Source organism: Panthera pardus, unplaced genomic scaffold (assembly GCF_024362965.1).
Source record: "Panthera pardus isolate Hobbes unplaced genomic scaffold, ASM2436296v1 HiC_scaffold_17, whole genome shotgun sequence".
NCBI lineage: Eukaryota > Metazoa > Chordata > Mammalia > Carnivora > Felidae > Panthera > Panthera pardus.
The window spans coordinates 81711148-81783236 of NW_026526732.1; the positions used below are offsets into that span (position 1 = coordinate 81711148).

The following is a 72089-nucleotide window of genomic DNA, read 5'->3' on the forward strand; positions in this document are numbered from 1 at the left end:
TCCTGGCCAGAACTGCGGAGTCTGGGTGTCAGGATTGGGAGAGGGGCCAGAGGATGGGTAGTGGGGAGAGAGGGCGGTAGGACCCGGAGGGAAGCTTCCTTGCCCGGGGAGGGAACCGGGCGGGAGGAAAGGAGGGGCGGGGGAGAGAGAAAAGGGGAAGGTGATGGGGAGCGGGCGCCCGCACTCGCCGAGCAGCAAGAGTTGCAAGGCTAGGGCAGCCCGGACCTGGACTCTATAAAAGGAGTCCATCTGCTGTGCCGCTCACACGCTCCTCCGGGACTGGCGCACGCTGCGTTCCTCCAGCTCCCTAAGACACCTGCCCCTTACCCGCGTGCAGCGCCAGGTCCCCCAGACCCTTGCACCCAGCAGCATGGCTCCAAGCGGTGCCAGTGGGTCCGAGGTGATGGTGGCAGTGGCGGCGCGTTGCGGGCAGCTGCAGCCACAGCCCCAGCCCCCGAGTCCCCCTTCTTGCGGCCCCGTCTCCGCGGGGCAGCTCGCCGGAGTGGCCAGCGCGTGAAAAGAAGGGAGGGCAGAGCTCCGGAGCGAGGCGCGGCGCAGCGCGGCTCCCAGACTTCACCCCACCCAGCTCTGGCGGCCAAAGCAGCCGCAGGAAACTGCCCGAGTCTGGGGAGGGGGCGGGAATGCAAGACCAGGACTCCTGGCTGGCCTGCCAGCTTCGGTCTCAACAGCCAGGAAACTCTTGCGGGCCGATTCTGCAGATCAAGGAGCGCCTGGGTTAGGAGACTCAGCCCGGAGCAACTGGGGTAAGAGACCCCACCTGGCTGATGTTCCCTTCTTAAACAATACATCACCTCCGCTACTAGACGCCTTGAGTAGGATCCGGAGTGGAGCTGGGCTTGGTGGGCCAGTCCTTAGCAACCCAGGGCTAAGACGGGGAGTGGAGAGCAGGCAGAGCCGCGGCGGCGGCGGCAGCGCCCGGCGCACTGGAAGTGCAGAAGACGCGCTCGTCTGCCTAGGCTGCCGCGCCCTTGACCTCTAGTTTCAGCTGGGAATCTGGGTGGAGGAATAATTGAGAATCCCACGGAACTGACTAGCAATCGAGAGACAAGACTGTGGTCTCCTCCGCGGTCCTGCCGCCCTTTCCCTCGTTCGCTCCATGCCCAAGAGCTGCGCTCCAGAGCCGTGTAGAGGAGAGACATGGAAGAAACCAACACTCATTGCGCCCCACCGCCGCCCGCGGGCTCCCAGACCGGGGTTTCTCAAGCCAACCTCTCCTCCTCTCCCCCCAATTGCAGCACCGAGGGCTATATTTACCAGGACTCCATCGCCCTGCCCTGGAAAGTACTCCTGGTCCTGGTGCTGGCGCTCTTCACCTTGGCCACCACGCTCTCCAATGCTTTTGTGATTGCCACTGTGTACCGGACCCGGAAGCTGCACACCCCAGCCAACTACCTGATCGCCTCCCTGGCGGTAACCGACCTGCTCGTATCCATCCTGGTTATGCCCATCAGCACCATGTACACGGTCACCGGCCGCTGGACGCTGGGCCAGGTGGTCTGCGACTTCTGGCTGTCGTCGGACATCACCTGTTGCACAGCTTCCATCCTGCACCTCTGCGTCATCGCCCTGGACCGCTACTGGGCCATCACGGACGCTGTGGAGTACTCCGCTAAAAGGACTCCCAAGAGGGCCGCGGTCATGATCGCGCTGGTGTGGGTCTTCTCCATCTCCATCTCGCTGCCGCCCTTCTTCTGGCGTCAAGCCAAAGCCGAGGAGGAGGTGTCGGACTGCAGGGTGAACACCGACCACATGCTCTACACAGTTTACTCCACGGTGGGCGCTTTCTACTTCCCCACCCTGCTCCTCATCGCCCTCTACGGCCGCATCTATGTGGAAGCCCGCTCCCGGATTTTGAAACAGACGCCCAACAGGACCGGCAAGCGCCTGACCCGAGCCCAGCTGATAACCGACTCCCCCGGGTCCACGTCCTCGGTCACCTCCGTTAACTCCCGGGCTCCCGATGTGCCCAGCGAATCCGGGTCCCCTGTGTACGTGAACCAAGTCAAAGTGCGAGTCTCTGACGCCCTGCTAGAGAAGAAGAAGCTCATGGCCGCTAGGGAGCGCAAAGCCACTAAGACCCTGGGGATCATTTTGGGAGCCTTTATTGTGTGTTGGCTGCCCTTCTTCATCATCTCCCTGGTGATGCCTATTTGCAAGGATGCCTGCTGGTTCCACCTGGCCATCTTTGACTTCTTCACGTGGCTGGGCTATCTCAACTCCCTTATCAACCCCATCATCTATACCATGTCCAATGAGGACTTCAAACAAGCGTTCCATAAACTGATACGCTTTAAGTGCACAGGTTGACTTGTCAGTTGCAGTGGGGTAGCCTAAGCGGCCCTTGGGGACCATGTTGTGTCTGGTTCCACAGGTAGGTCCACTCTTCTTTCACTGTTACTGGGTCAGATTGAGGCTCTGTCTTCTGGGCAAGGGCAATGGATCCTGAGAAGCCAGGACAGCCCTGAGAGAGAGAGAGAGAAAGAGAGAGCGAGCAAGCGAGCTCTGAGAGGAGAACTGTTCAAACTAAAGGTAGAGCTTCCCTGCAGAGGAGGAAGCTCACTTCCTCCCCTCACACCCCAGGTCCAGCACTGACCCTGCAGCAGCCAATCATAAGGGAGGGTTGTAACTTTAAAAATCAATGATGGAAGGGGGATCTTTGCCCTGCTTTGGTATCATGGATCATGCCCTCCCTCTAGAACCGGTGGTACTTGTAGTTGTCTGAATCCTGTCTGAGACAGATCTATATACAGCCTGGCAGTACTTGAACTAGAAGCCTGATACCCTTTGTTTTGGGGAGAACTTTGTGTTTCAGCTTCATTTAAGAAGAGTTACTTTGGCATCTTTCAGTCTTCACTTTCTGTTTATTTAAACTTGGTTGGAGAAACTTGTGGATTTGGTGCTTCAAACCTTGTGTGGCTTGGATGATGCAGAGAAACCTTGAAGAGTTTAACAGCAAAATTCTGATGTTAAGATCTCTATTTTTATTATAATTGAAACTATATGGGGTGGGTGGGGATGGGAGATGGGAAGGATTAAACTGAGAACCAACACCTATGGTTGTTTGTTTTCTGCAGATTTGTAATTTTTTTAATTCCTATTTAGTGATTGTCAAACCACACTAACAACTCAAACAAAGCATTACGTGTGCTAGTGCCAAAGTCTGCAGATTGCTTTATTTTCCTCCTAATTTCATGTACTTGTCATTTTACACATTTAAATCCTCATAAATGAAGAATACAATGGGTGATTCAGCCCAAGCTGCTGCTATATTTCTTATTAATGCAGTCGATTAAACTGATGGCTATTAGATATATACTGCTCCTTAACAAGAAAGGTATGTTTATTCCTTAACCAATCCAGTGAGATGTGAAGGAGACTGATAAAATAGAAATGGTTCTTCTACAATTAAGGAATGGGGGGGGGGGCAATGGGAGGATGTATATTTTGACTTGTAAAAAATCTTAAATGCATGAGACTTTTTTCTGATAGTCATTTACATTCTCCTTCCCATCTGTAATTCCTTTATGTGCCCATATATAAAGTAAGAGAACCACCTCCTTTTTCCAAAAATCTTCAAAATGCAGTAAGAAAGAACCCAAAATCTATGTTAAAGGAAAAAAAAAAAAACCCAAAAACTTGTTTTCCCTTGTTACTGAAGTTTGGTTGGGAACAAAGATTACTAGAAAATGACTTTAGAAGGACTTTAGAAAAGCTTAGAGATGTTAATATGGAGCCTGTTTTTTCCTATAACTCATGGAACCAAACCTCAGATTTACTAGGCAATCAGGAAAATGACAAGCTTTTGAACCTTGGGAATTTGTCACCGACCTGATACCTCAATGAATATATTATCAGTAATACTTTATATTTATATGTCTTTTCAAATTTCAATAATGCTTAGTTGTGATACCAAATTCACTCTGAGGCCTCTCCAACACAGGGCAAGATTACACAACAAAAGATGAAAAATGCATTATATAAATAAAAAGGAGTAGCCCTGAAGGATCATCTGCACAGAAAACAAAATATGTATGTGGAGCATTTTGTATGCCAAAGAAGATTTACACTCCATTCTTCAGAGAGCTTTCTGCAGTGTGATACCTTTTGTCTGCAGAAGCAAGTTGTCTTTGTAAAATGGATTCCCTCCCTGCTTGAAGCTCCCCAGTCCAGACTCTCAGACAATAGATGTATTGAGCTGAAGTACACTGCTTTCCTACTGTGCAGATCTTCACTCTGGGGTAATGACTCTTGAAAATACACTATTCAAAAGTTCACACATAAACTAAGTAAAAAGGGGAATTTTGATCAACATTTACACCTGCTGCTGGAGTAAAATAAAATCTGAGGCATTGGATAATCCCTATGTTTCTGTTATATCCCCCAGGTTTTTGTTTGTTTGTTTGTTTTGTGACATTTCTCCTATGGAGAAATCTAGCTTACTATTGATTGGAATGTGCATACAGCACAGTATTTGTTTTTATGTTATTAATATGTTTGTCTTTTGTCTATGCAGCTGTGTTTTCTTTGGGCCTAAGAAACAATTAAGCCAACTTCTAGGAGCCTGAGGGGGAAAATTAATGGAAATAAATAAATAAATTGAAACTTGCAAATGACTTCTTTCTAGGGAACCTACAATGATTGTGTCCTCATATTAACAAAACATGGTCAATTTAGTCACATGGGCTGTTTGCCATTTGTAGATTACCCACTTACAGTTTTGCTTCATTATTTGGCTGAATTGACTGAATTTGGGGCATATTGTGTGCAGTAGAAGCTTGCAAACCCTTGTAGTTATACGAGATCTAGACTCATCATCCAGCATCGCATACAATGCAAAGTGTATCATTCATCCCAGGGATATGTAGTTAACGACTGTTACGCTCCTTCTCAGTTACTGCTGCCTATAGCATTGTTTGTTCATCAACTAGACATATGGATTTTTTGCAGAACATAAAATGGGAGATGGAAATGTTCAACTTGTATAGAAATGAAAATACATCTTCATTGGCTGTGGTAACAAGCAACATTTGCCATATTGTTTAATTGCACAAAGATTCACACAAATATATGAATGTATACTCATTCAAAAATACCAATGTTGTCTTGTGTTTCTAGCAATTTTAGAGTTTCCTTTAAAAAAAATGGACACGGTACCCATGAATAATGGTTATTGAGTTCAACAAATTTCCTACAGAACAATATTCTTCACTTTTCCTATTATCTTAGTTTTATCTTCTTTAACCAGGAAACCCTGTGAGGACTATAATTCATGCAAGCAGTAAAATCTCAAATTATGTGTATTTGATGGAGTTGCTGTAACTAAAAATTGCCTTTGGTATTCCACCTTTCAACAAATGTGTAATTGGAAATGAAATTTCGAAGAATAATGAAATAAAGTCCTTTTCGTGCTCAAAAAAGGAATGGGTAGTGATTCTATTCTTTTGGAAGGATTGGTTCATTGGATTCTGGGGGACATTGAGGACTTTGAACCTTCAAGAGAGAATAATTGATGATAAATGATACTGTGGCGGACTGGCAAGTACAGCCACAATTTGGGGGATTTCGTTTGTAGAAGAATTTAAAAGGAATTAGGCAGATTGTGCTCTCACATTCTGCAAAAGAGGGTAAGTCAGATGCATTATCACTAGAATTTTCCAGATCCGTATTTTTAGGGGGAATGTTGTGTCTAGGTAGGTAGCGAGATGCCAAAGTACTGCATGGTGCTTGAAATGCAGGGGTACAAGCAAGCTTGGGGAAACGTAAGAGATGGAGACTGAATTATATGAACACCAGAGAAGTAGACAGAAAAACAGCTTTTGGAATCAGAAAGTCCTAGGTTTGAATTGCAAATAGAGCATGGGATAGCTTTGTGGCTCTCCTCAAATGCAGCCTGCTTGCAATTGGTTGCAGGAACCTATGCATGTAAGGCACCTATCAAAATACCTGACACTTCTTTGGCTTCTCAGAACATGTACTTCCTCTTTAGCCATTATTTTCTTGCCTCCTGTAGCACCTGTAGCATAGAACAACTGAGAGCTCTTTGAGAAAGATTGAACTGGGGAGGATGAAGCTAGCCTGAATGGAAGAAAGCTGGCTACACTGGAAATGACTGAGGTTAAGAGTCTTTCACACTTACCCACTTAGGCTGGTGAAAAATAACCCCAAGGGCTAAAGGACACATGAAAGATGGTTTGCAGTGGCTTTAATGGCCAAAAGGAAATTGCCAACTATTTCACTTCCTATAGCATCCTCTTATTCACTTTTAAACTCTTCTTCCTTTTCTTTGTCTAGCGATTTCCCCAGAGTCCAAAGACCCTCACCACATCTACATCTTTTCTCAGTGTTTCATTTTCCACTTTTCTGCTTTTTTCTTACCCACGAAAAGCCATGATAACCAGTGATAACGTGTTGATCTAATGTTCTTATTTTAGCTCCAGAGGGCTGATTAGGCAGCCCAGCGTTTTTATATACATTAAAAAATTGTTGATTCAAATTAATGTGTAATTAGCGGAGGCAAAAGCTTTTAACTGAGGCATTCACTGCAATTTTCAGAAGGAAAGAGGTTGGCAGGGTAAGTGGGTGGGAAGTGAACCTTCTGTGCCCTTCATCAAGGTCCATCCTTGAGCAGTCCACCAGGGGGCAGAGTGCCGCTGAGTTGTTTCCAGGATTCAGGTGCTCACCATACACAATCTCTAACTTCTTGGACACTGCAAATGGTATTGACTTCTCTAGGCTCATAGAAATGAAGATCCATGAAGCAACGGAGAGGGGGCTTATCATTTATTTAAAATAGATTTTTGGGAACTGCAAATTCAGGCAGAGGATCCCTAAAACAAACCTAAAATTTTTCTTCATATATGCAAAGTCAGTTATTTTCTTCTTCACCTCTAGTCCTGGGAAATGCTAAAATCTTAGTAGTTAAGACATTATGACCATTGATGAACATGGCAATGGGTGAGTTCAGAGGTTAGAAGACAAAGAATTTATATTCAAATTAAAGAGAGCTAATTCTTAGGTATGTCTTTCGCCACTACGGTTTTTCTCATCACTGTGTTTTTCTTTTCAAAATTTATTGGTTTGAGGTTGATATATCCATAGTTCAGAGGTAGAACATTTGTCATTTATCATTTAAAGAGAGGGTTGTTTTTTGGCACAGAAGTTAAGGTGTACTTGTATGTCAGTTTTTCCCAGAGGACAGACTTTTAAGTCTGTGTAATTTTGGCATTTACTTTAAAAAGAGGCATAGATAAATGTGACTATCATCTTATGTATCACAAACATAAATTTCTGTGTCAGAGAAAGGATCATATAAAATGAGAAAACAGGTTACATTTTTGCCATTCCCCCTTCACTGTTGCTCCCAGCATTTTCATTATCCCCAGTGGGGAGTTTCCTATGCGCTATTTCACACATCTGTCAGTTAAATCTGACTTTCGAAGTCAACATCCACATTTTAGGATTATACTAGTGTTTTCAGTATTCCCTGAGAGAGAGCCAGTTCCTGGAGTTGAGTCAGCTGACACAGGCAAAGACTTAACACTATTCCCAGTGTAGTCTGTAAAAGAAAATGCCCATTTCTTTTGACTTATTAGTATATATTTCAAAAGATAAGAAAAAGCCTTTCCAAAACTACTAACTGCATATCTATGTAACAAAAATGTCTTTATAATATTTCCTGTATCTACAGTGAACAGATGGTGATATAGGGATCCATTTATGGTAAATGCTTAAATGAATCTACACACAGCTTGCTTCAATGATGCATGAAGGCATGACTCATATCCTCCCAGACTCTGTGGGAACATTCCACACATCGGCCTCTGATTGGTCATTCCATATTAGAGTAACTAGATTTCAGGATATCTTTTGCTCACAAGTGTGGTGATGGGACTGCAGTGATGGAGGAGTCCACAAAGGGTAGGTTACTTGGTGTGGGAGTTGTGCCCAGGGCACTTTTGCATACACATCTGGTTGTCTCTTCTAAGTTTATCTGCTAATCTGGTTTGTGATCATGTGTAGACTTGCAATGCTGACATCATTCGTCAATCTACCCTTATTTCATTGAATTGTCTCAATAGGTTCAGCATTAGGCTGATGTGATTTTGTGGGGGAACACCGTTTTGGCTCTTTATCTTGCCATCCCAGTATTGCCTGCCTGTAAGGTCCTTGAGTGCATTCTCTTTTCCCCTGCCCCTCAGAGGCTTTCCCACAGAGTGTAGCATGTTGGGCTAATCACACAGTGGGAAGTTTGCCGTGAGGTTACTGGCATGAAGGCCCCTAGCATGTTGGTAGGTTTAAAATGCAAAAGCAAGTCTTTTAAGTCAGAAAGACCTGAGTTTAAATCCATGTTTTGCAACCATGAACAGGTTCCTCTGTAAAGGTAATAATACATACCTTTATGTCTACAGGGAAAAATTAAGTGGGATAATGCAATTGTTTTCAACTTTGGCTTTACATTGGATTCATCAATGTACCTTTAAAAAAAATCTTTGCTCAGATTCTACCTCAGACTAATTAAATTATATTACTTGGAGTAGGGTCTGAAATTCTTATTTTAAAAATTCTGTTTAGGTAATCACAATGTTTGGTTATGCTGTGATCCACTAAGAATATGTATATAAAGTTTTTGGAGCAATACTTGGCACACAGAGTACCTGGGGGTGTGAAAAGGGCCCCTGAATGAAATGGCAAGTCAAGTGGATTTGGTTTTCTGCAGTGGTACTTCTCAAAATTTAATGAACATATGAATCACCTGGGGAGTTGGTTAAACAGCAGATTGTGATTCAATAGGTCTAGGTTGGGGCCTGAGATTCTGCATTCCTGACAGACTCTCAGGAGATGCTGATGATGCTGTTCCATAGACCACTCTTTGAATAATAAGGATCTATAGGAAAACATAGCTTAGTTATAAAGCACCAGTCATTTCCTATGAATATATACATATATATTGAATGTATACATATGTATACGTATATATGTATATGAATATATGTATATGTATATACATATCAATCAAAACAAAAGCAACACAAAACTTCCAGAGGAAAAAAATATGCTTTTTACTGTACAATAGGTTGTGTTTTCCTGACTTGTTTACATAATATTCCTGTCTCAGCTACAGCAGCTGTTAAATGTTTCCCTGTACATGCTTTCTCCCAGATGCCATAAATCCTTTCAGTCTACCCTAAAACAGACAGTTTACTTCTTCTGGATTCAGTCTTTTGTTTTTATATCATTTCCAAATAAGGGCTTTGTATTTCATAAAAAAGAAAAAAAAAGAATTAATTAAAAATACAAAAGAAATGATCAAACAACAAATAAAACAAAGAAATGACAATTATCGACGTAAGGTAAATGGCACAATCTCCATGGTAATCCTTTTAATTTCGTAAACTCACTTGTATTATACACATACACACACACACACACACACATTTACATAATATATAGGTTTTATCTTTTGTAAACATAGTAACTAATCAAAGGTGAAAGAGGTGGACTTTCTATCTGTTGGACTTTATTCTTATTGTAGTCTAGAAACTTAATACCCTAGAGCAGCCTTTTGATTTCAGGGAAAGCCCCTCCCCACTTTTTATTCCCCAGATATTTTGTAAGGTTTGTTTTTCTTCTTCAGTGAAAGTAATTTAAATTATTTATGAAAGATATTTATAATTTCTTGGCACCAGCCCATAAAAATGGAGAAATTAAGTTTCCTAAGCCTGGGTTGGAAATAAGAATCAAAAGCTCCTACTTCTGAAAGGGTCCTGCCCTTTAGTTTTTGAGTTGAGTTTTTACTTGAGTTAAATGAATGTGTGTGTCAGTGTCCAAGTAGGTTTTTATTCTATATGACAAAACATAGTTCAAAGTCTTTTATCTCCTCTATGTAAAATCATGATGCTTAGAGTTGGAGTCCAGCAAAGACGCATTGCTGGGAATTTGCTTCATTTTATTTATTTATTTGTGTTTCTTTGTTGTTGTTTACTTTTAAGGTTTATTTATTTTGAGAGAGAAAGTATGCCTCTGGGGGAGGGGAAGGACCAGAGAGAGAGGGAGAGAATCGGAAACAGACTCTAGACTATTAGTGTGGAGCCCAACATGCGGCGGGGGACTCTCCATCCCTTCCACAAACATGAGATCATGAGCTGAGCTAAAATCAAGAGTTGGATGCTTAACTGACTGAGCCACCCAGATGCCCCAAGAATTTGCTTCATTCGAAAAGGGGCAAAGGTTGGGGAGGGAATTAGCATTACTGAGCCCTTGATGCCATATGCTTTAAATTACCACCCTCCCCTATTAGTCCTCATAATGCTATCTTGAAGTAGATATTATTGCTTTTTTATTATTATGCTATCATCATCATTGACATCATCATAAACAAAGTATTACAACAATTTCATTCAGTTCTGTGGTTTAGAGAATTATGGCAACAGCCCCAGGTGAATAATTTGTATTCAGACTTGGAAGAGAAACTGTATCATTAGGTCCATTTCACTTAATCTTTGAGTACTGTTTCCTAAATGTTAATCTGAAGCATTAAATTATAATCGAACTTTAGAGGTTTTTTTTTTTGTTTGTTTTTTGTTTTTTGTTTTTTGTTTTTTTTGGTATGTGCAATGTTGTATCAAGGGAACACAGGTTTCCTTCTGATCTGCTCCCAAATTCCTGTCCCTCCCTGCCTGACTACAATCTTGACCAACCAGGGTACATACGGTGCCCACTGGTCTCTTCCGAGGGAATTGATATGTATAAAAATGAACATTTAAGCTGCTGGATATGGAAGTATTAAATATAGATGCTTCTGCTCTGATGAGTAATGCGTGACATGAGGTATTTCCCGTTTATGGAAAGTTACTGAAAGATATGTGTGTCAAAAACTTGGGACTTAGGACATTATGCCTATTTTTACATGGAGTCAAATTTCTGAGTGGAAAGTAAATTCAGGAAAGTAGCAGGATGTTTTCAAATATTAGGTTTGTCTTAGCACTGTATGGATAAAACTTCTAAATTAATGCTTATTTTTTCTGTTTTACAATTATGCGTTGTATTAGCCCTGCCCTTGTTTGCCAAGAGCTTTACATTATTTTCCTCTCCCCTTTTATCTCCTGTAAAGATCCTAAAACGCTGCCACAAACAAACAAACAAACAAACAAGCAATAAATCCTAAAGGCAGAAACTTATCCGTGTACACAAAACTGACTTAAAACCAAAACATTTAGATGATCTATAAAGATTTGCTTTCATTAACGAGCAAACATTATAATAGTGAGTGTGAAAAGCTGTGAAATTTCCTCTGTTATGGATGAAAAAGTAAATAAGTTGGAGAAAATTCTGCTCAAAATAATTTTTGCCCTGTGTTTGACTATTGTCAACCATTTTTAGTTGAAACTAAGGATACATGCCCCAGAAACTTTTGTAAACTTGGCATTAGAATTAGAATCCAGACCAAGGCTGACTTTGGTACAAATTCCAGATTTGCCACTTGCCAGTTGTGTGACCTTCACCTAACTGAGCATCTTGTTTTTCATCTATATTCATGTGAGGAAAAGAGTGTCTTATTCCCAGGCTCTGAGGATTACACAAGCTACTGGTGGCAGTGCTTAGTTCAGAAAGGTCTTCAACACCGTAGGTGTTTACCAGATGCTGGTTTCCTTCAGCTTACACAAAATGAGCCAGGTGTGTAGCCAAAGATTTTAAAATTTTGAGTCAGCAAAATTGTTTAAAATCCTATTTTTTCTTCTTTCTTTTCTTCCTTTTTCTTTGTTTAGAACAAACTACAGTAAAACCTTGGTTTGCGAACATAATTCGTTCCGTAAACATGCTTGTAATCCAAAGCACTCGTATATCAAAGCGAATTTCAAGAACTACTGGCTCTGCTGTGGTCATGTGATGTTCAGTGACTTTTACTACTTGTATTGCAAGACATCTCTCATTTATCAAGTTAAAATTTATTGCAAATGTTTGCTCATCTAGTAGAACACTTGCAGACCAAGTTACTGGAAGTCCAAGGTTTTACTGTATTTAATCTGTGTAAATGTCAGTTTTCTTATCTCTAAAATGGGGCTGATATGATCTATCTTAAAAATTCTTTAAGACGAGTACCTTATGTAAGTGTAGACACCTGAGACAGTTCTTGGAGGAATGCAGTTGCTCAGTAGAACTTAGTTTTCCTCTCTTTCAACTTCCTTTCCCATCTTTAGGAACTAAGGTCTGATATAGTATGCTACGAGTCATTGTTGGCAAAATCTCATTTATCGTTGAAAGTGAGATCCGTACAAATTTGTAGTTTAGAAACAGTTTTATTGATACTATCTGGAAATTACTTATATGCTGTGATTCAGGAAATGCTAAAAAATTACCGTTTCCTGCATGATTCCAATTCATGTCTTTGAACTATTTTAAAATACAAATACTTCTTGAAGTTTTAGCACATTCCAGTAGCCATCACCCATTTATACCTTAATGTGAATTAGTCTGCAGGTGCTAAAGATTATTCAAGTCCAGAACATTAAAATAATGTGAGTTTTGAATATTAGGTGATAAGAAAGGAATAATTTTGAGCTGCAACATATTTTTAGACAGGCAAAGGTGAGTAGCTTGTCACGAATAACCATGTGAAGGCCCTGGTGGGGGGGGGTGGGGAGAGTGAAATTTAAGGGATTATTGAAAACAAAACTGAGCCCCTTTATAGTTTACTTAGATAACAGCATGCTTGCATTTTATACTGTTTCTGTAAAATTTTTTATTTTTTTAGATACCCTGAACATTCAAGTTTGCAGTGAGAAAACTTAATTTGGGATGGTAAGTATGTCACTATACTCAGCTGGAAAATAGAACAGAGCACATATAAACTATCCTGCTGTGCTTTTTAATGATCACCATGGCTTTCTCCATGTCAAAGGTGGCTGGCCAGTGTGTACTTCTAAGAGTGACGATTCTGGCTCATGTGTGGCAATCTGCTTTCCTGGCCTTATTTAGATGCAGTCCCAAGTACCATAAATGTATACTGAGAAGTTATTTGTCCATAGTAACCCAAACCACTGTCCAGAGGCAATGAAATAATTTTAAAGGTCACTTAGTCTGCATTTAATCAAGCCTGTTTTCATTTTTGACCGCTTGTGTTACTCAGTGGTATTCATAAAACACAGATATTTGCTATAGCAACTGCCACAGGCCAACACTGCTGGGCAGATGGACCAGTCAGATTATTTTCATTCCACAAACGAGATTCCCCTGCCTTTATGAAATGGTGCCTGTGACCTAGTTTAGATCAAAAGTAGATAAAAAAAATAGAGGTCTTAACATTACATTATTTGATATTTTTATTATTTAATTTAGGTAAAACTGGTGTTAGCCCTCAAAGGACAACAATAAATATATTGTGTAATTATAAAACCAAAGAACACCAAGATGATAATCCATTTCAAAGCAAAAAAAAAAAAAAAAAACAAAAAACAAAAAACAGACATTATTTATTTGGATTAAAATGAATGTTTCTGTACATTTTTCTTGTAAACTTTAGAGATGAACAACCTTTTCTTATAGGAAATATTTGAGTAAACTTATTAGTATAGACCAGTGTTTTTCTATTTTGGCATTGTTGACAATTTGGCCAGAAAGGTTTTTTTGGGGGGAGGGGGTGCTGTCCTGTACATTTTAGGCTGTTCCCTAGCATCTCTGGTATCTATTTGCTATACGTTAGTATCAACTGCCCCTCCTTGCCAGTTGACCAAAAATATATTGAGACATAGACAAGTGTCCCTTGATGGGCACTGGGGTATACAGTCAAATTAGAAATCTCAGCAGAAACTGTATTTAGGAAACTGAATTAGTTCTCTTGCCACCGTTTTGATGAGACTATTCAAATAATTGCCACATATTCTCTTGTACCATATATATATACACACATATATATATACATATATATATATAAATAAAATAAAACAACTGCCTTAACTCTATTTAATACATAGGTTCTTTTTTTCTTAAGTTTATTTATTTTGAAAGGAAGAGAGAGAGTATACATGAGAGGGGAAGGGGTAGATAGAAAGAGGGAGACAGAATCCCAAGCAGGCTCCATGCTGACAGCACAGAGCCCAACATGGGGCTCAGTCTCACAATCTTGAGATCGTGACATGAGCTGAAATCAAGAGTTGAATTCTTAACTGACTGAGTTACCCAGGTGCCCCTAAAACACAGGTTCTTAACAGGCTATTCCTGAATCTTCAGGAACTCCATGGTGGCCTTCAGGGGATCTTTGGATCCCATAAGATTATCTATATTTTTTTTAATCAATGTACATTTGCATATTTTTCTTGGACAAAAGGTTTTTAAAAATTATAAAATACACATAACATAAAATTTACCATTTTAACTATTTTTTAAGCATAATGGAGAAGAGAATTTTTTAGGTTCCTTATGAAGCACTTGATCCCCCTTCAAATTAAAAATCATTGTTAACGAAGAGCAAGATGAGGTAGGGTTATTAAAAAAGGTGGTTGAATGCTTAAACCCCTCCTCATCCTTCCTGCTTTACTTGCCATCACCTCTGAGAAGACTTTTCTTCTTTTTTATTGAGATATAATTGACATATAACAGTATATTTGTTTTAGATGAAATAAGTCAGAGAAAAACAAATACCATATTATCTCACTTAATAAAGTGGAATAAAAATTTAAAAAAAAAACCCAAACCCATAGGTATATAGAAGATTGGCAGTTGCTGCAGCTGGGCAGGAGTTTGGGGCAAGCGGGCAGGGGTAAATGGGTAAAATTTGGGCAAAAGGTACAAGCTTCCAGTTATAAAACAAGTCCTGGGGATGTAACATACAGCACAGTAACTATCATTAACAATACTGATTGCGTATTTGAAAGTTGCTAAGGGAGAAGATTTTAAAATTTCTCATCATGAGTTTTCTTTGGTTCTTCCAGACAAAAGCATTTGGCCATCTCTATGCTGTCTTTGCAGTCTTCCTACCACATACCACGTGGACAGTGATGCTCCACCTAAAAATGGATTTTAAGGAGAGCTCAGCAGTGTTTCTAGTGAGTAGAAAGGTGAACTTCTTTCCTTAGAGGTCTTAGAGTTACTCACTATTTCTTTTTAGGGCCTGACACAGTGCCTTGCACTTTGTAGGGGCTCCTTAAATGCTCAGGAAATGAATGTGTGAATGAATGAATAAAGGAATGTGTGATCTTGCATGATGCTGCTCAGTTCAATATTTTTCAACCACATGGTTTCCTAAATGTCTTTTAGTTAAAAGCATACAAGTGAAAGAAAGATGTGTGATCTTAAAAGAGAAGCTGCCTGTCTGTTCTCCATAATGTACTGTGAGATGCTGAGTCACCCAAGAAGACTAAGTGATATTACTTACTCCAGAAGAAAAGTGCACTAATATATTCTAGGAAGATTTTCAATAGCAAAGGTCACTGTCAAGGGTCATGGTACTTAGGAGCCAAACACCTCTCAGCACTAGAAAACAAAATTAAACAGACTCATTTTTCAAGCTTCCTTCACAACTACAATCTGTTGTCATGAAATGTCTTAAAAAGAAATTTTCATACATTGGTCTCTCACGGGATCACATTTTTCTGCCAGAAATGCCTATTGTACTTGTGCCCAGCATGATGAGAAGAAATTTTTCTAAAGAGAAAAAAAAAAATGGTTAACTAAATGAGTATGTATGGAGGCAAGCCTAGAGTAGTCAGGAAGGATGCCAGCAGGGGCCTGGGCCTTCTGGGCCTGAAGTGGGAGGCCAGTCCCCCCACCATTCCCCCCCCCCCCCCAGTATGCCAGAGGAAGGGATTTTTCTGTCTTTGGCTGTGCTATGCTTCCCATGGTGTCCCTGACACTCAGTGAGCAGTGTGTGAAGGAAGCAGTGAGGGAGAACCTGGTGGGAATCCTGGATGTAGGCACGTGGGTGGGTGGTTCCTAGACCCAGTTGGCATTAAGATCTCACTCTGGCCCAAAGGATGGTGGTTTCTGATCCCTAATTAACGAAGCCCTTACATTCTTTCAGATCTGGGTGATAAATAGAACTACATTAAGTATCTTGCTTATTTGCAAAATAAGTAATGTTTCAATTAGAATACAAAAGGATTTTTGTTAGGCACACTTCTGTCAACAAAGGTCAAACTTCCTTGTAAGGTTAGCATAATTTTTTGTTTTTCAAATAGCCTAGGCATTAATACAACAATAATAACAACAACAGATTTTGGTGGCCTGAATAGTTAATTTAGAGTTGTGGTTTGCACTGATTGAATTCACTGGATAAGTGCACATTTCCCTTCTTATCTCTGCTTTTGTGGACCCACAGCATTAAGTCTTTGAACAAATGTTAAATGATGGGAAATTTTTGTTTATTGTGTAGTTCAATAGCCCAGCATTAGAGCTGCTTATTAGGTGATTGTAAGATGCAAAGAAAAGGAAAATTACAATTTTCTGGTGCTGACTGGTACAAACAATGGAATCAATCAGTGTTGGCTCTTAATTATACGGAAGTATAAAGTTACCATGCAAGTATCAAACTGAAGATTTTTTAGAGGAAACAATAGGACAAGGAAAAAAGGAGAAAGATTGTGACAGAAGATTACGTTTATTGTGACAGTTTTTATCACTCCAATATCAAGTTAGTTTCTTGGGGCTGAGTGGAGAGAAGAAGCAAGTCGGGGGAAGGAAAGGCAGGAACCAATAAGCAAAGCAGTGCAGACAGAGCAGCAATATTTCTGAGCATTTATCATTGACATTCCCAAATGAGTGTTTGAGAATTAAATTATCTGGTCATTTCCCTAAGGATTGAGGTCATGAGTAATGGAAGAAGAAACCAAACTCATACCCTCTTCTTTGGAAAACCAACCTACTATAGAAGCAAGTGAAATTGTATCCTGTTCTAATTAAATACAGGAGTGCTTCATTACTTCTGAAGCTCCCTGTCAAGTATACTGGTTCTCACTGAAAACATCAGATGATAATGTTGCCTGGAGTCTCAGGTTTTGAATACAGCTCTGTGTAAAGAATATGCATGCCATTTCTACTACACAAGTACTCTGATAAAGAATTTTATTTGCTAAATAGTACCTTTATTCTTGTACCCTGAGGGATTTTTCTTCCTTTGGAATTATGGATATATAAAAATCTCAAATCCTCCATTCCAAGACAAATGCTGGCATTTATTCCCTACTTAGTGAGGCACTATGCTGATGGCTTTATATGCATTATCTCATTGGACTTTCTCAACATTTAGACAGTATTATGATGCTCATTGACAGGAGTGTCTCCACCTATACCTCTCAGTGTACCTGATGCCCAGACGTATTAAATGTCCTAGTGCTTGGAATACACATGCCATTCCCCAGCTGCATAGATATGCCACCATCTCTATTGCTATTGGACCTGGGAATGCCCACTCATCTCTTAAGATACAGCTCAGACTGCAACTTTTCTGCTTGATCCTCCCAGGCAGAACTGCTTACTGATTTCCTCTGTTCTTATCACTTATAAAACTGATTAAAAAAACCTCTGATTTCATCATAATTATGTTCATATGTCTATATCTTTAAAAGGGTTTAACTCTAAGGATGTGGACTATCATTTATTCCCCTTTGTGACTACATGGTCTTAGCATAGGGTCTGACCAATAAAAGATACTTGATAAATGTTCACTGATTTGTGAAATGGTTGTGGTTAATTTCGTAGATTTATTAATACCTCTGCATTAACATCTAGGGTTACCTGGAGGAGTGTCAAGTTTTTTTGTTTCCATATTATTCTGTATAATAAATATGCTTCAGTATTTTTCTGTATTTCTGGGGGAAAAAGGCTTTTGCTTGTGCACATGAAAGAGGAACTATATCACAGAACAAACTAATAAAAACCACATGCTCTTTTTAGCGCACAATTAGCTTTCATGATACCACATTTGTCTGATGAAAATTTCCAGATTTAAAGTAATTCACATTATCTTACAATATTGGCTCTGTGATATGCTGGAGAAAGTCTGCGATTTAGAACTCAGAGACGGGGGTTTCAGTCATAAACTCTACTGATTACACTGGTAACACTCAACAATTTTTAGCATCCTTTTACCTACAGAATCATTGTGAGGTGTGAATGGAGGACTTGCTGAATCACTGTTCCCAGTGGGTACATAGGAGTGAGTCAAACCATTGGATCCTGCCTTCATGCAGCTGACATTCCTGAGGGGGACTCTAACAATAACCAAATAAATATAAAATAGGCGGTGGTGGTAAGTGCTGTGGAGAGAACAGAGTGGTTCACAGCTGTGTGCCCTCCATTGGAGTGTCAAGGAAACTCTCTCTGGTAAGGGGACACTTGAGCAGAAACCTGAGAAAAGTGAGGGATCTAACTGGTAAGGGAAAGAGTGCCTGAGACTGAGAGGTCAGAGGTGATCATTCTCTGAATAATTGCTTTGAATGTCCTGGTACTTGGAAGACATGTTAGTAATGACAGTGGTCTCAATGGAAACAAAGCTCATACAAAGAGAGACACATTCCCAGACTTGTGCCCACTTTAGAGCAGTCTGGCTTACTGGGTTGCTTCTTCTGAAATTCAAGACATTTGCCAGAGATTGTGGCAATGCTAACACATTTATGTGCTCCCATGTGTACATTTAAAAAATCATTAATTTAGAGCTCTTAAATTTGCTTTCATAGTTACTTAAAGCCCATGCCTTTCTCCTGTAAATATTGGCTAAACTGATCACTGCTTTGTAAATATACAGAAAGAAGCAGTGAAAAGAGTAAATGTACAGATGGCTAATGTTGAAATGAACTTTGATACATACAGTTTAGAAAAAAACTTTAACGTTCATACTGTCTCTCTCTGTCTCAAAAATAAATAAACGTTAAAAACAATTAAAAAAAAAAAAGAAAGGGGCGCCTGGGTGGCTCAGTCGGTTAAGCGTCCAACTTCGACTCAGGTCACGATCTCGTGGTCCGTGAGTTTGAGCCCCACGTCGGGCTCTGGGCTGATGGCTGGGAGCCTGGAGACTGCTTCCGATTCTGTGTCTCCCTCTCTCTCTGCCCCTCCCCCGTTCATGCTCTGTCTCTCTCTGTCTCAAAAATAAATAAACGTTAAAAAAAATTAAAAAAAAAAAGGGAAAAACTTTAAGAGATACATAAAGAGAAATGGCTCTTTAACTTAGCAGAATATTGCAGTTTTGAATGGGGATAACCTCAGAGTAGCCTTCATACTTTATTGGCCTAAGTTACTAATTTTCCCTCTTCTCTGTTCTAGCAGATAAATAAAAAAGCAGAGATTTCTATTATAGCAGTGCTTAGCCACACTGACATTTACTGATTTCCATTAGTATCTGTGGTGGCTGGCATTTTACTTTTACATGCTGCATTAATAAATGTAGTTAAGTGCTGCCTGTACATTTTTTTTTTTTTTATTCTTGAGGTCCCTTATTTGTTCTTGACTGTTTTCAAAAATTCTTTTGAGTTTCAGCATTTGCCTTTTCCTTGTCCTTTGTTTTCTTTTTTGGGAAATGTACAAATAGCACTGCACAAGTCTATTTCCCAAGAAACACCAAAGCACTGAAAGGCTCCTTCTGTTCCAATTTGTGGAGGTTGTAAAAAGAATCCTTTTGTTGTTTTCTTTTCAAAGTCCAAGAGAACAATGCTTTGCATATGCTGAAGCCTCAGGATTGCAAATCAAAAGTGAGCTATTCATCAGGCACCTGGGTAAAATTGGTATGAGCTAATACAGTGTTTTCTGGGTGTCATTTTCCCCGACCAGCCCTAACCAGTGGTCAAGTTTCCTTAAATCCACAGAAAATAAGAGAAATATCAATGCTGAAGTAAAGTTTTCATAAAGTAGCACTAATGAAATCTGAACACTTGATCTAAATACAAGGTTATGTCTTTTTTGTTTTTTTGTTTTGTTTTGTTTGGGTGTTAAGTGTTCTTTTATGAATGATAGAGATAGTGCATGGTATTTATAATTATTTTTATGCCTATAATAATGATTTAATTTTATAAATAATAAATTAACATAGTTTAAAATATTAAAAAAAGACATTCTTTTCCACACCTGTCTTCCATTTGCTACAGTTGCTGCTACTTGCATACAATATTGCCTACCACTGTTAATGCTATCCTTTTGGAGTTCTTTTGTGGGTAAATAAGCAAAAACAAACATGTTATCTCTCCTACCCTCTTCCCAAAAAACACTAGCATATGATACACACAGTTTTGCATGTTATTTTTTTTAAACCTTTGTTTTGAAATAATTATAAATGCATAGAAAGTGGCCAAAAAATTGTATAGGAAGGTCCTGTTCCCTTTTCCCACTTCTCCTGATGCTAACCTGTGACCTAGGAACACTACACTATGAAAACCAGGAAACTGGCATTGCTACAATCCACAGAGCATATTCAGATTTTACCTGGTTTACATATCTCTATATGAAATTAATGAAATCTGGCCACCATTAATCTCAGTTTTGTTGTTTAAGAAGTGCTATATATATATCTGAAATTGTACAGGATGATTCTTTTGAGATTGGCTTTTTCATTCAGCATAATTCCCTTCAGATCCATCCAAGTTGCTGCATGTATCAATTGTGAATTTCTTTTGATGGTTGAATAGATTCCACAATAAGGATGTAACATGCTTTGTTTAACCATTCAACTGTTGAAGGACATTTGAGTTGTTGCTGATGTTTGGCTATTACAAATAAAACTGCTATGAACATTTGTGTGCAGAGTTTATGTACACAACATTTAGTGTTAATGTTTTCATTCCTCTGAGATAATCCCCAAGAATAAAATTGGTCATAAGGCATGTGCATATTTAGGTGTATGAGAAACTGCCAAACTGTTTTCCAGAATGACTGTACCATTTTTCATGCCCACTGCAGTGTATGAGTGTCAGTATTCGGTGTACCACTCTGTGAGCTATTCTGATAGATGGGTACTAATATCTCATTGTGGTTTTAATTTGAATTTCCCAAGTGACCTCTGATGTTAACATGTGATTATTTGCCATTTACTTTTGCCCAATTAAATATTGGGTTTTTGCCACACTCAGATATCACCTCACTCCAGTCCCAGTGGCCAAAATGAACAAATCAGGAGACTATAGATGCTGGAGAGGATGTGGAGAAACGGGAACCCTCTTGCACTGTTGGTGGGAATGCAAATTGGTGCAGCCGCTCTGGAAAACAGTGTGGAGGTTCCTCAAAAAATTAAAAATAGACCTACCCTATGACCCAGCAATAGCACTGCTAGGAATTTACCCAAGGGATATAGGAGTACTGATGCATAGGGGCACTTGTACTCCAATGTTTATAGCAGTACTTTCAACAATAGCCAAATTGTGGAAAGAGCCTAAATGTCCATCAACTGATGAATGGATAAAGAAATTGTGGTTTATATACACAATGGAGAACTACGTGGCAATGAGAAAGAATGAAATATGGCCTTTCGTAGCAATGTGGATGGAACTGGAGAGTGTGATGCTAAGTGAAATAAGCCATACAGAGAAAGACAGATGCCATATGTTTTCACTCTTATGTGGATCCTGAGAAACTTAACAGACCATGGGGGAGGGGAAGGAAAAAAAAAAAAGAGGTTAGAGTGGGAGAGAGCCAAAGCATAAGAGACTCTTAAAAACTGAGAACAAACTGAGGGTTGATGGAGGGTGGGAGGGAGGGGAGGGCAGGTGATGGGTATTGAGGAGGGCACCTTTTGGGATGAGCACTGGGTGTTGTATGGAAACCAATTTGACAATAAATTTCATATATTGAAAAAATAAATAAATAAATAAATAAATAAATAAATAAATAAATAAATATTGGGTTTTTGTAGGGCACCTGGGTGGCTCAGTTGGTTAAGCGTCGACTTGGGTTCAGGTCATGATCTCACGGTTCATGAGTTGGAGCCCCACATCAGGCTCTGTGCTGTGAGCTCAGAGCCTGGATCCAGCTTCGGATTCTGTGTCTCCCTCTCTCTCTGCACCTCCCCTGCTTGCGCTCTGTCTCTCTCTCTCTCTCTCTAAAAAATATAAACATTAAAAAATTTAAATATTGGATTTTTAAATTTTTAAATATTGAGAATTCTTTACATGTTCTAGATGTAAGGAATTTGTCTGATATGTAGCTTGTAATCTGTAGTTGGTATTTTTAACCTCTTCATATGGGTTTTCACAGAGTAAAAATTTTTAATTTTAACTATGTTCAATTTATCAATTTTTTCTTTCATGGATTTTATTTTTGGTGTCAAGTCTAAAAACTCTTCTATTCTTAGGTACTGAACATTTTCTTCTGATAATTTTTTCTAAAAGTTTTATAGTTTTATGTTTTATATTGGAGTCCCTGACTGAATTTGAGTTAATTTTTGCTTAACATATGGGTTTTAGGCTGAGGTTCAATTTTTTGCCTTTGGATGTCCAGTTGTTCATGTATCATTTGTTGAAAAGTCTATCCTTCGTCTGTTGAATAACTTGTGTGCCCTTATCAAAAATCAGTTGGCTATAATTTAATGAGTTGGTTTCTGAGTTCTTTATTCTGTTCATTGATATATGTGCTTGAATGCTACTGCATCTGTATAGTAAGCCTTGAATACTGAATATTTTATGGTAAATAGTGAATATTATAGCTTTATACTAAGATTTAGCTTAGGGTATAGTAATTTCTCCCACCTCATTCTTCTCTATCAAAATAGTTTTAGCTATTCTAGGTCCTTTGTTTTTCCATATACATTTTAGAATAAGCTTGTCTATGTCTACAAATAATCTTGCAATTTCAATAAGAATTATATTACATCTATGGATCAATATGGGGAGAATTACATCTTTACTATGTTGACTTTCCATTCCATAAACATGATATATCCCTTAATTTATTTAGACAATCTTTTCTATCACCAGCATTTTGTTATTTATAGCATATAGATCTCGTACATGTTTTGTTAGATTTATACCTAAGTACTTCATTTGCTTTGGAATGACTACTGGACATACTTTTTTTTTTTCTCTTAGTAATGCAGCATAAGAAACTTAATATAGTTTATCAAAAGATTCCTTATTTCTTTTTTTATAACTTCATAATATTATATTATGAATAAATACCACACTTTTAGCCAATAGTCTATAGATGACTACTTAGATTATTTCTGATTTATTGCTATTGTAATTAAGAAATAATGAGATATATATTTGTGGTACATTTATGTGTATCTGTGTGATACATACCCAGAAGTGAGATTAGATTATTGAATCAAAGGTATTTGGTTTGGATTTTTGATACGTTTTTGAATATTGCCCTCCCCAGAGTTTGTATTTCCATCAGCAATGTATGAGTATAACTGTTTCCCTACAGCTTCACCTACAAGGTTTGATGTCAAACTTTCTGATTCTGTCATATAGTGTGTTTACATTTATTTTATGATAAATAATTTTAAGCAAGTTTTCATTTGGTTAGGGTCTATTTGTGTTTGTTTATTTGCTTTCGCTCGTGTGGTGAGGGGTTGCTGTTTCATGTTTTCTTACCCATTTTCCTACTGGGTTATCAGATTTTATCTTGAAAATTTGTAGAAACTTCACTGTATTTTTTTTAGGTTATTTAAACCTTTGTCTATGTCAGGAGTTCTCAATATTTTTCATTATGTCATTTGACTTTGACTTTGTTCGTGGTGCTTTATGACATGCTGTAACAATGTGACAGTGAATAGTCTTGTACTTATAACATTTCTTACTTGTGCACTGTATTTGTAAGATAAATTCCCAGCAGTAAAACCGCTGGGTCAAAATTTTTATACATCTGTAACAGTGTTCTTCAAACATAATCATTATAATATGTTGCTTTTCTCTAAATTATTTTGTCATTTAATACAAAGTCAGCAAAAGCTCAATGGGCTCCTTTGTAACTAGACAAGCTAAAGTTAATATGGCAAATTAAACAAAATGGAATAGTTTGAAAAGTTCTCCAAAATAAAAACAGTCTGAGGAGACTGTTCTCCCAGACATGAATACATAGTAAAAGTCCTGTATAATTATAACAGGATGATCCTGGCAAATTAATAATAGACAAAGCAATGAAATAGAACAGAAAATTCATTAATGCATCCAACTGCATATAGAAATTTAGTATATTATGTAGGTTGGATCCAAGTTTGCTTTATTTGGTTACTGCCCATGCAGCAATCTCAGAGTAGCAGCTACAGTATTGCTATGAACAATACAATTACTAAAGCAGTTATGTTATTGCTGTTGTTCTTGACTATATATGCAACATTTTAAATTTACTTGCATCGTTCCTCCCAGGTGATTGTACCAGCATCTGGGTGATAAATAAGTTTGTTTCACTTTATTTTAAATTCTAAGCTTTATCTTTTATATACAAATATAGTATGGAGAGTTCCAGTATATCCTTCACCAGCTTGGACTTACGTTAACATGTTATATAGCCACAGAACATTTACTAAAACTAAGAAATTGCCCTTGGTCAAGTGCTATTAACTAAAGCATGGAACTTATTCAGATTTTACAATTTTTTGCATTAATATTCTTTTTAAGTTTTAAGAGTCTATACAGAATCCTATCTGATATTCAGTTTTCATGCTTTCATAGTCTTCTCCCATCTGAAATATGCCCTCAGTCTTTCCTTGTCTTTCATGACCTTGACACTTTTGAAGAATATTGGCCAATTATTTTATAGCATGTTCCTCAGTGGGAGCTTGTCTGATGGTTTTTCTTGATTAGCTTGAGACTATATACATTTTGAGGATGGAAACCACAGAGGTGATATGATCATGTGCCCTTCTCCTGGCATACAAAGGGTGCATATGTGTTACTGGTGATGTTAACCTTTATTGCTTGACTAACCTGGCACCTTCTAGGATTCTTTATTGCAAAGCCACTTTTTCCTTTGTAATTACTAAATATTTGGGGGAAGATATGAATATGAGACTATGCCAATATTCTGCTTCTGCTTAAACTTTGCACAGTAATTTTAGCCTCGGTTAGTGAATTTTACCTTCAGTGACTACTACTGTGATTTTATATTGATAATTTTCTATTTCCCACATTCTTTCCACATTTATTACTTCTTCTGTGAAGAAGAAATGTTACATTGAGTTAGTCATTCATTCATTAAAATATTTATAGCTTAATGCATAGTATAGATTCATGGATGTTTATTTTAGTCTTTGGATTATAGATTAACTATTATTTTTTTAGCAAAAATTATTCCAACTTTGGCCATCCAAAGCTGTTTCATGCTAGTCCTTGTGCCTTTTCAATATTTTTTGTTTTTTTATATACATTTTTTATTTTTTGTGTGCCTGCTTTGGCAGCACATATACTAAACATTTTTTTTTTTTTTTATTTTCTGGCATCATGAGATGCTCCAGGCTCAACTCACACATTCTCAGCCCTAAGCCTAGAATCAACTACTTTTCTAAGAAACCCTTCCTTTCATTGGAGAATGGTTTTAGAAATTGAGATTTGGGTGTGAGCAGGGCTCAATGCTACTTTGATGTCATAGAACTGGGAAATAAATACATAAATAAGTATAAAATACATCTGTATTTATTTCTGTATCTATTTATCAGAAAATACATTTAAACATTTGTCCATATTGATATTTGACTCCAACCCAGCACCACAGAGTTTAGTCTATGCTTTCCTTTTCTTTAATTTTAACTTCTTTCTTCATCAGCGAGAACCTTGCCTCTCATTATCTACAATATATTTACTTATTTATTCAACTTTACAAGCATATTCAGGATTGGTACCCCATACTCCTCCTGTTCAACATTATATAGACTTACCTTGCCCCTAATCTTGGAATAAAGTATTCAGAGTTTCATTATAAAAGATGTTTATAGGGGTTCCTGGGTGGCTCAGTCAGTTAAGCAACTGACTTTGGTTCAGGTCATGATCTTGCGGTTCATGAGTGTGAGCCCCGCATGAAGCTCTGTGCTGACAGCTCAGAGCCTGGAGCCTGCTTCAGATTCTGTGTCTCCCTCTCTCTCTGCCCCTCCCCTGCTTGCACTCTGGGTCTGTCTCTCTCAAAAATAAATAAGCATTTAAGAAAGAATAAAAAAAATACAAAATAAAAGATGTTCGTAAATTTTCCTGTTTGTTTCTTCATTTATTTTGTCTTATGGTCTCTTAGAGTTGTATTTTCCTGGACCCCATTTTATAGTGTCAAAGGGAAGGGGAGGGCTAGAGCACTTTTTAAGGCTTTACACTCTAAAGACTACTCTTGTTTTTGTCACAGAGACAGCAAATATAGCCCTGGCTCAATTATGTGATTTCTTTGGAGCTCCCAAGTTTTGTTTCTCTGAGCTAATTAGTGTGGAGAAGGGCTTCTCCAACAGTCATGCTAACCACAGTTCCTTTATCTGTTGTAAGTGGGCAATATACTACTTCAAGGTGAGTCTTTTTACCTACAAAAAGTGCATTTTTACTGGTATTTTCTGTTTTATCACTACTTCATCCTCATGTCTTTCCATTGTTTTCTCTTTCTGCTTAATATCAGCAGTTATATTTAATATAGAATCTGCAAATTTTATGAGATTATATTTGTCTCTTTCTTTGGCAGAAAATGAAGTTTGACTCTTCATGTTTTGTTTTTGTCCTTAATTTTTTTTAAATTTTCAGCATAAACAGAGATGAAAATTGCTGGTTTGATTTTTACTGTCTGCACTTAGTAGAAAGAGAGTTTGGCAATCTTATATTGTTGCTTCTCTCTCTCTCTTTTCTTTCTTTCTTTCTTTCTTTCTTTCTTTCTTTCTTTCTTTCTTTCTTTCTTTCTTTCTTTTCTTTCTTTCTTTCTTTCTTTCTTTCTTTCTTTCTTTCTTTCTTTCTTTTTGAAACTTGGTAGAAATATGAAGACTGGGGAACCAGTAGTGTTGGTGAATAAATGCAGATTTTGGAGTTACAGAAATATGAATTCCAATACTTCTTACTGTTTGTGCAACTGACTGTGTTGAGCAATTTATTATTACTGAACAGCAGTTTCCCCACAGTTGGACCATAATAACCATTTTATAGGGTAGTTGCCAAGATTACATGAAAAAGCTGTGCTCACTGTTTCCCCTCTCAGATCTTCAACATTTATTAAACTCCCCTGCTGCCAACAACACTACTGCACTTTTTAGCAGGTGCTAAGTAGTATGAAAAAGTTTGTTTGTTTGTTTGTTTGTTTGTTTGTTTGTTTTTGCTTTTCACTAAATCCACCTAAGCAGTACCTTTTAATCTTTTAAATAGTTGTGTCCCCTGGGTTTAGGGGGAGGTCAGGTCTGCAATACAGGATCATTATGTAAATTGTTATAATCTTTGGAAAAGGAGACACTCTGATTTTTAAGGCTAACATTGGCATGAACCAGAAGTTATCAGTCCTATGAAAAAAATGCAAATTTATTAAAGAAAAACAAACAGATTGTCTAGTTGTCTTTCAAAAACATTGTAGGGCTTGGATTGTTTTTATGTAAGAGTTCTATAAACATTATGAGACCCCCCCAAAAAATCACTATCATCTTCCTTTCTTTTATTTGTGACACATACAAGTAATCTTTACAGATTCCTGCAAAACTTTGCTGCTGCTCCTAGATGATTATAACTCTACTTACTATGTTTACATGGTGTTCAATGGATCCTAAAAGCATAAATATTATATACAGATTTTATTAAGATACACACCTGAAACAATAGTTTCGGAAATAAACAATCAGAAAGAAAATCTGTAATATGAGTGACAGTAGTGCTTTACTACTTACTGTTCATGCAGCTTATGGAAAATGGTTGAAAATAAGATCAGCACAGAAAGTTGTGAAAGTTGGCACAGAAGATATTTGTCTAATTTCCCTTCCTATTACGCACGTAGACACTCACACTCAACACTACACTAACATGGCTACAAGAAAGGACAGTAGAGGTGTAATCTTTCCATTTTTGAAATATTAAGTTATAGATAATTATAATACTTAATATATAATACACATTTGTATATATTAAATATATACTGAATGTATATAGTATTAATATATATCAAATACATATTCCTGTTTTCTTGTGCTCTAAATACAGGTATTTTCTGTGCACTGGTAATCTAGTGCAGGCTGAAGCAATCATTTTTGTTTGCGTTTACGTTACAAAGGGCTTTTATACATAAGTCTAATTTATATTTTAATTATGAAAGGACGTTTGAAATGTGTTGTAGTTTTCTGAAGGAACACTGTGTAGTTTTCCTGGAAAAAACTGGAAAAGAAGTCCCTCTATAATACTTTATTAAACTTCACAGAACAGCCTACTTTCACGTTAAATGTGTATTTTCATTTTGCAATGTCTTAGCAAATTCACAGACCAATATTTCTCTTTGAAATTAAAGTAGATCTCTACTTAGAAACCATAAATAAATATCAAAACATGAAAATATGAGAACCTTAATTTTATGGACTTTAAGTGGATAGATTTGAGATGTGAATCATATGACAGTGAAATGTTGTATTTGTAAAAGCATATTTTCTAAGATATTTTATGAAATTTTACTTTTCTGCAACCATCTCGTTTATCATGTAGAATTAAAACATGGTAATTAAAATAAAAATGTCTTAGATATAAAGCCTCAACAAATGATAATTCTAGAAAAATAATTTTTAAAATAATTCTAATTAAAAATAAAATTTAGTAATTGAAAAATATAAGTTAAATTCAATTAATATGTTTATTTTTGGAAATTAATCTGAGATCTAGTGATATATATTAAATTGTGAGTCTTAATGACAGCTGAGTGAAATTGTTAGGAAGTCAAGATACTAATACAACTCTGCACAAAAGTAGATAAAGACCCAGTATAGGTGAGTACCGTGTCTTTAGGAGAAGTCTTTTTATTCCTGTTGAAACGATGAACAATCTAGTAGTAGAAGTAAGGTGAAAGAAACACTGGGTTGTATCCTGAGCTGGAAGTAAGTATAAGGGATTCTATAGGTGATAGGGACATCGTTCAATGTTTTGAATATCACACAAGAAACAAAGAAGCAAGGGAGGAGGATAATGACGAGTAAAGGATTCCATCTAAGTTCAAAGTTCTGAAGATATAACAGTTTTGAGTTGTTGTAGGGATATAACAGGGAGGTTGAAGTGTTGAGTGTGGTAAAAACAAAAGTCATCGGTGAAGGTAACAAAAATGTAAAGCTAGGACTTTTAAGAAATTCCTCAGGAATATAGTTGTGAGTAAAACAAAAGCAAAATTTAAATACCATGTCCAGCAACACCAGCACTCCCATCACCATCACTACCACCACAGACAAAAAGAACACATTGTTTGCCATTTGTATAAATTACTGAAGAATTTAGCAGAAAGTCTTGGAGGTTGGAGTGTGAATTAGAAAATGAAGAGAGTAGGTTATTTAAATTATATGAATTTCAAAGGGAAAAATAATTGAATGATGGTGGCAACAACATTCTGAGAGTAAAGAGGGCTGTGTACCGGCCCATTTGTGAGAAACTCTGTGTTGTCAGGTTTCAAATAAAAGAAAAAAAGAGGAAAGAGTGTTTGAAAAGAAAGTTGATTGGTCTTCATGGAGTAAAAGAAAAGACTAGGCAAGAAGCAGTTAGGAGTTAGCCTGAATTGACTAAGATAGAAATAAGAGAAGGGAAGAAGTAATCGTGATGAAGGATTTGGAAGGTGCTTTGGAGGGACATGAAAGCAAGACTGGAGGGGAATAGTAAATAGGATACTCACGTGGAAGATCATACAAAACTACAGAAGATTATCTTTATCTAGCAATCAAATAATGAAAGTATTCAAATAATGGAATTGTTCTCAAAGAGCTTTTTATGGTTGTCCATTAACAAAAGAAGTAATACCACAGTACTATTGGAAAAATCACTTGCTGAAATACTTGAGGCTTACATAACACAGATACACTGGGTCCCGAAATTTTGTGATGACTAGTTAGCCCAAATTATGGGGTATGGAATGAAAGTGTGGCATTTAACAAAATTAACATCATGGTAGTCTAGTTGGTCATATTTGAGAAATGATGGCTCCCAGTTGTTATATTTTTGGCAGGTAAAAAAAAAAATGTTTCAATACATTATATTACTATTGGGCAAACATTTTTTATGTATCTAATTTCTTACTACTCTATAAAAGATAGAAAAACCAAAATCAAAAATTTGGGACATGACAAGGCTATATTGAGTGGTAGAAGGGATATGAGAGATTATACCATAAATTTACCTTCAATTATAGAATGAGCAACAGTAATATTCTTTCAGGAGCCATAACTCTTTTTTGAATCACATAATCACTTATGTACCATCTTTCAGGGCCCGATTATTTTTTCCCAAATAGAATATTAATGGAATACAAAGAACACAAAACATGAATAAAGACATTATTTTTCTAATTTTAGCAATATGTTTCACATATGGATATAGTGTCTTTTCTCTGATTTTTTTTTTTTTTTTGTCATTTTATTAAGAACTTTGTTGCCTCTGCTCCAACTTTAAAAAGACTTACGGAAAACTATAAAAATTGTGTCAGATATTAATGCAAGAGAAATAATTTTGTTTTCCTTGATGTAAATTTTTACCGTGTTGAAGAAACAATTCTTTAATTGCTGTGTTAAATTCTTTTGATTGTTCATGTCTATACAATGACTAGAGATGCCTATGAAAAGTGTTTAATTCAGATTGAAAAATAAATATTTTTAAAGAACAAATAGCAATTTGAAAAACTTACCTAATACTCTTGCCTGTTGTCTTTTTAATAGTTTTTACATTTGTAGGGATTTTATATTCTAAAAGGAGTGTCAAGATAGATATAATTAAATAGACTGTTAAATCTCTGGATTTTGTTTATAGTATTTTTTAAACACTTCAGTAAACATTCATATACGCTGTCTTACTGAGCTGTTTGCCTGTTAGCAAGTATGTCCCACTGTGCTATGCTTGCATAATGAGCTGTTATTATCTTGGGTGATTTTGATACATTTCTTCTTCATATGTGTGGGAATACGTGCATGTGCGCATGCGCGCGCGCGTGTGTGTGTGAACATTGTTTCATGTCTGACTCCCTAATGAAAAATTTCAGAAATGAAAGGTGAAGAACATTAGCCAATATGCCGCCCAGAGGGAAAATGTTATGCAACGTAAAAAATACTTTATTTCTTTAAGATGCAGAGTACTCAACAAATTATAGTCTATTCACAACTTTTTTTGCTAGACTAAGAAAAATGAATTCTCAAATAAAATCAGAAATGAAAGAAGAGACTTGACAAGTGATATTACAGAAATACATAGTATCATAAGAAATGACTATGGACAATTACATGCCAACAAATTGGATAATCTAGAAATGGATAAATTTCTAGAAACATAAAATTTACTAAAACTGAATAATGAAATAGAAAATTTGAACAGACTAGTTATTAGTAAGCAAATTGAATCCGTAATCAAAAACCTTCCAACAAAGAGGAGCTGAAGACCAGATGGTTTTATTAGTGAATGCTACTACACATTTGGAGAACAATTTACACTAGTCCTTCCCAATTCTTCAAACAATTGAAGAGCACTCCCAAACTCATTTTACAAGGCCAGAATTACCCTGATACCAAAGCCAGAAGGACAGTACAAGAAAATAAAACTACAGAGCAGTATCTCTGATAAATATCGATGCAGATGTTTTCAAAAAATATTACCAAACCTAATTCAACAGCACATTAAAAGGATCACACACCATGTTCAAGTGGGATATATCTCTGAAATGCAAGATTCAACAAATGCAAATCAATATATGTGCTCCACATGTTAATAAAATAAAGGACAAAAATCATCTCGATAAATACAGAAAAAGTATTTGACAAAATACAGCATCTAAAACCCTTCAACAATTTAATTATACAAGAAACATATCCCACATAAGATCATATACAACAAACCCACAGCTAACATCACATTTAATGGTGAAAGGTTAAAAGCTTTTCTTCTAAGATCAGGGACAAGACAAGGGTCCTACTCTCACTGGTCCTATTCAACCATAATCCTGGAAGTCCTTGCTATAACAGGCAACAAAAAGAAAAAAGATCTAAATAAGAAAGGACGAAGTAGGGGCACCTGGGTGGCTCAGTCAGTTAAGCAACAAACTCTTGATTTCAGTTCAGGTTGGGCTCCACATTGGTAGTATGGAGCCTGTTTGGGATTCTTTCTCTCTTTCTCTCTCTTTGCCCCTCCCCTGCGTTCTCTCCCTCTCTCTCAAAATAAGGAAATAAACGTTAAAAAAAAGAAAGGAAGAAGTAACATTTTCTTTATTTGCAGATGATATGATATTATGTATAGAAATCCTAAAGACACCACTAAAGAACTCAGTCAGTGAATTTAGTAAAGTTGCAGGATATCCAGCCAACATACAGAAATCAGTTATGTTTCTATACACTGACAACAAGATATCTGAAAAAGGAATTAACACTTCCCATTTACAATATAATTAAAAGCAATATAATAATTAGGACGAAATTCAACCAGAGGAAGTTCTGTATGCTGAAAACTATAAGACGTTGATGAAAGAAATTGAATTAAGACACAAATGGAAAAATATGATATATTCACGGATTGGAAGAACTAATACTATTAAAGGTCCATACTTCCCAAGCCATCTATAGATTTAATGCAGTCTCTGTCAAAATTCCAATGGCATTTTTCACAGAAAGAGAAAACAATGCTAAAATTAATATGCAGCCACAAAAGATCCTAAACAGCCAAAGTAATCCTGAGATAGAAGAACAAAGCTAAAAGCATTACACTTTCTGATTTTAAAGTATACTACAAAGCTATAGTAATCATAACAGGATGATACTGACATAAAAATTGGCACATATACCAATGGAACAGAACTAAGATCCTAGAAATAAACCCTGCATATGTTGTCAACTAATATTTGACAATTGAGTCAAGAATATTCAATGGGGAAAGGATAGTCTCTTCAATAAATGATGGTGAGAAAAATAGATAATCATATGCAGAAAAGTGAAATGAAATTGGATTCCTTACGTTACTCACAAAAATCAACTCAAAATGGATTAAGGACTTAAAAACAAGACCTGAAATCATAAACTCCTAGAAGAAAACATAGTGAAAATGCTTCTTGACACTTGTCAAAGATTTTTTGGATATGACACCAAAAGTACAACAAAAGCAAAAATCAATAAGGAGAGAACTACATTAAACTAAGAAGACTTTGGCCAACAAAAAAATAATCAACAAAATGAAATAGTGGGTTACAAAATAGGAGAAAATATTTGCTAACCATGTATTTAATAAAGGGTTAATTTCCAAAATATATCAAGAACACATACAATTCAACTACCAAACAAACACACAAACCAAAATCAAAAACAAAAATAAAGGAACAACGCAAATAAAAAATGGGCAGAGGAACAGACAGACATTTTTCCACAGAAGACATCCAAATGACCAACAGGTATGTGAAAAGTTGTTCAATATTACAAATCATCAGGAAAATGAACATAAAAACCACTATGAGATGCCATCTCCCCACCCATTCAAATGACTATTATTATGGGGCACCTGGGTGGCTGTGTCGGTTAAGCATCTGACTTCAGCTCAGGTCATGATCTCATGATTTGATTCCTGGGTTTGAGCCGCACAGTGGGCTCTGTGCTGACAGCTGGTCCCTGGAGTCTGATTCAGATTCTGTGTCAATGTCTCTCTCTTCCCTCCCCCACTTGCACTCCATCTCTCTCCTTCTCTCTCAAAAATAAACATTTAATTTTTTTAATTTATTAAAACAACTATTATCAAAACAAAAAACCAACCAAATAAAAAACAAGAGGTAACAAGTGTTGGTGAGGGTGTGGAGAAAAGAGAGCCCCTAAGGATGCTGGTGGGAATGTAAATGGGTGCAACCACTTTGGAAAACGGTATGGATCTTCCTCAATTTAAAGTAGAAACCCTGTTTGTTCCAGCATTCCCATTTCTGAGTATATATCCTAAGAAAATGAAAGCAGGATATCAAAAAGATATCTGTACTCCCGTATTTACTACAGCTTTATTAACAATAGCCAAAATATGGTAACAACTTAAGGGTCCATCAATAGATGAATGGATAAAGAGGATTGGACGTAAATATGTGATGGAATATTATTCAGCCATGAGAAAGAAGGAAATTCTGCCATTTGTGATAGCATGTATGAATTTTGGAGGCATTTTATAAAGTAAATAAGAGAGAGGTGAATACTGTGTGATATCTCTTATATGGGAATCTAAAAAAGCTAAACTTATAGAAACATAGAGTAGAATAGTGGTTATGTAGCTGGTACGGGGCTGGAGGAACTGGGGAGATGTTGGTCCAAGGGTATATTTGCAGTTATATTCTCAACCACAAATAAGAAATAAAAATTATGTGATGTGATGGAGACTACAGTGGTAATCGTATTGTAATGTAGATGTGTGTCAAATCCACACATTATACACCTTAAATTTACTCAATGGTATATGTCGATTATCTCTCTTTTTAAAATTTTTTTCTTTTTCAAGTTTTTATTTATATTCTAGTTAGTTGACATATAGTGTAATATTAGTTTCAGGAGTAGAATTGAGTGATTTATCACTTATAACGGCACCCAGCGCCTGTCACAAGTGCCCTCCTTAATACCTGCCTATTATATCTCAATAAACACACCCACAAATTTACTTAGAATATTTACCTAAGTTGAGTACATTTGGATGGCATTTTGAGTATCATTAGCATTTTCTATTCAGGAGTTATTAAGCACAGCATCCCATTAGTTCAAATATGTATGTACATATTTATGCTTTATTTATTATTTTATGTTTATAAAGGAAACATTCCAGAAAGGGGTGACGTAATATGCATTCCAACCAATGGCACACACTTGAAAAACAACTTTTATTTCATTTACCTCAATAGTTCAGACAAAAGGAGCAAGTGTGTGTACTTCAGTCAAAAGGAGGGCACCACTGGTCTATGGAAGAAAATCTAAGAAAAATAATAATAGTGGTCAACAAATTTGCAGGCACCATGATAAATTATATTTATTTTGTTCTTATTATTGTGGAGAAAACAGTAAAAGTAGAAGCCACGGCAAATGAGAACCTTTGTTAAAAAGTACAGCTCCAAGTTTATCCTCATGGCTGTCATGTGGGTAGGTAGGCCAAAAATAATCAGGTATTTTACATTTCTAATGAAAGATTGGTTTGTGAAGTCTATTTTTATACATGAGAAATAATTCAAATATTAAAAATGAAAACATTCTGTGGGCCGAATATTATATAGTCTGCCAAACAAAACATGTTAGCCAGCTTATAAAATTTATGGCATCTAATCTATTCCATTACTTTACTGTGATGCCCATCTTTATTTATTTATTTTTTTTACTTTTTTTTTTAACTTTTTTTTTTAACGTTTATTTATTTTTGAGACAGAGAGAGACAGAGCATGAACGGGGGAGGGGCAGAGAGAGAGAGGGAGACACAGAATCGGAAGCAAGCTCCAGGCTTCAGGCTCCAGGCTCCAGGCTCCAGGCTCCAGGCTCCAGGCTCCAGGCTCCAGGCTCCAGGCTCCAGGCTCCGAGCCATCAGCCCAGAGCCCGACTCAGGGCTCGAACTCACGGACCCTGAGATCGTGACCTGAGCCGAAGTCGGACGCTTAACCGACTGAGCCACCCAGGCGCCCCTGATGCCCATCTTTGAATAATACCTATGTGTAGGCTATCATTCAAGAGGTAATAGTAATAAGCAAACATTTATAAAATAGTTATTCTATACCAGGCACTGTGTATGCTAAGTGCTAAATACCTTATCCCATTATCCCATTTGATCTTTACAAGTATGCAACTATCATTAACTTTGCTTCAGTGAGAAATTGAAGATTGGAGTTAAATAATATACTCAGCTTCACCAGACCAGAAAAGGAAGCTGAGTAAAGCATCCAACACAGCAAGGACAAACTCAGTAGCAGCAGTCATTATGATTACTTGTGGCTGAGTAGCCCTGGTCACAGGGATATTAAGTATCTTTTCCCAACTTCACACAGATGGTTTGTACTAGATAATAATACTGTATTTCTTCCCCTTCAACTAGGCTTTTCTCATCAAGCAAGATTGCCTTGAGTTTTAAAGTGTCTTGTCTCTAAGTTCAATACTTTCAGTGAGTTTTATCAAAAGCAATAAGAAATTTCTTTTTGACTCCCTCTATCTTTGTGTAATCAATTTGTCAGCAGTGCATGAAGCAATTTTTTTTTTTTTTCAGGAAAGTGGTTGGAAGACATTCTGCAGTCACATTCTCAGGAAATCCTTTATTTTAAAACAGTTTCGACAATAAATTTCATATATTGAAAAAAAAAATAAAAATAAAAAAACTGCAATGAGATATCACCTTACACCTGTCAGAATGGCTAAAATAAAAAAAAAACACACAAGAAAAAAATAAAAATAAAAATTGCTAAAAAAAATAAAAAAAAATAAAACAGTTTCATGAACACATACTGATTTTCTTATGTATTTCTTAAATCTGCTTAAGCATCAGAAAAGAACTCATTAGGCATTTTTTTCTTGTTCTTTGAAGATGTAAGAGAAAATGTGGGTTCACTCATATGTTTCCCCAAATACCTGACAAATTTTAAAGAACCTTGAAATTTATCTCTAGGGCTTCATAAAGGAACATAACTCCTTTACCAGAGAATGGTTCCCCAAGTTTCAGAGTCTCTTAGTAACAAAAATGTCAAGAATCATGATTTTCTTGAGGTTAAATACCACCTACTTTTTTTTTTTTTTTTTAGTGTTTCTGTCTCTAAAGCTGTTAAGAAAAGAGATAGCTCCTGAAGCTATACATTGTGCATTGGGCATAAGTTGTAGTGTTCACCCAGAGGCTCTGGTCTTTTAACTTGGTTATTCCAGAGGCCACATGTGGAAATAAGACGTAAAGGAGTGAAAACTGGAACTCCCTGCTACATTGGGCACGCAATTCTTGAGTGTGAGACTTCCTGTCATTCATTTCACCGGTGTTTACATAGCATTTATAGTTGCCCTGTAAGGAGCCAGATAGCGAGGTCTGAATGCCCGGGACTCCCATTTTCTGCTGTTGTTGTTGCTGATATTGTTAATACTTCAGTTTATATTGCTATTCATAATTACAAGTATAATTACATTTTGCAAAATACATAATTTTTAAAATGAAGGCAAGTACCCTCTGGCTGTAGAGCATAAGCTGTATAAAAATGGTTGTCTTTTATTTTATAATTTGTTCACATAAATTCTTCTAAGAATTGTTTGAAGAGACATACCTTCTGTCTTATTCTGTCTTAACACATTTACATACCATTATCAATTTATGTTTTTAAATTTTTTTTTATTTAAAAATGTTTTAGGTGTTTATTTTTGGGAGAGAGAGAGAGACAGAGCGTGAGTGGGGGAGAGACAGAGAGACAGGGAGACACAGAATCGGAAGCAGGCTCCAGGCTCTGAGCTGTCAGCACAGAGGCCAAGGTGGAGCCTGAACTTGTGAACTGCGAGATCATGCCCTGAGCCTGGATGCTTAACCGACTGAGCCACCTGGGTGCCCCAATTTATGTTTGTTTTAAATGTTTATTTATTTATTTATTTATTTACTTATTTTGAGAGAGAGAGACAGAGACAGAGAGTGAGTGCGCACATGACATGAGCAGGGGAGGGGCAGAGAAAGGGAGAGAGAGAATCCTAAGCAGGCTCTGCACGGTCAACATAGAGCCCAATGCAGGGCTTAGTCTCACCAACAGTGAGATCATAACCTGAGCCGAAATCAGGAGTTGGATACTTAACTGACTGAGCTACCAGGTGCCCCCATTTTTATGTTTTTAAAAATGACCTGTCTTTGTAGATGCAGATATACATCTTTGAATACTTTTCTGCCTAAAATAGACTATTAATGAGAATTATACCTTCTTAAACAAAAATAGGACAGAATTATGTACTACAGCCATCATTGCCAGTAAATCTTAGATAAAAAACATGACCCCTCTTGAATATAAGCCATATTGGTTGAATTATTTGAAACAGTTTTTATGAAACCCATGCCTTAGGTTTGAATCTTGGGTGACCCAATTAATTGTCTTCCATTAAAAAGTTGCAAATTTCAGTCTTAATTTAGGTCAAATAGAAGTTATCATTGGCATATAGAATTGAGTAAAATCATACAGTAGAATTGATGAAAATCTACCAGTGAGTTGTACCTTAAACTCATAATCGAATCTAAGTGTTGAAATGGCCTTAGGAAGTAATCTGACTCAACCTCCTACTTCTCTAGGAATCTCTCTGTTAACATCCTTGGCTAATGCTTACCTGCTCACTTCTCAAGGGAAGTATACCTGATTTCGAGATGTTACAGCCATTAGGAACTCTTACTGATATTGAACCTAATGGTGTGGTGTCCCTACCATGTCATTATGAGTTAGTCTTCTTCAGAGTTTTCTCCCTCATTTACTTGAATGCCCTTCAAGTATTTAGACAATTTGTGTGCTTTCCCACAGATTTCTCTTCTTTTCACTAATCTCTCAACCATTGCTTGAATGATATAGTTCAAGACCTTTTACCATTTAGCTCACATTCCCCTAAAGCACACTCAAAGATATATTAGTATATATCTTTAAATGAGGTGCCAAAAATGATCACCATGTTCCACATGTGCTCTGACCAGCAGAGCCTACAACACTGTCCCTTCATGTGATCTAATCATATGCTTCCATCATCATATCTGGAATATACACTTTCATTTGGCAGTTACCATTTGATTTATTCATAGAAAATCTGAGGACAGTATTATTCTTTTCTTAAATAATAAAATTTGTTTGACCATGTGTGTATATGTCTGGCCCTACTCTCAGAAAGCTTTACATTTAATTGTAAATGCCTGTGTTTGGCACATTTGTTGGCTTCTTTTGCTTGGTGTTAATTTTCATCCATTTCACCTGTGTGTCCTTTCTGAAAAGCTATTCACAAAGAGTAAAATAATTTATGAAACATGGCAGTGCTTTAGCGGTAATTGGCTCATCAACTTGAATTGGTTTATTCATAAATGAATTATTTATGGCTAGAAATTAATTCATTTAAATGATCAATGAATTAATTAATTAATTATTCAACTCAATTTTAATTTTTAAGTGACCGCCGTATTCGAGACATTTGTAATAAAGAAGAAAGAGACAAGATTTCTCCATAAAGCTGTTGTTCTTCCAGAGAACTTATAAACAACTGAGCAGAAAAAAATATACATAAGCACAAGGTAATAGTACAATGTGAAGGGGTATCCATCCATCCATCCACTTATCAGTCATACTCTGGGACAATTAAGTACCTACTACAAATATCCTTACTATCTTCTCATGTATCTTGGGATTTAGTTCCTTAATGTTAATTTTTTTTTTAGTTTTATAGTGGGGAGACTTTTCTCCTTGATAAACAAATTAAAAACAAAATGGGAATTGAATAATATTAACTTAGTTTTCCAGAATTGTCATGTGTTTTAATATTTTCTTATGATCTTTCTTTTGTTGATTTCTCCTTTGATTTCATTTTGGTAAGAAAACGCACATGTTTTGTATAATGTATAAGGTTTTTGGTTTTACTTGGTAGCTAGAATAGGGAAAATTACAACTACTTTATCATCTCAAAGCAGAAATCCTGGTGGTAGTTTCCTATATAACATCTATTTTCTCCTTATTACTAGCATAACCTCATTTTTATTTGGGAAGGCGATGTGTCAAGTTAAAAATACTTACCTCCCTAGACTCCTGTGCCTTTAGGGATGGCCATGTGATCAAATTTTGGCCCATAATAAAACAGCTAAAGTCTACTAGGTAGGACTTTTGGAAAAACTACTGTTCTGATAAAAACAGACACCTTCACCTTTCTCCTCTTCTTTCTGATTAACATGCATACACGATACCTGGAGGTACAACAGCTATCTTGTGCCCAAGAGAATAAAAGCTACCCACTGAGACTGGTAGAGAAAGAAGCTAAACAGAACTTGAATTCTTCATCAACTCCTTGAGCAGCTGCACCAGCCTTAAAGTTCCCACTAAAGAATGTTTATTATGGGGGAAAAAAACATATAGGTTTAAGCTATGCTGGTTGACTCTTTGTTATGTGCACTAAACATAATTCTAACAAGTTACTCATTCTGGTTTTTTTCCACTCAATTTGGAATCAAGCTTTTACTTCACTTTCAAAATTCGATTCAAGGCAAGTTCCACTAGGATGACTTCCATGGTCCTACCCTGAAACAGAAGCCCTGCTCAGCTGCCTTCTCACCAAATACCACCTTCTTTCATCATTAATCTAACTGGATTGTTTTCTAAATTTATGATCCTTTCTTCTCTAAACAACTTGTTGAGGGCAAGAATTATGCCTTTTATTTGGCCCCCCACCTTTTTTTTCTATGTATTGCCAGGAATTGAAGCAAAGACCTCACGTGGAACCAAGCGACTCACACAGTAGTAAACACAAAGTAAAGCAATGATCTTGGCTTGAGCTATCTAGTTCAGTGGTCTGGCAGAATGTCACATACAAGTTCAGGAATTGAAAACAATGTTTTTTTGGCTGTCATTTCGAGCACAGTAGAATAATGTTAGGGGAATGGAAAAAGTGAACACCATTTCTTACCATGTTCTCCCTCATATGGCTGGTCTCCCTCTGCCCCTGTGTTCGATGCTGCAGAGATTACTCACCAATTAGCCCAGGGCTGACTGAACAGGGAGGGGCCAATCACTGTTCTCCAGCTATAGCCAGACTTGCCTGCACAGCAGTACCTGTGGCTCTAGCATGGACTTCTGTACAGGAATCTGGCTCTGGCAGTGGCAGCTGGAGAGGGTAATAGGACCTCCTCCTGAATGAAGGAATTGAGTGAATGAATGGATGGGATCCAGTGGTCACTTGCAAAGAGACCAGGAATGATAAATTAAGATGATAAATGATAAATTCAGACAAATGCTTTTGACATCTACCTCCCAAACTACTTGCTCCAAGAAGAGAAGCCATCTCCCATGGGAGAGAAGTCAATGGGGTGAGTGACCATATTCTCACTATTGGGTCTTTCCAGGAGCCAGGGCTTCAACGAACAAGGCTCCTTGTTCCTTCTTCTCTCAACCATTCCCTCTACTCTTTCCACTCTCACACCTTGTGCTGCTGCTTCTCTTTCTTCTTCTTGTTCTTCTTCACTGCCTTGCTGGCTTTTGATGTGTGCCTTGCCCTCTTGCTTGTATCACTCTCAGAGTCTGAACTGTCAGTAGGATGACTTCTTGTCTATGTTTCTTTTTCTTCTTTTCCAGCAGCCACAGGAGTTAGTCCCTGTTACTCTCCAAACTGAGGACAGGTCTCACTGAGTGAAGGACACTAAGGAGTTTCTTTATTTTTCGAGAAGAATTCCTCATGGGGTCACACTTCTCAAACTCTGCTGACTTTGCCTCTTCCTTTTCCTCTTCCTCATCAGGTATCAGAGAATGTTTGGTCCCTCCTTGTTGCACAAACCAATCCTTTGCAAAGTGGTCTTTATAGCCACACTTCTTGCAGGTGGTGTTCAGGACAGCCTTGAAGATGATCTGTCCCACGGAATCATGGAAGGGCCACCTCTGTCTCTCTTCTTGCTCAGTGATAGCATTGCTGGGATTGAGGTCTTTCTCAGCCCTTTGGTTAACAGCTTTCATGGAGAGGGATACTTTTATTCTATCATTTTCATCTCTCAGCCAATAAGCTTCATGCACACCTTTTCTCTGACATCTACTATCTCAGAGGGCTGGAGATATGTGACATGATGACATGGATGGGCAGGACAGGATGACATGTGAGTTTGATGGAACAGATCTTGCTTCCCACAGCGTGGGATTTTGAGAAAGTGTTCATAGTCTGTTGCCATAGCAACCTCTTCTTGTAAAATAGTGTGGAGAGCAGGCAAGTTCTCCGTGGTCTCGGGTCCTCCTCATCTTTAATGTTCTATGGCTCCTCCATTTCTCTTCTGCTAAAAGTAATTCAAGTGTCTGTGTCAACTCCCAGTCTCCTGGCCGCAACATTGCATGAAATGCCAAAACCCAGGCGTTATTTGGCGCTTTTATTTGACAATTTGGCAGTACTCAATAAATGTTTGTTAAACAGATAGATGAACAAAGTTTTCTCAATAGGATTTGTGTCATTGCAGTTTTTTGTTGTTGTTTGTAACTATTTTTTAAGTAACCAGCTTTATAGAATATGGCTGTGTTGGCATATCTCCTTTTCCTTGGCACTACTGGAAGTAGCTGAGACACTGGACAGGAATTATTGCCAGAGTTATATTAAATACATTTAATTAAAGTAAAACAACATCAATTCATCTGTTCTTTATGAAATTGGCAAGCCAACTTCATCTATGGTGCCAAATTTTGGATATATATGTATTTTGTATCTGAAAAGTAGTTTACAGGGCCTAAGGATGTGGGGGAGCTTCCTGTACAGACTTGTGTGGTGTTTTGGCTCCCTCAAGTTCTCATGCGATAAATGGAATTGTTCTTCTGGGATCCATCTTGGAATCACTATGTACTTGCTGTTTGGTTGCCTGTGTGATGCTAGGATGCCTTTATGACCATCCCAAACCCTCACTGATTTTGCCTGGGAAGGAGTGAACTACTTTTCCTTTCTGCTGGAGTCATCATCTTTTCTCTTTGCTAACTGGAGTCTACTTTTCATCTCCCTCCTTTCTTAACTGATGTCTGGGTTCATTTGAAAAGATAAAATGGCTCCAAAAGAAATCTCATTATCTGGTGGTTCTCTAAAGGCAGAACCAATAGGTCTCAGTACAAGTCTCTTGTAATGTCCTAAGGACAGAATGAGAGGTGTGGTTGTTTTCTGAAAAGAAGCATGGAAAGAGTGAAGGAATGTCCAGTTAGCTAATGCTCACCTCCTATTTTCTTGATTTTCATATGTGGATCCTTTTGTTGTTTGCGTTTCTTTTAAGAGGCATGCAGTATATCTCTGTAGAATAAATAAATAAATAATAGATTCATGCACTTTTTTTGCACAAAGTTTAAGTAAAATTGTAAATGCATTATTAGTATATATGTATATTTAAAAGCCTATTTTCTATCTACAATTATACAAAAACAAGGAAATTGCCTTTCACAATGACATTGGGTGGATATGCATAGTGGTATATTTGAAATAAAAAACGTCACTTAGATAAACAAAATACCATGATTATCAAAATGGGGCTGGGTCAGGAAATTACAAAGTAAAAACAAGTATTATATCCTAAAACACAGGAAACAGTGTGGTGTGATGAGCAATACACTATGCTGTTAGAATATTGTTTCCAAGAAAAGACATGATTCTGAGTATGTACTTAACTCTATGAACCTAATGTATAAAATAGAATGAATATGTAATATTAATAATTATTATGACTATTTAATGAGTATTTACTCTGCTTTTATCACAGGATTATTGGAAGGATAACTAACATCATAAAAGTGAAAATGCTTTAGTACCACCCAAGCTACAAAAGTAGGCATTATTTAATACAGTTAATCAAAATACTTAAAGACAATAATTATCACCAGAAAAACAAATCAAGAAGTTTCAATTTGTTAGTTTTTGGGGAGGGTAAATGCTACAGGAGGGTAAAGTTATACATACATGTTAAAAGCTTAGCTTTCTGTGTTTATTTAATAAAACATTGCAATATTGTTTTTTTCTAAAAAAAATCTGAAACTCAATTATGACCCAACAAACAACTGCAGATGATGTTTTTATATGGTTAAGAAGTTAAAAATGTAATAGCACATTACTAGAACAAATCAAATAGTCATATAAAGCTAATAATTGGAAAGAGCAGTTCCCATCCTATGCCCTTTTGTAGAGGGCAAATCTTAATTCAGCAGTTTCTTTTGATATTTTTCTAAAATATATTCTTTTAAGAATAATTTTTTTGGATTGGTGACTTTTAGATTATACCATTCGAATTTCTACAGTAAAAAGGAAAATTTAGCTTTTTAAATATCCCCACCACTCCTTCATTTCTCTCAACTTTATCCCTTCCAACACTGATATTAAACCAATGATCATTGCTTTCATCAATGTTTATGCAAATACCACTCCACCAGAGTCTCCATGTGGCACCATGTGGCAAACCCTCACTTGGGAGGTTTTTCTCTTGTGCAATAATTGCCCTACTTCCCAGATGCCCACTTTGCTGTCTCAATATTTTTAATTTATATCTTTCCCTTTGTAGCTCTCTATTCATTCCCCCTAGTCTAGATTGTTTCCAGCAGTTTCAAAGGTGTCACATTGAGGCCTCTCTTTACTGTCTTCCTGATTTGATCCTACATTTCCTGAATCCTGTCTTTCTCTTCTTGATTTACTCATGAATTTGCTGAAGAATGTTTTTCAGGACTTCTCAAGAAAGAAAGGTGTCATGGGAGGTAAATGTGTGGAAATTTGGCACATATGAAAATGTCTGGTGTTCTTCTATCCTCACGTGTGATGAGGGTTTGACTGGGTAGAGTTTCCATTTGAAAAGCATTTTCCCTCAGAATATTAAAGAACTTGCTCTGATGTCATTTATTTTCATTACTTCTTTTTAGCGTTTCTTCATTTTTGAGAGAGAGAGAGAGGGAGTGCAAGAGGGGGTGGAGCAGAGAGAGAGGGAGACACAGAATCGGAACCAGACTCCAGACTCCAGGCTCCAGGCTCCAGGGTCGGAGCTGTCAGCACAAAGCCGGATGTGGGGCTAGAACTCCTGAACCATGAGATCATTACCTGAACCAAAGTCAGATGCTTAACCCACTGAGCCAACCAGCCACCCCATTCCGATGCCATTTTTAACATTTAGTGCTCCTTGTGAGAAATATCAGTCTTGTTCATTTGTTCATGACTTGTTTCTTTTAAATCTCCAGACTTTAGAGTTTTCCATTTCCTACTAAAACCTTATAATGTGTGCTCTAGTATGGATCTGTTTTTATTGTTTTTCCTGGGTGCTGGTAGGTGTTTTCAATTAGAAATAAATGTTTTGTATTTCATAGAAATTCTCCTGGTTTCTTTCTTTAATACTCTCTTCCTTTGAATTTTATTTATTCTCTATAGAACTCTAATTTGTTGAATATTAAATTTTTACATTATATTTCTAATTTTCTTAATTTCTGCTCATGGTTTTCTGTGTTCTATCTCTTTCTCTCTCTTCCTTCTCTCTTTCTGCATATTCTATTTCCTTAATATTGTGTTTCAATGTTTCTATTGCATTTTTTTCAGCAATTATATTTTATGTTATAAAGAGTTATTTCTTGGTTTCTGATATTTTTATTTTCCAAGGTATGGTGGGCAGATTTCTAAGATGGCTTCCAAAATTCTTGGCTTCTCATGTACACACTTTAAATAATTAAGTCCTCTTGAATGAAGGAGGAAACTATGATTATGATGGTGTATTGTTTTCTTTACTATAGCACATGTCATGAAAGAAAGGATTTTGAATAAGTAATTAAGTTATTGATCAGTAGACTTTGACTTAATTAAAAGGAAAATTTGTAGTGGATAGGCTTGAGGTAATCAGTTGAGTCCTTCAAAGAGAACCCATTGGTCAGTGGTAGAAGAAATCAGAGAGCTGTATTCTTGCTGGTCTAGAGGCAAGTAACATTCATGTTGTAAGCAGGTTATGGAGGCCACCTGGTAAGGAACTTTCGGGTGCTCTCCAGGAAATGAGAGTAGTTCCTGGCCTATGGCTGGAAAAAAAAATCAGGGATCTCTGTCCTATAAACCACAAGGCAGTGATTTCTTTTCACCAACCAGTTAGCGGAAGTGGAGTCTGAGCTTCAAATGAGAACCCTGAGTCAGGAATACACCTGACTGCTGCCTTGCAAGGGCCTGAGCAGAGATACTGTAAGATAATAAACTTGTGTTGTTTTAAAATGAAGGTTTGTGGTAATTTATTACACAGCAATAGAAAACTAATACACATAGCAACTTGTTCTTGTTTGTGGAAGGAATATCTTTCTCACTCAACTTCCCTCCATGACTTCATTTGTTCCTTTATTATTTAGGCTCTCTCTTTAGTTAAAAACTCTCCTCAAATAGTGGTTATTCTTAATTTTCCTTATGTTTAAATGTGAGACATTAAGAAAGGGATCAGGTACCTGAGTGAAGCCTTGTGACAAACCAGATTCCATTTAGTTAGATACAGCCAGAGGTGTGGAGATTTTTTCTCTGTTCCTATTAAGTTCCTCTGAAGAGAAATGTTGGAAACTCTGGCTAAGTGTTTAAGGCCTGCCTGGCTATTAGAATTTGGCCTGTGAGATGGGCAAGGAAGTCTGAGTGTTTGACAAACTTAAAGGCTGACTGTCAATTAATTCCTATTTTCAGTCCTGTGCCAATTTCTACTATGACCATCTGCACTTTAAATATTCCAGAGAAAATACCTCAGATTCATCTTGCCTAGAGGGTAAATATTCAGATGCCAGTGTTCTGTGTGTCTGTGTATGGCCACTTTACGTAGTGACCTGTGACAATCTCCTTTGCCATGTGAGGCCTCAAAGCTGCCATCGGTTGTACATTTGGCTGGCTGCTGAGACCTCCTCATGCCTGAGCCATAAATCAATTCTCTTCAAGTCTGTATCCTCTTATATACACACTTTAGGTTATAGCATTCACAAAATTGATGAAGAGTTACCATTTGCTAAAAATGGAAATTAACAGGGCACCTGGATGGTTCAGTCAGTTAAGCTTCTGACTCTTGGTTTTGGCTCAGGTCATGATCTCATGTGCTCTGTCTGTCAAAATATATAAATAAAAATAAAATGGAAATTAATAGAAAACAAACTATTTTTAAAATTTTTAAATGTTTATTTATTTATTTTGAGAGAGAGAGAGAGAGCGAGCAAGTGGGGAGGGGGCAGAGAGAGAGGGAGGGAGAGAATCCCAAGTAGGCTCTGTGCCATCAGTACAGAGCCCGACACAGGGCTCAAACTCATGAACCGTGAGACCATGACCTGAGTCAAAACAAGAGTCAGAGGGTTAATCAACTGAGCCACCCAGGTGACCCCAGGAAACGTACTATTAAATACAGTTCACTGTGCTGTGGAACTTTACTAAGACAATATTTATGCATATGAAGGTTGACATTGCAGGAGCATTTGAATTACGAGGGAGGAGAGAAAAACTGATTTTTGTATATGATTTAGAATATAGATTTGATAAATATGAGTTACTTATACACTCATGGTTTTGAGGGTAGCTGCAAAAATAACTGACATGAGGGATTCAGTTGTCACAACTCCTCTCCCCTTCAGCTTTTGTCTGGCTGAAGGCACCTGAGTACTTAACCTTGGGCTCCTCCGCCAGCGGCAGACAATGTTTGTTGCCAACTATTTCAGTCGTTCCATTGCTCACCACTCCCTTCTGCCCAAATGGCAGTATTTTTGATAAAACAAAGGTGAGGCTGCTCTGTTTATGGAAACTCTCTCATTCAGTCAGATAAATATCTCCATATATGCAGCTCAGATTAATCAGCTCGAGGTAGGGAGTTGCTTAACTGTTAAGAAAATATTAGTCACTGTCTCTGCCTTCTAGGTGAGGTAGATGAAGAACCAAAAAATTAAAGTCATAAAAGTGCTCTCATAATTTAGAAAAAAGCTATGGTTCTACATTAAGAAATTAGGGGTGCCTGGGTGGGTCAGTAGGTTAAGCTTCCAACTTTGGCTCAGGTCATGATCTCACGGTTCATGATTTCAAGCCTCACATCGGGCTTAGTGCTGACAGCTTAGAGCCCAGAGCCTGCTTTAGATTCAGTGTCTCCCTCTCTTTCTGCCCATCCCCCGCTTCCTGCTTGCACTCTGTCTCTTCCCCTCTTTCAAAAATAAATAAACATTAAAAAAAAGGAATCATAAAATAAATTCATAGGAGCTGTGTTAAGAAAGATATAAATATAAGAGGTGTAAAAGACTCTTTATGCCCCTAGTCCCAAATTCTAATGAAATCTATAGTGATGTAAGCATATGTGTATAAGCATACAGAGGTTAGGCTATTACTATAGCTATATAAATGAATTGCTAGAGTTATACAAATGAATAATGAGATTTTAAAGTGGAAAGATTACTTGGAAAAGGGTGAGATTTGAGCAGAGATTAATAATGTGCAATGAGTTACATATATAGTGTGTTATTGCCATATTCCTTGTGCATGAAGATAAAATCCATGTCTTCATAACAGCAAAGAAAGAGAGTTTGGGTTTATATTCAAAAATTCTGTAAGATAAAGAAAAAGGGACAATAATTGCTTCTACATTGACATATAATTCATTCTTATTTCCAAAGAGATTTTAGACTTGAAGGAACTGTTCATCAAGATTACATTTGAATTGTTCACTTATTTCAACCATGTTTCTGGATTTTTGAAAATATGATACAACATTCACATTATTATTACTTTCTTGGAGTGAGGGAGAAAGCAGTTATTATTATTAATATTAGTAATAATAAAAGTTGCGATTGCAGAAAATGAGATCAGAAGAGTCAGCAAAAGTAAGAACAAATTTTATTTATTATTTTGACTTATTAAAAGACATCTATTGCCAACAGCTTGTAGGCATACATGTAATACAAGCTCATAATTATAGGTTAAAATATACATGTAATAAAAACACAGTAAATATGAGGAAAAGAGAGAAAAATACAAAAATATACTAAATGCTCAAAGCAGAGTAGATACTAAGAAAACCAGATTAGGTGGTAGCTGATGTTACATAATTTTAAAAACATTACATAAGCTTCTTATGTAAAATGAAAAGGACGAAAAATCTAGTACTTCCTCCCTATTTATATGTGATTTTGTATCTTTCTCTTTTAAATATGCTCAGGGGTATTCTGGTGGGTTATTTTGAATATGTATTATAAATACATAGAATTTAATTTATTTTTTCATGTGCTGGTAACCAACTACTGAAGAAAACATGCAAAACAGAAGACACCGGAACTAAATTGTGTGTTTAGTGAAAAGATGAAAAATCTATTCCATCAAGTAAATTACTTACCTAGGTGAGGTGAATGATCTCTTCCATGCAGGTTTAGGTATGTTTACTCTTTTCTAGGACCCTGAACAGCAATATACAGGCACTCCCCCAAAAGCAAATTAAATTCATACGAGATGACACTGTCTTTCAGAACTGCATCATTTTGCTTGTCACGTTAAGACTCTTCAAATACTTGGGCAACTTTGTCAGTGACTTGGTCAGTCTGAAATTAATGATGGCAATAGATTATTTCACATATTGCTTTTATCTTTTCTTTCTTTCTTTCTTTTTCTCTAACCCCTTACTAGAATTGATTCTCTAAAAAGCTTGGCATCTCAAACAGATTTGCAGCTGACACTAAACATTTTTTAAATCCTTTATGGGGTCAAATGAGCTTATATACAACTTCTTACTTTCCCTTCAATTTAGAAATGCCCTCATCATACAGAACATAGCACTAGACCATATGGAATCGTGAAAGAGAATTGTAGTAAATTCCCTTCACATGGAAGTTTTTTTTCATGAATATGATTCTTGTTGTGAAAATCTATAACACCTCTTGAATAAAAATATTTAGGGGCGCCTGGGTGGCTCAGTTGGTTAAGCATCCAACTTCAGCTCAGGTCATGATCTCAGGGTTCATGGGTTTGAGCCTCGCATCAGGCTCTGTGCTGACAGCTCAGAGCCTGTAGCCTGCTTCAGATTCAGTGTCTCCCTCTCTCTTTGCCCCTCCCCTGCTCACGCTCTGCCTCTCTCTCTCTCTCTCTCTCAAAAATGAATAAACATTAAAAAAAATTTAAATTTAAATAGTTGCTTGCTCACCAACCATTAAGGTTTTGGAATGCAAGTAACATGAATAGATTTTAAAGCTACATGTCTCAGGAAATCAAGGATTCTATGTCTATGTGTCTCCCGTTAGGGATCAGCAACTTCTTTTTTCTATATAAAATGACTTTTGCATTACTGACCTGGTAGTTTGTAATGTATATGAATTGTGACTTTTTAGAAATTTTCCTGCATATTGCTGATTAGGTAGCCTTAGTTTTATCTTATAATATTTACTATATTTAAGGGACACCTGGGTCATTCAGTTGGTTAAGCATCCAACTTCAGCTCAGGTCATGATCTCATGGTTTGTGATTTCAAGCCCCACATTGGGCTCTGTGCTGTGGAGTCTGCTTGGGATCCTTTCTTCCTCTCTCTCTGTCCCTCCCCCCTCAAAATAAATAAACTTAAAAAAATATTTACTATATGTGAAGCTAATAGAAATATTTGCTTAAATATACTTGCTGTTTTATAAAATATCCTATAATTCAGACTTTTTACAAAATCAGGCTCAGCAAAAACTTTGTTATACTAAATTAACGACTTTTTAAATAAGTTTCACTCATTTATTAATTCAAAACTACATATTGGACACTTTGTCTTCCTCAGAACCTGTTAGATATGTGCTGAGTGGATCACAGTCTTCTCCCTCAGAGGAATACTTGTCTCATTTGGGAGGTACAGGTAAATAAATGATGTGAAAGTGCAGTTATAAAGGGCTGTGCAAAGTCCAGGGGCATACAGAGGCTGGAAGTTCAGGAATGCATCTATAGAGGAAGGACCTTCTCTGTTGAAATTTAAAGACTGACTGACTTTCTGGGTAAATAATGGTTAGAAGGACATTAAATTCAAAGAAGTCATATGCAAAGGAATCAGGGAATCAGAATAGAATTCTGAAGAAACTTACATGAAATGATAAAAAAAAAATCACTGACGAAGTCAGCACAGAAATAATACTGCTTAATGCCTAGTTAACCCAGAACCTAAGAGTTGAGAGGAGATGGAATTGAGATCAGAATTTGGTAGGATTAATGATGGAGGTTTCTAAAGGTCACCTTTCCCACAGATAAAAACGATATTAAAACTTCAGGTGATATACAATGGAATACTACTTGGCAATGAGAAAGAATGAAATCTGGCCATTTGCAGCAATGTGGATGGAACTGGAAGGTATTATGCTAAGTGAAATAAGTCAGTCAGAGAAAGACAGATACCATATGTTTTCACTCATATGTGGATCTTGAGGAACTTAACAGAAGACCATGGGGGAGGGAAGGGGGAAAAAGTTACAAACAGAGGGAGGGAGGCAAACCATACGAGCCTCTTAAATACAGAGAACAAACTGAGTGTTGATAGGGGGTAAGGGAGAGGGGAAAGTGGGTGATGGGCATTGAAGAAGAGACTTGTTGGGATGAACACTGGGTGTTGTATAGAAGCCAATTTGACAATATATTTAAAAAAACTTCAGGTGAGGTTGAAATATTTCATAATTTAAATGAAAAGTCAAAATAGTTACAGACAGGGACTAGAATGCTTCAGATATATAAAGTATCAGTCTGGGAAGTGAAAAACGACTCTAATTTTAAAGCCAAAACTGTCAACTGAAGTGAAATGACTTCCAGGCAATCTCCATGTCCACAGGTGGGGTTACCAGGAAGAGAACAGCATTCTCCCACATTCTGGTTGACTTAAAATGAATCACGTATTCTTCTGTTATGGTAAATCTATGCTTCATGTTGGATGATCTCATCAGCGGCATGAATTTGGTTTGTACTTGCCTGTGCTGTGACAAAGCTCCAGAATTTGGCGTAAGTCAGCTCAGTGGCGGCAGCACAGGCGGGCATCAGAACCATGTTTATGAAGTGAGTTACTGTAGCAGGAAATGTGTGGGAAGAACTAGGTGAAGAATGTACTGTGTAATCCAGTTCTATTCCTAGCTTTTCTCCAGATGCTGAAATTCCAGGTGACCTTGGGAAAGTCTTTTACCCTCTTTGTGCCTGAGTTTCTCTCTTATGCATGGAAAATTTTGTTCCTGAATCATAGAAAATGACCAAAACCCATGTCCTTTGTAGAAGTAATTCCAGGATAATGGGAAGTTTTATAGGGCTTTAAAGTCTGCTTATGGTGTTTCCTTAATTTCAATGTAAAGTGCATTACTCAGTCAAGACAGAAGTGAAGAGTATACTGACACAAAACTAATTTTATTGCAGTGATTTTTATTTTATAATTTAATATTCTGATATTTTATTTTTTATTTTTTTCAATATATGAAATTTATTGCCAAATTGGTTTCCATACAACACCCAGTGCTCATCCCAAAAGATGCCCTCTTCAATACCCATCGCCCACCCTCCCCTCCCTCCCATCCCCCATCAACACTCAGTTTGTTCTCAGTTTTTAAGAGTCTCTTATACTTTGGCTCTCTCCCACTCTAACCTCTTTTTTTTTCCTTCCCCTCCCCCATGGGTTTCTGTTAAGTTTCTCAGGATCCACATAAGAGTGAAAACATATGGTATTATTCTGACATTTTATATGTGGTACTTTGTGGTACCAAAGATGCGGCCTCGCAGTATCGTCTATTTTATTGTCATGGTACTTCAGTTTCTATGGCTAGAAACCTTAGTTGTCAAATCTCAGCTCTACTACTTAACCTTCGGCAAGTGACTTAACTTCTCTCTCTGCCTGAGTTTTCTTATCTGTAAAATGGGAGGGATTCTAATCATACTTGTCTCACTGGATGTTGTGAGGAGAAAAATGTCAATGAGTGTAAGATGCATGGAACATTACCTGGCACATAGTAAAAACAGAATATTTTATTTTCAAGAAGTTACCTAAATGATTAGAGGGTTTTTTTTTATTATTTTCTGAAAAAATAGATTATATGTCATAGGGTTGTTAAAAGAATCAAACTGAAAATCTGAGTGTAAACAATCAGTAACATGTAAAGCAAAGGTTTGTATTTTCCTTATTCTGTAGCTACTTCTAAATACTGATGATTAGTCAACAAAGTGGTACTGCAAATTGTCCTGGTGACCGGGGATGCCCTAACGCATTGCTATTTTTGTCCCTAGTGATGCACTATTTTCTTAAAGGTAGTGTGGAAATTTCCTTTTATCGAAATACCTGAGAGTAGTTGCCCAAACCAACTTGTAAATAAAAAAAGTTTCCTCTCCATTTGTATTAGTCTTCTAGGAAAAGACTAGGAACAAAAAAAAAACTGTTGTATGTAGAAAAACCAGATAACTTTATCTAGACATTTTTCAAGCTTCCATTTTTAGTCTGCAGTGGCATGCATAAGAGCATGTACTTTTGTTTTTTATTTAAGGGAAATAATTTTATTTTATTTATTTTTTATTTAAATCCAAGGTAGTTAACATATAGTGTAATAATGTTTTCAGGAATAGAAGTTAGTGATTTATCACTTACATATATCATCCAAGTACTCATCTCAACACATGCCCTCCTAATTGCCCATCGCCCATTCAGGCCATACCCCTACCTGACACCCCTCTAGCAACCCTCAGTTTGTTATCTGCATTTAAGAGTCTCTTATAGTTTGTCTCCCTCTCTGTTTTTATCTTGTTTTTGTTTCTCTTCCCCTATGTTCATCTGTTTTGTTTCTTAAATTCCACTTATGAGTGAAATCATATGATATCTGTCTTTCTCTGACTTATTTCACTTAGCATAATACACTCTAGTTCCGTCCACATTGTTGCAAATGGCAAGATTTCATTCTTTTTGATCGCTGAGTAATTAAGAGCCCAAATGTCCATCGACTGATGAATGTATAAAGAAGATGTGGTGTGTATACACACAGAACATGTACTTTAAAGTAAAGGCTTTCTTGTGTTTAATTTCTGATTACAGCTTGCTGTGTGGTGATGAGGAAGTTACCTATGTTTTGGTTTCTACATTTGTTAAAAAGGATTCTAATACCTTAACCTGTTGAATCACTGTTTTAAAAGACGTACTACATACAGGGCACCTGAGTGGCTCAGTCAGTTAAGCGTCCAGCTTCTGCACAGGTCATGATCTCACGGTTTGTGATTTCGAGCCCCACATTGGCCTGTGTCCTGACAGCTCAGAGCCTGGAGCCTGCTTTGGGTTCTGTTTCCCTCTCTTTCTGCCCCTCCTTGGCTCGTGCTCCGTCTCTCTCTGTTTCTCAAAAATAAATATTAAAAAATTTTAAAAAATAAATAAATAAAAGACTACATATAAAAGATTTACAGCTATGCATGGTGCATTTGCTATTGTGATAATTATTATTGTGTTTAATTGTAGAGTAGATCCTAAGAACAGAGTAAACTGAAGTTTGTGTAATTTTATGTCATTCATGAGAACATTATAAAACAAAACGTACCTAAATCAAATAAAAAGATGTAATAAAAAATGTGGAGTAAGGACTTCTGAATATTCTTCCCTCCGTAAAGTGAGAACAATGGCAGAAATTGTCAGAATGTTTTATAGAACTTTGGAAATTAACCAAAGTCTTGTTGGAATCTGTAAAAACAGCTGAATTGAAATTAAAAAAGTAATTATTCTGGAATTTTAACTTCCCCTATTCCCATGCCCTCCTGCTAAGATTTATGGTAACCTTAAAAACCAACAGCGCATAATCATGGTGAAAATCAGCAACCTGGCAGCATTTGGAAGTGCACAGTGGGGCTTGAGCTCCTCCGAAGACCCATTCCAAGAGAATTATCATTATTTTACCTGTCAGATGTTTCTTGCTGACAAGGCTGTTTTTACTTAATGTGACTTATAGCTCACCTAGTGAGAACAGCCTTTTTCCTGGGGCATCTGTCAAAAACAATTAGAGGCAATTGTTAAATATTTTGACTGCCTGAGATGGTGGTTAACAGTTGGAGCCAACAAGAGGCTAACCAAAGAACTTTAAAAAAATCTGAAAATGAGATGTCTATAGTGGCTTTGAAAAGACCTGACATATTCCTGGGGATGTGGAAGGTCACATGCATGCTTAGGGCTTTTTAAATGCCCAGAGCTGTGTATATGCTAAGAAGAAACCTGAGAAGGACCTAAACACCTGTCTTAGTTTGTGTAGACTAGTATAATAAAATTACCATAAAACTGAATGGCTTATAAACAATAAACATTTATTTCTCACAGTTCTAAAAGCTGTAAAGTTCAAGATCATGGCACCTATAGATTCAATGTCTGATGAAGGCCACTTCCACATAGAAGGCATCATCTCATTGTGTCCTCACGTAATGGAAGGGGCCAGGGATCTCTCTCAGAAGTTTTATAGAAACATTAATTCCATTCATGAGGGCCCTTTCTGCACAACCTAATCATTTCCCAAAGGCCCCAAGTCCTGATAATATCACTAGGTTAGGATTTCAATATGTAAATTTTAGAGGGGGCACAAATATTCAGGCCATAGCAGCTCTCATCTCTGGCTCACCTTGAGGCTCTGTGTATGCACAAAGCAAAGGCTAAGATAGAGTTGTAAATTCCTAGTGTTGAAGGCAGCCTCAAATACACACATAGCCCTTCAGAAGGGATTGGAGGAGTTACTGTTTCCATACATTTAAGGAAATCTTTGTTCAATCATTCGCTGGCCACTAAGATAACTGAACAGAAACTTCAGTGATATGACACAAAATATACAATTTATAGAATTAGTTCGGAAAGGTCAATAATAGTAAGAATAACAAACAGCAACATCAGCAAACTCTGGGGATGGGTTAATTTCCCAAGTTGTCACATTATATTATTTAACGTGTCTGGGTTTCAACAAAAGTTATGAGATATACAAAGAAATATGAAAGTATGTCCCATACCTAGAACTGTCCCTGTGGAAGCCCAGATATTGAACTTATTAGACAAACACTTTAAATCAGCTATTTAAAAAATGCTCAAATAGGGGTGCCTGGGTGGCTCCGTCGGTTAAGTATCCAACTTTGGCTCAGGTCATGATCTTGCTGTTCGTGAGTTGGAGCCCCGTGTTGGGCTTTGTGCTGACAGCCCAGAGCCTGAAGTCTGCTTTGGACTTTGTGTCTCCCTCTTTCTCTGCCTCTTCCCTGCTTGTGCTGTGTCTCTCTCTGTCTCTCAAAAATGAATAAACATTATGGGGCACCTGGGTGGCTCAGTTGGCTAAGCGCCTGATTCTCAGGTTTCAGTTCAGGTCATGACCTCATGATTTCGTAAGCTTGAGTCCCACATTGGGCTTTACGCTGGCAGTGTGGAGCCTAGTTGGGATTCTCTCTCTCTCTCTCTCTCTCTCTCTCTCTCTGCCCCACCCCTGCTCATGCTCTGTCGGTCTCTCTCTCAAAATAAATAAGTAAACTTAAACAATTAAAAAAAATGAATAAAGATTAAAAAAACTAAAAAATTTAAAATGCTCAAATAGCTAAAGGAAAGAATGTCTAAAGAATTAAAGTTTGAGAATGATGTGTCAACAAATACCAAATACAAATAAAGAGATAGAAATTAATAAAAATACAAATAAACTGTAGTTTAAAAGTACAATAACTGAGGGTGCCTGGGTGGTTTAGTCGGTTGAGTGTCTGACTTCGGCTCAGGTCATGATCTCACAGTTCGTGGGTTCAAGCCCACATCGGGTTCTGTGCTGACAGCTCAGAGTTGGAGCCTGCTTCAGATTCTGTGTCTCCCTCTCTCTCTGACCCTTCCCTGCTCTGTTTCTGTCTCTCTCTCTCAAAAATAAATAAACATTAAAAAAAATTAAAAGTACAATACCTGAAATAAAAGATTTACTAGATAGGCTCAATTGGTAGATTTGAACAGGAAGAAAAAATAATCAGTAAATTTGAAGGTAAATTAATTGAGATTATCTAGTTTTAGAAATGGAAAGACAAAAGAATAAAGTAAAACAGATTCTCAAAATCAATGGAACACTATTAAGCATAAGGCATATACATAATGATATTTCCAGATGTAGAGAAGAGAGAGAGAAAGGTGAGGTAAGGATATTTGAAGAAATTATGACTAAAAACTTCTCAAATTTGATGAAAAATTTATTGACACATCCAAGAAGCTTGGTGAACACCAAATATGAAAACTCAAAGGTATTTATACCCAGACAAATTCTAACCAGATTGTCAATGGCCAAAGACAAAGGGAAAATATTGAGAGTAGCAAGAAACATCTCATGAGGTGCAAGGGGTTCCTTGTAAGATTAACAGCCAATTTCTTATCAGAAACAATGAAAGCCAGAGGTCAGTATGAGGATACATTCAAAGTGCTGGAAGAAAAAGATTGTTAACCAAAAGTGTTCTTCAAAACGATCTCTTGCAAAACCATCTCTAGCAAAACTGTCCTTCGAAAATGAAGGAGAAATTAAGACATGTATCAATAAGCAAAACTGAGAGCATTCATTACTATCAGACTTCCCCATAGGAAATCATAAAAGGATGGCTTCAATATCAAATGCAAAACCATTAGATAGTAACTCGAATCCAAAAGATGAAATAAAGAGTACTGATAATAGTAACTATCTAAGTAAACTAAAAAACAAAAGAAAACAAAACAGTGTGAATGTATTTTTACTTAGAAGTTTCCTTTTATAATTAATTAATTTATTAAAAAATGTTTACTTGAGTATGGTTGACACACAATGCTGCATTAGTTTCAAATGTGCAGCACAGTGATTCAAAGGCTCTGTATGTTACGCTATGCTCATCACACGTGTAGCTACCATCTGTCACTGCACTACTACAGTATCATAGAGTATATTCTCTATGCTGTGTATTTTATTTCCAAGATATTCATTTCATAACTGGGTGCCTATACCTCCCACTCCCCTTCATCCATTTTGCCCATCCTCCATTCCCCTTTCCCCTGGCAACTATTAGTTTGTTCTCTGTCTCCTATGACTAATTTAAAATATAACTGCATAAAGCAAGAATTGTAAATCTGTTTATACTCACATACAACCTAGGGAGGTGTAATTTGTATGACAATAAAAGCAGAAAGTAGAGGGAAGAAAATGGAGCTGCATTGGAGCCAAATTTTTGTACAATACTGTAATTAAGTTGGTATTAATCTGAACTAGATTTTTTTCTTTAAGATATTAACTATAATTCCCAGGTCAACCACTAAGAAAATAACTAAAAATATATAGTTAAAGACACAACAAGGGGATTAACTGCACTGTAGAAAATGCCTGCCTAACACAAGAGAATGTAGTACTGGAAAAATGGAGGAATAAACAAAATATACTATATATAGAAATAAAATCACAGACATATATTCTAATTTGTTAGTAATTAAAGTAAGCATAAACTAAAACAAAGATATTAGTTTAAATTTTTTTAATCTTTATTTATTTTTGAGAGAGAGACAGAGCACGTGTTGGGGAGGAGCAGAGAGAGAGGGAGACGCAGAATCCGAAGCAGGCTCCAGCTTCTGAGCCGTCAGCAGGGGCTTAAACCCACGAACTGTGAGAACATGACCTGAGCTGATGTCGGACGCTTAACCGACTGAAGCACCCAGATACCTCAGCAAAGATATTAGTTTAATAGATTAAAAAATGATCCAACTCTGAGCTGTGTACAAGAGACACATTTTAGATTCAAGGACACAAATACATTAAAAATAAAAATATGGAAAAAGACATACCTTTCAATCAGTAACCAAAAGGGAATGGGAACAGTTGTACTAATAGCAGACAGAATAGACTATAAGACAAAGATTTTTACTAGAGGAAAGGAAAGATATTTTGTAATAATGAAAGTGTCAAGCCAAGAAGACAATAGAACTATAAACATATATGTTAATATCAGAGCCCCAAACATGTGAAGCAAAACTGACAGAATTGAAAGGGCAAGTAGACCGTTCAACAATAACAGCTGAAGACTTCAAAACTTACTTTCAACATTTGATAAAACAGTTATAAGATCAGCAAAGAAACAGAAGACTTGAACAACACTATACACCAGCTACATGTAACATTCTCTCTATACACATTCTTCTCAAGTGCTCATGGAACATTTTCCAGGATAGTTCATATCTCAGTAAATGTAAATGATATAAAGTATGTTCTCTGATCACATGGAATAAAATTAGAACTCAATAAAAAATGAAATTTGGGAAATTCACAAATATATGAAAATTAAACAACACACTCCTAAATAACCCGTGTATCAAAGAAATCATAAGAGGAAATTAGGAAATACTTTGAGATAAATGACATTGTAAACACAACATACTGAAACTTAATGAAATGCAGATAAAATAGCGCTTACAGGGAAGTTTGTAGCTATGAATGCTTAAATTAAAAAGGAAGAAAGATGTCAGTTTAATGATTTAAACTTCCACCATAAAACATTGGAAAAAGTAAAATAATCAAGAAAAAAGAAGACTCAAATTAGTAAAATCAGTAATTGGAAAAGAGAATGTTACTAATGACCTTACAGAAGTAAAAAATGTAAGTACACGTTACATAAAAATATATATGATATACATATATATGAAGGAATACTAGAACAATAGTATGTCGACAATTAGATAACCTAAATGAGATGGGCAAATTCCTTGAAAGACACCCAAACTAGTGAAAGTGATTCAAGAAGAAATTGAAAATATCCACAAACAAACAAATAAATAATAAAAGAAATGAAAAAGAAAGGAAAAAAGACAGGAAAAAAAACCCTCCTGAAAATCTGGTGTTTTCATTGGCTTCTCTCTCTAAATGTGTTGTGTCTAATTTTTTAAATAAATCATTTGTGTTAATTGAGCACTCTGGTTCATTAGGATGCAGCTAATTTGTGAGATATCTCCCTTTACTGCTGGCCTGTACCATATGGATGACGACTGAAAGAGTTGTCTGTTGTTTTCCTAACATTGGCATCCCGCTTTCTAGAAAAAAAAAAACATGCCCATGTTTATGGTTGGGAAAAGAATACCATCCTCACATTGGGCTTTCATTTTAAGGAGCTATATCCAAAATGTCAATAAGCTCTTCTTTTCAGTTTTTATTGTTGGTTAGAGCTACGTGAAAACCAATAAAGCATGTCTTCTAGTGGCAATTCCTGGTAGCAGCAGGTACGATTTTTATAGTTACATAAACTGGATATATAGTTTTGATTTAAAGAAATAGTTCATATTTTATATTTGGCTCCCTACAGCGCATTTGAAATTAATTAAAGAGCCTGTGAGACTTTATTTAGCACTACTGAGAATGCAATAAGTTACTTTTCCTGAAAACAAAGGCCTCAAACAGGGAATAGTAAATATGCTGTCTGAACTGGATTATGCTGTTAATAAATGATAGTTCTTAAGTAATATACCATTATTTTCAATGTGCTTCCAAAGACTCTATTATTATTTGTTACTTTCCTAGACTGAGTAGCAACAATGATTAGAGAAATGCACTTGAATATCAATTCAGAAAAGCAGATGATTATCCTCCAGGAGAAGTTGTGGGAGTTCTTTTAAGTTTTGTATTTCTATGGCCCTTTAGTGTGACCAGCTAACCGTAATTGCTTCTTTAGTGCTTGGCCGGAAAGCTGTTATATCAATCAATCAAAAACATAAATGGGTAAATTAATTAATTTTTTTTTTTTTGTTGAAAACAATTTAAAAGAATTATAGCAAAGCAATTTTGATTTTCTACAGTCCTCCTTACAATCTGCATTTAGCAAAACTCTTGACATCAGTTGGGGTTGCTAAGCAATAAATATCTCTGCTGTGACTCCAGAATCCCAGGGATCGTTCCATTATTTTGTCATTCAAGCATGTCACACAGCTTGATGTTGGCCTCCAATTCCTGCACAATCAGAAATGTGGGCCTGCTGTTCCTGTGGTAGAAAGGGAATAAATGAAATGGTGGGACAGAGAGATGATTTAAAGACTGGAAAAGTAAGGCTATGTAGTCCTCAGAATTTGGGGGATGCACTTTTGAAATTAGAGGTAAGTCATCATGAGCTCAGTGGCTTGATCACTTTAAAAACACAGTTAATTTCCATACTCAACAGAAACCCATCACCAATGAAGATAGAAAAGGCCGGTGAGAGTCCTGTGCTAATTTACAGGCTTTTCATAGTAGGCAGACTAGTTTAAGAAGACTGCAACTCTCAGGGGCCCCTGGGTGGCTCAGTCGGTTAAGTATCTGACTTCGGCTTAGGTCATGATCTCAGGGTCTGTGAGTTCAAGCCCCACATGAGGCTCTGTGCTGACAGCCTGGAACCTGCTTCAGATTCTGTGTCTCCCTCTCTCTCTGCCCTTCCCCCACTCACACTGTCTCTCTCTCTCTCTCTCTCTCTCTCTCTCTCAAAAATAAACAAACATTAAAAAAATTAAGAAAAAAAAAGAAGACTCCAACTCTTAGAATGGTTTGTAATTACTTATCCACGGGCAACTGGTTTTTTCTTTTTTTAATTTTCATGTTAGTTCTTGGTAAGGTGGGAATACTTTCCTGACTCTTTCTCGTGATATGGGCACACTTATTTATTTCTACATTTTTGACATAGGAAAAGGAGAATGTTTCCTTTCATACTGATTTACTGAGGTGTTTGAAACTGGATGAGATTTCACCTGAGCTATGAGGATAAAGAATATTAAGACATGTAAATTCTTCTAAGCCATCAATCAAAATCTTGAGTGTCTTTTTAAAATTAGTACTGGGTTCCTTGGAAGAATTAACTTATATTACATAGCATAGATGGGTCTTGAAGAGATGAATTTAACCACATTAAATAGGACTGAGACGAAAAAAGATACAATTCCCCCAGCTCCTTGACTGTGGTTCTGAGGTTAGTTTTCTAATATATAAAATAGTGGGGTTGACGTACATAATCTTAAAGGTCATATTCATTTTAAAACCTTTCTCATCTTGAATATAGGAACTGTAACAAATAATTTAAAGTAGTTTTATCTGACATGGTATATTCAGTCAAATCAAAGAGAAAAAAATCTGTTCCATGACTATTTGATTACCTCTATTTATAACATGTCTTAATTTGTTTCGAGATGGTGTGTCAACAAGTAATCTAAAGGCATTATAATTCATATATTCCTCAGTAGTTTGACAGTGTATAGATAGAGAAGTGAAGTGTATCCATAGAGTGAAATGACCAAGAAGTAAAGTGACCTTCTCAAGATCACATAGTCAGAAAGTGTAGTCAAGATTCAGATCTGTTTCTCTGATAACCAAGCCAGAGATTTTTTCACAGTATAACATTTTCCATTTTACAAGAAAATATATTCCGGTATACTTATTTTTCAGCTGATGTAACTGAGCCTCAGAGCTGTAAAATGACTTATTTACCCCAAGGATGCCTACAGAATGAAGACAAGGAACCACATTCCCTGACTTCCATTCTGATGCTCTTTCTACTTCAGCAAGATTCATAGCTAATCTTTGTTCTTACTCTGTGCATTCCATTTTGAAGGATGAATAATTAAAGGGAAGGAGAGGCAAAAGCATCAGGATTTAACAATATTTTTAAACTAAAACTTTGGACTGCTTTATTAATTATTTAACCTTGAGTTCTTTATGGTTAATGATTTTTACCTCCCTTTTAACAGTAACACAAATGTCTCTTGGCTTGTCATTCCTGATTATAAGACAGGACCTCAGCCTTATCTTCCTTCTGTTACTTTATGATGCCCTGAAAGGGCTAAAAATTATGTATGCAAGTCGATTTTGTCAGTTATAATAACTGTAGATGCTATGTATTGAGCACTTATTATGTGTGAGGCATTATGCTATGCTTTTTATAGGCTATTTTATTGTATCTTTGCAATAAACGCGTACCATAGGTGTTTTAGTGCCCTCATTTGACAGGTGAAGAATCTGAAGCACAATGGGGCTCAAGTTTTTAGAGCCACCAAGTGGCAAAGCCAACTTTTGAATTGAGGCAGTCTGACTCCAGAGCTAATGCTCTTACTGGTGAAACTCTGGAGCAAACATGCTCTTCCTCTATACTTCCATGTATTGCATATTCCAGTTTATGGCAAGAACAGTCACTTGAAATAGCCTTGACACTCCCTTTTAGGGGATGTGATAACAAGTGTGTGTCAAGTTTCCAGTTTTCAGCCAACGATGGGTTATATTCCATGACTCCAGTTCATGCTGCATTTTGTGATATGAGCTCTAAAAATAGCTGAGCGTATGTATAGCTTCACAAAATGAACAGTTTCAGCATCTTCTAATTTTTTATTTCCTTATTCCTAGGAGCTCAAACCCAGTTCAAAAGGCTAAGAGGATCAGATGCTCTGTCCCCTTCCTCTTTCTTCTCTGTTGTTAGAGCCACTTCTCCACAAAACCTTTTTCCTTCTCCTTGCCAAACAAAAACTCTTATACTATTTTGTGTATGTGTGTGTGTGTAACCATGCACTCAGCTTCCATAGCTAAATCAGCCCCTTTTACAAAAATAATATTATATGTCAGAACACTTATCCAACTACCAATGAGCAATTATAATGAAATTATACCTACTTAATAATTTGCTTGTTGTTAAAAGACTGGAACATAAGATCTGGAACCATAAAACTCCTAGAAGAAAACAGGGAGTAAGCTTCTTGACAATGGCCTTGGCAATGTTCTTTTGGAATTAACACCAAAAGAAAAGACAACAAAAGCAAAAATAAACAAGTGGGACTACATCAAGCTAACAAATTTCTGCACAGAAAAGGAGACCATCATCAAAATGAAAGGCAACCTACTGAATGGGAGAAAAATATTTGCAATTCATATATCTGCTAAGGGGTTGACATTAAAATATATAAGAACAGCTCAATAGCAAAAAAAAAAAAAACAGTTTGATTAAAAATTGGTCAAAGGATATGAGTAGACATTTTTCCAAGGAAGACATCTGAATGGCCAACAGGTACAAGACAAGATGCTCAACATCACTAATCATCAGGAAAATGCAAATCAAAACCTCAATGAGATGTCACCTCAATTCTGTTAGGATGTCTATTATCAAAAAGACAAGAGATAACAAATGCTGACTGGGATGTGGAGAAAAGGGAACCCTTGTACACTGCTTTTGGGAATGCAAGCTGGTGCAGCCACTATGGAAAACAGTATGAAGCTTTCTCAAAAATTAAAGATAGAACTACCATATGTCCAGTAGTCCCACTTTTGGATGTATATCCAAAGGGAATGAAACCATTACTTGAAGAGATATCTGTACTCCCATGTTCACTGCATTTTTATGCATAATAGCCAAGATTTGGAAACAACTTGTGTCCATCAGTGGATGAATGAATAAAGAAAATGGTATATATATAAATGAGATGCTATTGAGCCTCAAACAAGAAGGAAATCCTGCCATTTGTGACATTTGCCTTCCATGAAATTGGAAAGCCTTATGCTAACAAAAATAAAACAGAGAAAGACAAATACTGCATGGTATCACTTAAACGTATAATAAAAAAATGATGAAGCCAAACTCATAAACATAGAGTGGTTGCCAGGGCTGAGAGGTAGGGGGGATAAGAAGACGCTGATAAAAAAGGCACACACTTTTAGTTATAAAATGAATAAGGTCCTCAGACCTAATGCATAACATGGTGACTATCATTAATAACACTGTATTGTATAATTGAAATTTGCTAAGAGAGTAGAACTTAAGTGTGCTCATAAAAAAAGTTAACATGTGAGGTTATGTATGCATTAATTAACTTGATGGAGGGAATCCTTTTATGATACATATATATGTATATATATATCAAATGATCACATTAATCACTAACTATCTTAGAATTTTGGTTGTCAATTATATCTCAATAAAGCTGAAAAAATAATATAATATCTTGCTTTTCACAACTTGAGAAAAAATAAAATAAAAAACTAGTAAGTTCATACTATCAAAGGTATCAAATAAGGAAAATTGTTTTTAAATTAGATTGATCAGTGCTAGCAAGGAAGGACATAGTGCAATGAACACTCTCATCCACTGCTACAAATCAGTCTGACATTGAGCTGAAAAACTATTAGAAGAATTTATGTCCCATACAGAAGAAAACTGCTCAAAAATGTTCATCTTCACATTATTTATGGAAGCTGAAACTCGGGAACAAATTCTATTCCAGTAAAGGGGAATGATTATGCTAATCATGTTATATTCATTTGAGGAAAGGTATGCATCCATTACAAACAGTCTTTATGAAAGTTTTTAATAACATGGGAAAAATGCTTAGGTCAGCATGTGTATTCTACAGTACACTAATGATTTGATAGAGAAATTAGTGTTATGGAAAAAGTTTTCCGTTATGAAATAATTTCGAGAAACTTAGGATTAATCTTACACACACACAAAAGCTTCCTTTCCTTTTCTGGAGGATTTCTCAAAATTCTTTACATGCCATGCAAGTTATTTTTTATCAAAAATTACTAGTGTAAATATCAATAAATTTACATTCTGAAAGGAAATAAGATCACAAAAAAGAACATCTAAAGTCATAATAATTGTCATGTAGGCAACTTTTTAGAGTTTACAAAGTACTTTCTCACAAATCACTTTACTTTTATAATAAACTGTTCAAGAATAAGAATTGTTGAGTTAGACTATCTGGATTTAAATCTGCCCGGGCACTTTTCTGTGTACCTCCACACTTTACTTTGTCTTTGTAAAACTAAACTTCCTTATCTGTAAGTTGAGAATACTAGTAATTCATATCTTACTTTTTGCTGTGTTTTAATAATTAAATGAAGACTAAAGCTCTTAGTGGGGAGTAAATAATCCATAAGTGGTAGCAGTTATTATTATTATCTTCAATTACCAGTCAAAGGTAGAGAATAAACAATTCTAAAGGGCTTGAAATAAACAGAACTAAGAGTCACACTTAAACCTTCTGAATTTCAAACTCATCCCATTTCCACTGTGCACCAGCCCTTAGAGACTTCTAGAGTTAAGTGATCTAGTGATAGAAAACCGAGTATCAGTAGAGCATTGAGAATGGCACTCATTATTATCCACAATTTTTTGCTTCTTTCACATGTCCCTTTCTCTCCACCTGTGACTAACGTCTAAATAAATTCTTGGAGTGCTAGCTGTCTGTTCAGCTTTGTCTTCAGTTCATGTTTTGTTGACAGTAATTACCAGAATATGGGTTTTCAAGCCTGTGAATTAGCCAAACCCTAGGACTTTGTTCTCTCCTGAAGAGTGGTTTTTCAAAAGATATAATAAAGCTTTCTTAAAATGTTTGGTTTTAAAAAAGATAGTTGGGTTCTAATATCTACTTCTGCATTCAATCTGTTACATTATCACATTATTACATGTCATTAAGCTTCTGGGAGACTCCAGAGTATACCTGTGAGAGAATAAGAATGAAAAAGGCAAATGGCTCAGTATTATAAATTATGAGGATAGTTTTATTTTAAGGATCCCTAGTCCAAACTTCGATAACCACTGATTTAAATATTTGTAGATATGGTATAGGACACAAAAAGTTTTTGAACGAGTCATATGTTTGTTTTGTCCAGTTCTGGTGAAATATAACTTCTTTAAAAAATTCAGTTTTAATCTCCAAGTATCTACCAGCCACTATTTTAGAAACCATATGTAAAATATGCATTATACATGTTATCTGCTTTTAAGTGGTTTATCATTTTAATAGAAGGAAATCATACTTACAAGTATCTCAAAAATGTGAAAGAACGTATTAAATGGCAAAATATGGTCAACAAAATGCCAGAAAATGTGCAAAGCAAAGAAAAATAAAATCCATTTGGGGAGTCTAAAGAGGCTTCCTGTTCTCTAGAAATAAGTAGAATTCTGATACTAGGTGTTGTTTTTTTTTAATGTTTTATTTATTTATGCCCCAGGGGACGGGCAGAGAGGGGAGCAGAGGATCCAAAGCAAGCTCCATGCTGACAGCAGAGCCCAATGTGGGGCTTGAACCCACGAGCTGTATCATGACCTGAGCTGATGTCTATGCTTACCTGACTGAGCCATCCAGGTCCCCCAGGGATTAGTTTTTGAGAGTATATTTTGTGCCAGTCACTATTCTAGGAGCTTTGCATATACAAATTCATTTTGTCTTAAAAATAACTCTGTGAGTCAGACATTATTGTCTCCTGTTAGAGAGGAGGAAACTTAGGCCCAGAAAGATTAGGTAACTTGTCAAAGGCCACACAGGTAGTAGTATATGGAGCTAGGATAAACTCCATAATGTGGCATGGGTGTCTATGTCTTTAATGAATCGTCACTGTTTCTTCAATAGGGAGTTTTAAAAATGTGCATGTGTATTTGAATGAAGTCAGTTACAAGAAGTTGGGGAATATACTTCTATTTGACTGGGTTATCAATAATTCAAAGTTAAGTGGTGGGATGTAAGTTTTAAAAAGTCATTTCAGATCATACTATAGGGATTGTTGACCAACAGAGTAAAGTGTGTATGTAATTTGGTGAGCAGTGGAAAGATACTGAAGACATTTGGGAAAATTACTGAAATGATTAACAGTAGGACTTAGAAATATTAATCTTGCAGTATAGTATAAAATAGGTTGGAAGGACAAAGAACTGGGAAAGTGGACGTTATTGCTATTGAGGTTGTATGAGAATGAGCCAAAGAAGTCTAGAATTTGGGTGGTGGCAGTGAGAACAGAAAAAGTTACAGTGGAAGTGGAATGAACAGGGTCCCTGAACCTGATTAGATGTGTAACATTTTTGTGTGTTGAAAAGGTGAATTGAATTCAGGGTGAGGTGGTAATGGAAGAAGTCAAAGATAATATTCTATATATGTTCTCTGAGTCATGGCCCTCTAAGCCCTACTTGAGCATGTCTAATCACCTTCTATAGGATTAACATTGTCCTAGGCTTTGTTTTGTTACATTTTGTGATTTTATTTTTAAAAGTATTTATTAATCACTCCTTATGTGTAAGGCAACATACCTAATGCTCTGAGAGACATAAAGGCAAATGAAAAGTGCTCTGACTCTTCAAGCAATTTTATGTGTAGGAATTTACTTGAGTGGCACTTCATGGAGGCAGAGATTTTGTCTGTTTTCTTAACTGCTATAGATCTTGCTTTTATATTAGTGTTTAGCACATAGCAAGAGCTCACCAAATATGTGAATAAACAGATTAATGAGGACACTACACTCAAAGTGAATCAGTGAAAGAAGGAGAAAGTCAGGGATGTGATGACTGGGAAATGAATGAGACAACAGCCACCTCTTGATTTGACATTGGATCATTGGATATCATAGGATAGAGAGACAATTGTAAAAACATTTCCCTGTATTGTGTCTGATTACAAAGCATCCAATCTGGGTCTGAAAGCAGGAGACAAGCAGAAAGAAGGAATACTTTTAATGCTAATTTTCAAGAGCTTGACAAATTGATTTAAAAGAATTCAAGGATTCCTTCAATCACTTATTTAAACACAAATGTATTGATATTCTACATAGTAGAAACTGTGCCCTCTGGTGAGAATATACAGGATAAAGTAGGACAGAAATTTCTTGCCCTTATGGAATTTATATTCCAGTGAAACAAAATTAAATAAAGAGAGACAAAACCATGTTGTTACACATAGAAGAAAAGTAATAAACAGGGTGTTATGATGGAGAGTAGACTGGGGGTTCCTTAAATAAGGATTGTTGGGAAAGTCTCCCTGAGGAGTGGGCTTTTGGGTGAGATCTGATGGATGTGTAGGAGCTAGAAAATGGGATCAAAGAAAGAATGTTCCAGATGAATGGAAGAGCATAGGCCATAATAGATAACAGCTTGATCTCTTTTGGGGTTAGGGGTCAACCTGTGTGACTGGAGCATGGAGAACCAAGGAATGGCATCAGATGCAGTTAGGGAGACAGGCAGAGCCAGATCATACGGTATCGTATGGGCCAGGAAAATAATTTTATTATTATTATTATTATTATTATTATTATTATTTTTATTATTTTTATTATTATTATTATATTATTTCATTATTTTAGATAGAGAGAGACTGGGGGAGAGACAAAGGGGGGGGGGGAGAGAGAGAGAGAGAATGAATTTCAAGCAATCGTGCTCGATCCCATGACCCTGGGATCACAACTTGAGCTGAAATCAAGAGTTGTAGCCACCTAGGCACCCCAAGGATTTTTAAAACTGAAAAAGACCCCAGCTGTCACCTAGTTCAAGTTACGTCCAAAGAGGATAAGATTCAATACTGCCACTGATAAGTTTCAATGTGGATCTTGACGATACAAAGATAAAAGTCAGGATGATACTGTAATCTATTTGAAAAAAAAATTGAGCTTCCTAATGGATAGAAAAGTCTTCATGTTATTGGCAATTAAAAAATGCACAGTTCTACCAAGTCAGTTAATTGGTGGAGTTACAGGAACAAATGATGAAAGGTATTGGTAAAAGCCAGGGTCTTAGTTGTACAGTGCCCCATGAACCATGAATTATCATTTCATCAGAATGTAATGAAGTTCACTTGACTGAGATTGTCATTGCCATTGTCTACAGTAGCTGAGAGTGAGAACAGATTTCTACTCCAGTGGAAATAATGCTCTTTATCATTCTCAAGGAATTTATTTGTTTTTTTTCTCAAATAAATTATTTCAATTTCAAAGAACAATTTACTGAGATGCTTTAAAACAGTGATCTAGATAAGCCTGTGTATTATGAATTACAGAAAGTTCTAAATGTTAAAACAATTTTATTTTCAGAGTTACAGTAAGGTAGGCTTTAAATGATCAATTTACAGATATAAATATAGACATTAATTAGTAATTAAATTTCTAGTGCTGCAGTGACATTTTATTTCACCATGTAAAAGTTTTCTTCTGTGTTCAGGCCAAGAAATGAGATAACAATTGTCCAACTAAATTGATCTAAAGGAACAATTAAGAAAAGAACAAGCAAAGCAATCTTAGAGGGCAATTTTGGTTCTCAAAAACTATCTGAATTCTTAAAGGCACATCTAATCCAACTCCAAATGCAGTCATGTACTAAAGGAAGAATTCTGAAAGATGGGGTGGGGAGACAAGGAAATACATATGAACAGTAACTTACAAATATTTTTGACATTAATCCACAGAAAGAATTTTGTTTTACATTATGGTTCATATGTATACAAAGTTTATGTATAATATATATCATATATATGTACATGTATATATATATATATACACATGTATATATATACATATAATATATATCATATATATGTACAGTATAGAAAAGTGTGTATATGCTAACAAGTGTGGTGCACTCTAATATTTTCCTTTCTGATCTGTGTATACCTCTTTCCTTCCTTTTCATTAAAACCTTCCTTTCATAAAAAGCTTATTTTGATCAATTATATTGATCTCATGCCCCAACTAACAAGCTGTTAATCCAGAACTTGAAAAATACTTCATGAAAGAATCATCTAGGACTTGAGTATACTATAGAGTTCCAGAGAAGATGAAAGGTTGAACAAAGGATGGAAAAGATAAGATGATGAGTCTATGTAATAAAATAGATTTTGTACATATTTCCCTAGGACATCAGGATGAATTTATAGAATGCTCTTTGTCCCAGGGTTTGAGAGCCCACAGGTAAGGAAACAACTATCCAGGCAATATCAGATGCTAGATTAGTTGCTTTCCAGGGAAACTTTAGCTAAGGCAGAGATGAGTGAAGAAAAAAAGTTGAAAGTCTTGTTTAAAGAGAACAGTAATGAATGTTTGATTAAGGAAGAACTGAAAGAATTCTTGGTGTCTTCTAAGATCTTGTGTCTGAGGTGGCATCCTAGGAAACAGGGTATAGCCAGCAGAAGGTGAATTTATTCTAAGGAAAGGCAATAGAGCATTGACCCATAGCTGTGGACAACATGATTGGGTTTCCTAACTGTGGTGTTCTACGAATTTTTAATGTCTAAACTTAATCTACCTAACGTTTGGTATATTGTTATAAAGTAACTTCTGCTAATTAAGCCACTTTATGGAATTTTGTCACAAGACTGCTTGTTGAGTGAAATGCTGGAAAAGCAGATTACTTTCCATTTGACAATATTTCACCAAAATAGTTAAAATGAATGATCAGAGATGTTCATAAAAATTTGCTTAATTTTTGTGCTGTATTGGGCTCATTTGGGATATTTTTGTAGTAAGTTGACTTTCTAGAAGTCCCATCACTGCATCCCTTACCAGCACCAAGGTGATCTCGGAGATGTGGGCGCCATGTGCATTCTGCCAGGAGAAGGATAATCAGGTGACATGGCTGTTAGAGGCCTGATGTGGTGGAAAGAACATAAATTCCCTTGAGGCTTGTTTGATCTTGAGGATACCCTTGGACTATGAGGGAACAAATATTGAGAGGATGCCACTAACCACATTGGCATCTCTACAGTTTAGGAGGACAGGTAGTGCAGATGTTTCCTGAGCTAGAGTTACCTTTAAGATTCCCTGAAGCAGGGTTCTGCAATTTTTTTCTGAAAAAATCCAGATAGTATTTTTGCTTTGTGGCCTATGTAGCTTCTGTCTTAACTTCTCAATTCTGCTGTTGAAGGAGGCAATTGGTAAACAAATAGGTGCATCTGCGTTTCCCCAAATTTTTATTTACCAAAATAGGTAGGGAATTGGTTTGTGAGCTTTTTGTTGACTCTTGCCTTGAAGGGATATCTGAGTGTAGGTGGGGCTAAAGTATTTTCAGAGAAATCTGTTTTCTTTTTATTGGTGGGAGGACTCTTATGTATTAAGATACTCCTCTTAGTCCCCAACGGGGTAAAAGTTGTAGAGGGGAGAAGGAAGAGCATTTATAGGAGAGTTCCCCTCATGAGAAGATCCACATTTTTAATAGATTGGACACTGCATACAGCTGGGTCAAAGCAATAATTCCTGGAAATCCTCTTTTATGTTGCTTGAGAGAATATCTTGGTATTCATCACCTTGTTTCCCTCTCTGGCATGATTCCATTTCTCCTCTAGGCCAAAGAGATACTTCCCATAGCCATTAGGTCCCCTAGTGGATTCTCTGCCTTTCAGTCTTCCAGAACCCTCTATAATTTATTGTGCCTTAACAATTTAAATACTCAGGGAAGAAAACGGCAGCCTACATAAGTGAAGCAAAGCTGAAGGAATAAAGTTAAGTGGACACAGCCCAAACCGGCCCCTGACGCCCATGCCAGCCCTCTTTCCATGATACCACACACTTTTCCTCCCAAATCTTCATTAAGTTTTTTTTTAAGTTTATTTATTTTTGAGAGGGAGAGAGTAAAAGCAGGGGAGGGGCAGAGAGAGAGAGAGAGAGAGAGAGAGAGAGAGGGAGGGAGAGAGAAACCCAAGCAAGCTCCACACTGTCGGCATAGAACACAACGCGGGGCTTGAACTCAG

General features: G+C 36.7%; 1 protein-coding gene and 1 pseudogene across 2 annotated transcripts in view; one reads left to right on the forward strand and one right to left on the reverse strand.

Annotated features, from left to right (window-relative positions):
* HTR1B (5-hydroxytryptamine receptor 1B) overlaps positions 1 to 15006 on the forward strand; it is a 15185-nt gene extending 179 nt beyond the window's left edge. Inside the window, exons 1-3 of one of the 2 annotated variants that reach the window (XM_053904706.1) lie at positions 1 to 2392; positions 12773 to 12819; positions 14949 to 15006. The exon at positions 1 to 2392 is cut by the window's left edge and continues 179 nt beyond it. In XM_053904706.1, the coding sequence (XP_053760681.1) occupies positions 1159 to 2328 (1170 nt within the window). In that variant the 5' untranslated portion in view covers positions 1 to 1158 and the 3' untranslated portion in view covers positions 2329 to 2392; positions 12773 to 12819; positions 14949 to 15006. Of the gene's footprint in view, positions 2393 to 3961; positions 5439 to 12772; positions 12820 to 14948 lie in introns of those variants that run through there. The other variant, XM_019442699.2, reaches the window with a different exon arrangement.
* A 26167-nt stretch (positions 15007 to 41173) lies between these two features.
* LOC109263231 (zinc finger CCHC domain-containing protein 17-like) lies at positions 41174 to 41930 on the reverse strand (annotated as a pseudogene).
* Positions 41931 to 72089: the final 30159 nt, after the last annotated feature.